The sequence below is a fragment of the Rhinoraja longicauda genome, chromosome 4 (genome assembly GCF_053455715.1).
Source record: "Rhinoraja longicauda isolate Sanriku21f chromosome 4, sRhiLon1.1, whole genome shotgun sequence".
NCBI lineage: Eukaryota > Metazoa > Chordata > Chondrichthyes > Rajiformes > Arhynchobatidae > Rhinoraja > Rhinoraja longicauda.
This window is the reverse complement of record NC_135956.1, coordinates 84,900,567-84,972,655: the sequence shown is the minus strand read 5'-3', so window position 1 is coordinate 84,972,655 and position 72,089 is coordinate 84,900,567. Positions and strand designations below refer to the sequence as shown.

General features: G+C 42.9%; 1 protein-coding gene across 4 annotated transcripts; it reads right to left on the bottom strand.

The window, feature by feature from the left end:
* Positions 1-41,255: 41,255 nt before the first annotated feature.
* gata6 (GATA binding protein 6) lies at positions 41,256-69,335 on the bottom strand. 4 transcript variants are annotated; one of them, XM_078398245.1, is made up of 7 exons: positions 69,014-69,335; positions 65,657-66,536; positions 54,607-54,773; positions 46,705-46,830; positions 45,605-45,692; positions 45,387-45,508; positions 41,256-42,308 (listed from the first exon to the last, which is right to left on the bottom strand). In XM_078398245.1, exons 1-7 carry the CDS (start codon positions 69,065-69,067, stop codon positions 42,246-42,248), a joined length of 1,500 nt encoding a protein of 499 aa, XP_078254371.1. In that variant the 5' UTR covers positions 69,068-69,335; the 3' UTR covers positions 41,256-42,245. The 4 variants fall into 4 exon arrangements, with proteins under 4 accessions (XP_078254371.1, XP_078254370.1, XP_078254372.1 ...); XM_078398244.1 differs by having other exon boundaries at positions 54,562-54,773; positions 69,014-69,334; XM_078398246.1 differs by lacking the exon at positions 69,014-69,335 and adding an exon at positions 68,446-68,714 and having other exon boundaries at positions 54,562-54,773.
* Between the last annotated feature and the right edge of the window lie 2,754 nt (positions 69,336-72,089).

Sequence of the window (72,089 nt, the reverse complement as noted above, 5' to 3'; positions counted from 1 at the left end):
AAGAATGACACTGTTTATATGTACTCAATGAATGCATTTAGAAAGAATGCTTTAGCAATTGTATGCGAATGGACAAAGTCAAACTAACATTGATGTAACTTGGTGTGGCTTTATAGAAAATAATCAACTCTGTTCTATTCAACAGCCTGGTACCGATAGACTGGGAAAGAGAAAGCAAACACCTGTTTCTCTCTCAGCCATGAGAAAATTCTGCTTACATTACGAAAGCCAGGGAGGCCACAGGTCTCCTTACTCTGACAAGTTTCGATGCTTAATGAATGTGAATGGTGTTTGCCTAATAGCATATGATTTTGTGATATATTAGAAGGTAGGACAGTGATTATATATAATATAAGGCTACTGTTCAAAAGCTGCGGGTGACTTATGAGTCTGGCTCTACTAATAAAGCCATTGCTGTGACACCGTTTTTTCTACACAATGTCCATAAGAAGTTGCAAATTACTTCCCATGCAAATTAACTTCAAAGGGTGTTCTATTGTACTTCTTTATAATGCAGTGAAGCCCTGATAATTCATCACAAAAGCTCTTCCAGTACAAGTATTGGCACAAATTCCATTCCAGTGAAATGCAACATGACCCTCACTTTTCATGAAAATAATTCCAAAATGTTTTAGTCATTTCATTGCATTGATTGCTGAGCTAAACACATAAGGGCTTGTACAAATCAATGAAGTAGTTTACATACTTCCCTTTACAGTCATAGAGTGATACAGTGTGGAAACAGGCCCTTTTGGCCCAACTCGCCCACACCGCCAAAAATGTCCCAGCTACACTAGTCCCATCTGCCTGCGTTTGGTCCATATCCCTCCAAACCTGTCCTATCCATGTACCTGTCTGACTGGATCTTAAATGTTGGGATAGTCCCTGCCTCAAGTACCTCCTCTGACCGCTTGCTCCATACACCCACCTCCCTTTGTGTGATAAAGCTACCCGTCAGATTCCTATTAAACCTTTTCCCCTTCACCTTAAACCTATGTCCTCTGGTCCTCGATTCACCTACTCTGGGTAAGAGACACCCGATCTAGCTGGAAAGGGTACAGAGAAGATTGACAAGGATGTGGCCAGGGCTCGAGGGTCTGAGCTATGGGGAGAGATTGAGTAGGTTGGGATTCTATTCCTTGGAGCGCAGGAGGATGGGTGATCTTACTGACGTGTATAAAATCATGAGACTAATAGATCAGATAAATGCACGGAGTCCTTACCCAGAGTAGGTGAATCGAGGAAAGGACTCGACCCAAAACGTCACCTATTCCTTTTCTCCAGAGATACTGTCTGACCCGCTGAGTTACTCCAGCTTTTTGTGTTTACAGAGGAAATTAAGATGGTTTGTGACCATCAAAGTGACTTGTTTGGTTGATATCAGGCTTATGCATGGATTCTACTCTAGGTTTCTGGGCAAATTATTATAGACAATAGACAATAGGTTCAGGAGGAGGTCATTCGGCCCTTCGAGCCAGCACCGCCATTCAATGTGATCATGGCGGATCATTCACAAGATATAGATGCTTCTGACATATTAAAAGATAAAGTGAACATTTTTTTTACTGTAAGAAATGTTAACCATCCTTTAACGAAATAGCTGGGGAAAAACTGAGATAATATAAATAATTTCTACGAGGGAACAAATAGATTAGATGAATGGTGATTCAAACTTTTTTTCAGATTCTGAATCTGATTTCAGATTCAACATTTTCAGAAAAACTGTTGCTGTCTTCTGTTTACATTGAGCCTCTTCAATACGTTGAGAGGACATTTCCATACCAAAGGTAAGTCCTGAATAACATTAGTATTTCAGAATAATGTAATGCAACGATGTGAGTCAGGGTCGTCCTGGTTTAGAATCTGATGGTCACCTGGAGAGATGAAAGAAGATATATTGATATTTTTCACCAAAATGGCCTGTCATTGTGACAGTTCACCTTTAAAATGCCCAGCTTTTCATTACAACCAATTTGATGTTCAGCATGAAATAAACAACTGAAAAGCCTTTCATTTTTAATATAGTCGTTGATCGGATCGTGGGGCTTGGGTCGGCCTGCTGCGGACCTTTCACCGTCCGGCGCGGCCTGGAACGTGGCAACTTCAACAGCCTGACCGCGGGAGAAGACGGCAGGGGAAGAGACAATACATTCTGGCCTTCCATCACAGTGAGGAGGGGACTGGAGGAGACTCACTGTGATGGATGTTTCTTTTTTTTTGTTTTGTGTTGGTTTGTGATTGTGTGTGTTATTGCTTATTTTTATTGCTCTTATTGTTGGACTGTGGGTAATGGAATTTTGTCCAAAAGACTTGTTTTTTTGGATGACAATAAAGGTTATTCTGATTCTGATTATTTCTTTATTCTATTTATTGGGGGGTAATTTGAAAGGCAATGTTGTAACTGTAATTCTTTTTGTGCACAACCCGCAGGCATTGCCACTTTCATTTCACTGCACATCGTGTATGTGTATGTGACAAATAAATTTGACTTGACTTGACTTGACTTTGCTCTAATGCTTAATTGTGACCCAGAAATGATCTCCTCATCGAGGAGAGGGTGCTGCACCAATGCACTTGGTCTAGTTATATTATATTATTTCAGTTGCACATCCAGATTACAACTTCTGAGAGCTGAAAAGTATTTCTAATTCCAAGTGGCCTAAATATCTATCAGGAACTATTTGGGAAGTGATAGAAATAAGGAATTGCAAATGCTGGTTCACGAAGAAAAAAAAGACACAAAGTGCTGGAGTAACTCAGAGGATCAGGCAGTATATTTGGAGAAGGTGATCTCCAGAGATGCTGCCTGACCGGTTCAATTACTCCAGCACTTTGTATCTTTATTTGGGAAGTGATGTTGTGTTAACAATAGCCTAATGCAAAAGAAACGATGATTATTCTTAAATCAATGCTTGCAATTTAATCTGTTCCTAGTAGTGAAGAAAGGCACGGTGGCGCAGCGGTAGAGTTGCTGCCTTACAGCGAATGCAGCGCCGGAGACTCAGGTTCGATCCTGACTACGGGCGCCGTCTGTATGGAGTTTGTACATTCTCCCCGTGACCTGCGTGGGTTTTCTCCGAGATCTTCGGTTTCCTCCCACACTCCAAAGACGTGCAGGTATGTAGGTTAATTGACTGGGTAAAATGTAAAAATTGTCCCTGGTGTGTGTAGGATAGTGTTAATGTGCGGGGATCGCTGGGCGGCGCGGACTTGGTGGGCCGAAAGGGCCTGTTTCCGCGCTGTAGAATCTAAAAAAATCTAAAAATAAACAATGCTTGTAAGCAATTTATCTAAAATGATTCTACTAAATGTCTCTCATTCAATTACCAAGAATATAGAGATAGTATGAAAACACAGCCTAGGACAACTGAAGCTCTTACAGTTTAGTTTAGTTTAGTGATATAGTGCAAAAACAGGCTCCTTGGCCCACCGTATCCATGCCAACCAGTGATCCCCGTAGATTAGCACTATCCTACACACCACGGACCATTTAGACAATAGACAATAGGTGCAGGAGTAGGACATTCGGCCCTTCGAGCCAGCACCACCATTCAATGTGATCATGGCTGATCATTCTCAATCAGTATCCCTTTTTTACAAATTTACGATTTTCACCGAATCCAATTAACCTTCAAACCCGTAGGTTTCATTTAGACACTGATTATGTTGCCAATCTCAGTTCTTAGGACAAATATGTCCTAATACGATAAATAAAGAAAATGATGTATCAGCTTTTGGTTCCGTAGGCAACGCACTAATGCTTGTACATCAACTGGATGCCTAGCAGAAATTGTTTTATTGAAATAACCACGGCGACATTTTGGCAAAAAGAAATGGAATTATGATTGACATTGTTGCAAAAGTTAATGTTTTTTTCCACAAAGCGCTTAGGAAAACTGAGTCATTGGTTCACCTCATTATTTAGTTTCATGTCATTCCCATTAATTGGAGACAGTCCTTCTATTTTAGAAAAGGGAGAAATATCACAATAGCGAGAGAGATATATGGATTGAGTTCAATTGCAGAAAGTTGTCAGCAACCATTATTTGAGATGTAATGTATGTTTATATAAGGTATTACTGGTGATGTGCAGTGTGATTTAATAAATACAGTAGAGACTCACTAACTTGGGTAAATTATTTGGGGGTGGTAATGAAAATAGTGGATTAAAGTAGTCTTATTGATAAAATATGTTCCAGAAATAGTTGTGGGAGACACAAAATGCTGGAGTAACTCAGCGGGTCAGGCAGCATCTCGGGAGAGAAGGAATGGGTGATGTTTTGGGTCGAGACCTTTTTTCAGACTGATGTCAGGGGAGGGGGCGGGACAAAGATAGGATGTAGTCGGAGAGAGGAAGACTAGTGGGAGAGAGGGGAAGCATGGACTACCTGAAGTTAGAGAAGTCAATGTTCGCTGGGGTGTAAACTGCCCAAGCGAAATATGAGGTGCTGTTTCTCCAATTTGCACTGGGCCTTACTCTGACAATGGAGGAGGCCCAGGACAGAAAGGTCAGATTGGGAATGTGAGGGGGAGTTGAAGTGCTGAGCCACCGGGAGATCAGGTTGGTTGAGTCGGACTGAGCGGAGGTGTTCAACGAAATGATCACTGAGCCTGCGCTTGGTCTCGCCGATGTAGAGAAGTTGGCATCTGGAACAGCGGATACAATAGATGAGGTTGGAGGAGGTGCAGGTGAACCTCTGCCTCACCTGGAAAGACTGTTTGGGTCCTTGGATGGAGTTGAGGGGGGAGGTAAAGGGACAGGTGTTGCATCTCCTGCGGTTGCAGGGGAAAGTACCCGGGGAAAGGGTGGTTTGGGTGGGAAATAGTTATTAGGAAAAAACTAAATGTAAAAGGTATAAGATAGTTATATTAATTAGTTCCAATTAACTTTATTACTTTGTTAGAGAAATTAATGTGATCAGGTTCCTGATAAAACACATTATGCCTGCAATGAAGCTAAAGCTTTATATTATTTTCATCAATGATCCTGAGGATAATTTACATAGAACACACTTGGCCTTCTTGGTAGAAGAATAAATGCAGGGAAGGTGCATTAGACAAATCAGTTAATACAGTGAATTGAATGCATCCTCAAAGTAGGAGGTATTAAATCTGTACCACACCATTATCCACTTGGCATGATTATTGAGTGATATGACTGTGCAGGTCAATTCATTTCAAAGCAACAGGATAGTAGTCACTTGTTTATTAATGGTGCAAAGCACTACAAGGCACTGCTTAGTAGATCAAGTAGTCTTTTGCCCAGGGTATTCGCATTAATACTATCTTCATTTTGTTTCCACACGTAGAGATGTATCCTGAACCATTTGCAGAGAATGAGTAAAATTGCACCAAATTGTGGAATTCCTGATTGTAAAAATAGCCTTCATGAGATAAATTATGCACTTTCAAGAAACAGGTCTGCTGGGAATATGATTCAAAGTTTTATAATTGACACGGTGATTGAACGCAGACCATTTAATTATGGTATTTAAAATGAATAATTATGGAACATTTCTATATAATCTACACAAAGGTTAAATACAGATGTATTTTGTCACCACCTTCTGCAATAAACTATTGAGACATTTGGTTGATGGAATACTTTCTTCACCAGGTAACTACTGCCCTCATCTATTTCTATGGTCACCTTGCATTCTCAAAGTTCAAAGTCAACTTCAGAAATTTAACTTGTAATCTGGACTGGCACTCCACTTAGTGACTGTGAAAATGCTGTTTTGCAAGAGTTGTAACAAATCAGAGGTAACATTGGCCCGGAAGCCTATCAGTCTGTATAGGTGGCTGTGAAATAACCCGTGTCACTCTTTCAAGAAGAACAGTTGTCTTAATCTCACCGTTTGCCCTGCACTGAACGATCTACATCGGTCATTTATCTCATTTGTTGCTTTAAAGACATATGAGCACAGAATTGGCTCACAAATCAAGATAATTACATTTCAGGGGTAATTCATGGGCTAAGAGAAATCCCAAGGCCATGCGTAGCATTATATCAATGCAGTCAGTCTCATTCCAATTCTTTTCTTTAAGGGAGTTTGATAGATTGTTGGTGATTGCGAAGAGTCGTTCTTAATCCTGCTCTCTCATAATTGTCTACCATGGGAGTATGAAGGTTGTCTTTTTTTTTTCTTCTGCCAGTAAATTATGTTGTTTCCAAGGATGAGTAAAGAGTGTACAAAGCATACAAGCGAATGGACTGAGTTAAGTGGGTCAATGGACTTTCCTTGCCCTTCATTCCATGTGTTTGCCCGCAGGTTCATTGTGGGGCATGTACAGAATTGATGGTATTTAACTAATTGACATATCAGCATTCTTTGCTTATTACACTTGTTGATAAAGTAAGGTCAAAGTAAGTTTATAATTGAGATTATCTAAAAAATATTGTCACCATAAACTGCTTAAATAAAGAATGGCAAATAGATAGATGTTAAAATATGTCATTGGTTCCATTATTTAATGTCAGAGATTGCAGAGGTGGAATCAATAAGGTTATGAGGATTGTTCAGCAAATGTCCATGAAAGATAACGGCAGCAGTAGTCGCCTTCTGAAGTCCAAGTACACATCAAAGGCTGTCTCAACTTTCCCACTTTTTGTCAGGGTTATTTTACATTAAAGGTACTTTGACATCTTATATCGGCACATACTTTATCAGGAGAAACATTGCTGCAGTGTAATGTTGTGTAAAGTAGCATCATTAATAGTGCAACTAAGTCCTCAAATAGCAATACCCAGCAATGCGTTTAATGCTTCCTTTGTTGAAATGCTCCAGTGAAACACATTTTATGGACCATTTATGGAATAAATTGGTGCCTTTTTATGCTTAAAATATACTAGATATACAAGCAAGAAAAGGAAACTTTCCCTCCCTGTAAATTTCCTAGGAGTGGGACAAATAAAGGAATATATTATTATTATTATTATTTTGAGGTGCTTCCTCATAAAGAATGATCAGCCATGATCACATTGAATGGCGGTGCTGGCTCGAAGGGCCGAATGCCCTACTCCTGCACCTACTGTCTATTGTCTATTGTCTCAAATATTATAATCCCTCTCATTTTGCACAGAATCGCATCCGCATTCAATCGCATCCATAATATATTTATTCACAAAATGCTGGAGTAACTCAGCGGGTCAGGCAGCATCTCGGGAGAGAAGGAATGGGTGACGTTTCGGGTCGAGACCCTTCTTCAGACTGTAGTTTGAAGAAACTATAGTTTGAAGACCATAATATAGTTTGGAAGGGTCAGACTCTGCAGCAGATTCAGTATCTGGTAAAACATACTCTCTAAAAACTGCAAGGATTGCTTGCACAAAACAGAACCAGTGAGGCACTTTAATGTTCTTCACAAGGAATACAATCAATCAACAACTGCTTATGGAGGGTGCAGCTATTTTAATGTAAGGAAATTTTAAAACACTCCTCTGCATCTCAGAAAAATGGAGGTCACGGAAATGCTCAGGAATGCCATACATAAAAGCTTCAGAGACAGCAAAGCTTTAGATTGATTAATCTATTAAGTGGTTCATCTTATCCTTATATGTGTTTCTAATATTTGGCTTGGGGATGGTCTCTAACTGAAAGATATATGATTCACAAATTTAGCAGTCTACAGACAGAAATAATATTTATTGATTGGCATCAGTAGTAATATAAAACATATGGTAGATCATAGATCTCTGAGGCCTTTAAAAAAACATTTTAGCAGTTTTTGCCTCTAATGATTACTTGCTCAATTTCACTTGATAGACAAAAGATGAAGAAGTCAGGGATGTTACAACACATTAGGAACTGACGTGAGTTTGCAAAGTAATTCTATTTATTTAATAGGCATTTTTGCACGTAAAGGCTTAGAAATAAATAGGAGTATTTCACAGTAAGATTTAGAAACATTCACGACTGAAGAAAAGGCACATGTACCTTTCAATCCTTGTTTTGTTGTTTTGACATGGCAAAGGAATTTTGGAGAAATTGAGACAAAGATACAAATACCAGACATCCTCCAGTGCGGATATACCACAGGCCGATGCAGATTGAAGTACTCTGTAACATTAAAGTAGATCTGACATGCATGAGTTTCCATTTTGTTTCTCGGGTTTACAATAGCCAGAACTGCATCAATAGGCCCCAATTTCAAAATCCTACTGGGAACTATCAAGCGAGTGCCATTTATTTCTAGTTACAACATATTGTTACTGAAAGGCTTAATTTTAATGTTATGCCTATGCATAGATCAGATTTAAAATATACAAGACTTCAATGAGAGCATTATAAAACAAGCACTTTGAATTTTGATGGTGCCACTATCATATCTGCCTCCACAATTTTGCCCACAGTGTCGATAAAGGCAAAGCAAAGAGGCATCCAACTATAGCTCTGCCTCTTCATTCTCTTGTGGACTCATTCAGAGAAGAAGGGTCTCGGCCCGAAACGTCACCCACTCCTTCTCTCCCTGGGATGGCGGGACTTTCATATGAAGAAAGACTGGATAGACTGGGCTTGTACTCGCTGGAATTTAGAAGACTGAGGGGGGATCTTATAGAAACATATAAAATTCTTAAGGGGTTGGAGAGGCTAGATGCGGGAAGATTGTTCCCGATGTTGGGGGAGTCCAGAACCAGGGGTCGCAGCTTAAGGATCAGGGGGAAGTCTTTTAGGGCCGAGATGAGAAAACATTTCTTCACACAGAGAGTGGTGAGTCTGTGGAATTCTCTGCCACAGAAAGTAGTTGAGGCCAGTTAATTGGCTATATTTAAGAGGGAGTTAGATGTGGCCCATTTTGCTAAAGGGATCAGGGGGTATGGAGAGAAGGCAGGTACAGGATACTGAGCTGGATGATCAGCCATGATCATATTGAATGGCGGTGCAGGCTCGAAGGGCCGAATGGCCTACTCCTGCACCTATTTTCTATGTTTCTAAATGCTGCCTGTCCAGTTGAGTTACTCCAGCATTTTGAGTCTAGCCTCATTTAGATTGACTGAAAGATTGAAAGATATAATGTGGAAATAGACTCTTTGGCCCATCGAGTCCACACCAGTGATCGATCACCTGCTCACACTAGTTCTGTGTTATTCCACTTATCCCACATTCTTTATACACACTAGGGGTTCAGTTTACAGAGGCCAATTAACCTACAAACCTGTATGTCTTTGGAATGGAAATCCATAAATTTAACAACATGCAGGCCAGACATTTCTTCACAGCAAAGGGCATGTAATATCCAATGACAAAACTGTTGACAACGATTTAAGCAGGTTGCACATTAGCTAGTGAAAAAAAGTTATTCAGAAACTCTGAATCGGGTAAATGCACAGAGATTTTTACCCAGAGTTGGGGAATCGAGGACCAGAGGATATAGGTTCAAGGTGAAGGGGAAAAGATTTAATAGGAATACGAGGGGTAATTTTGTTTACACAGAGGGTGGTGGGTGTATGGAACAAGCTGCCAGAGGAAGTAGTTGAGGCTGGGACAATCCCATCGTTTAAGAAACAGTTGGACAGGTATATGGATAGGACAAGCTTGGAGGGTTATGGACCAAGCGTGGGCAAGTGGGACAAGGGTAGCTGGGACCTTGTTGGCCGGTGTGGGCGAGTTGGGCCGAAGGGCCTGTTTCCACGCTGTATCACTCTATGGCTCTCTACGACTCTATGAAAGAATGTGTATCAACATCCACAGAGCATAAAATAAGATTAGCTAGGGATCCCTTAAAATTGCATTGCATGTGAAAGACTGATAGCAGATAGGTGGGAAGGTAAGGTTAATAAACCATGCTGCCATGTCAGTGACATCACGTGGCCTTGACTTCTGTGAGTTCATGAACACAGAGACGTCAAGGTTTTTAAGGGGGAGTTCTGCCTGTCAGGACCTGCCCTACACTGTTGCAAAAGTAGGCAAAGGCAGGAATATGCTATGTGGATGAGACATAGACACAAAACAATACCACGCAGGAAAAGGCCCCTCGGCCCACAATGTCTGTGCCGAACATGAGACCAGGTTAAATTAACATCCTCGGCCTGCATGTGATCCATAGTCCTACATTCCCTGCATATCCATGTGCCAGTCTAAATGCCTCTTACATCCCACTGTCGTAACTGTGTCCACCAGCACTTCTGCACAACATTCCAGGCACCCACCACTCTCTATGTAAAAAACGTTCACCACACATCTCTTTTAAATTTTTCCCCAATCACCTTTAGCCCTCTCATCTTTGACATTTCCACCCAGCGAAAAAGGTACCAGAACAAGGGGCCACAGTTTAAGAATAAGGGGTAGGCCATTTAGAACTAAGATGAGGAAGAACTTTTTCAGTCAGAGAGTGGTGAAGGTGTGGAATTCTCTGCCTCAGAAGGCAGTGGAGGCCAGTTCGTTGGATGCTTTCAAGAGAGAGCTGGATAGAGCTCTTAAGGATAGCGGAGTGAGGGGGTATGGGGAGAAGGCAGGAACGGGGTACTGATTGAGAGTGATCAGCCATGATCGCATTGAATGGCGGTGCTGGCTCGAAGGGCTGAATGGCCTACTCCTGCACCTATTGTCTATTGTCTATTGTCTATTGTCTCGATCTATGTCTCGTATAATAGACAATAGATAATAGGTGCAGGAGGAGGCCATTCGGCCCTTCGAGCCAGCACCACCATTCAATGTGATCATGGCTGATCATTCTCAATCAGTACCCCGTTCCTGCCTTCTCCCCATACCCCTTGACTCTGCTATCCTTAAGAGCTCTATCTAGCTCTCTCTTGAATGCATTCAGAGAATTGGCCTCCACTGCCTTCTGAGGCAGAGAATTCCACAGATTCACAACTCTCTGACTGAAAAAGTTTTTCCTCATCTCAGTTCTAAATGGCCTACCCTTTATATGGGGTATGGCGTACACCAAGTATAGGTTTCTATACTTCGCTCAGGCCTCCCCTCGGCCTCCAGAGAAAACAACATAAGTTTGTCCAACCTCTCCTTGATCCCCTAATCCAAGCAGCATTCTGCTAAACTTTCTCTGCACCCTTTCCAAAGCCTTCACGTCCTTCCTCTGATGGGGGCATCATAAAATGCACACAATACTCCAAATGCAGTTTAATGAAACTCACACAATGCTGCAGTATGACTTCCTGACTCTTATACTCAATGCCCTGACCAATGAAGGCAAGAGTATTATGTGCCTTTTATACCAATCTATGCCAATTCAGGGACCCATATGAACTTGGACCTCAGAATCCTTCTGTACATCAATGCTGTTAAGGGTCTTGCCATTAACAGGAATACTTTCCCCTCACATTCAACCTCCCAGAAATGCAACTCCTCACACTTGCTCAGATTAAACTTCACCTGCCATTTCTCCACCCATATCTGTAGTTGATTTATATCCTGACTGCTTTTCTCACTCTGCGACCCCACCAATTTTGTTGTCAGCAAACTTACTAATCAAACCATCTACATATCATCCGAGTCATAGATATAATGTATGTATATATATGTATATATACATATATGTACATGTATGTATATATATGTGTGTGTGTATATATATATATATATATATATATCAAATCAAAGGTATTTATTCACAAAATGCTGGAGTAACTCAGCGGGTCAGGCAGCATCTCAGGAGAGAAGGAATGGGTGACGTTTAGGGTCGAGACCCTTCTTCAGACTGATGTCAGGGGGGCGGGACAAAGGAAGGATATAGGTGGAGACAGGGAGAACTGGGAAGAGGGAGGGGAAGAGAGGGACAGAGGAACTATCTAAAGTTGGAGAAGTCAATGTTCATACCGCTGGGCTTCAAGCTGCCGAAGCGAAATATGAGGTGCTGTTCCTCCAATTTCCCCTGGGCCTCACTATGGCACTGGAGGAGGCCCATGACAGAAAGGTCGGACTGGGAGTGGGAGGGGGAGTTGAAGTGCTCAGCCACTGGGAGATCAGGTTGATTAAGGCGGACTGAGCGAAGGTGTTGAGCGAAACGATCGCCAAGCCTGTGTTTGTTTTCGCCGATGTAAAGAAGTTGACATCTAGAGCAGCGGATACAATAGATGAGGTTGGAGGAGGTGCAGGTGAACCTCTGTCTCATCTGGAAAGACTGTTTGGGTCCTTGGATGGAGTTGAGGGGGGAGGTAAAGGGACAGGTGTTGCATCTCCTGCGGTTGCAGGGGAAAGCTGCTTGGGCAGTTTGCCGCCCAGCGGTATGAGCATTGACTTCTCCAACTTTAGATAGTGTGTGTGCGTGCGTGCGTGCAAAATATCTTTAGCATCAAAAGAATTAATATTATTGATAGAGAGTGAATGGTTCAGTAACTCAGTGTCAAAGGAGAATATTTAATATTGGATAAAGCATCTCAAACTATATTGTCTAAATCGTCACTTGGACATTTTATATATTTTTATAATCTTTATGTTTTCGTCAGAAAACTTTACCGGAAGCTAGTTTCACTGATTTCCCAACCCAAGAACACAGTAGCTAAATGAGCTTTCATTTTACACTCCATTACGAGAAGCCATCTGTCCTTGATGTAAATACTTGCTAGATGAGGACTCGTGGTGCTGGAGACCTGAATATTCAAGAGCTGTGCTCACATTGTTCCAAGAAGTATACAAGGATGAAAAAAATAGTGCAAGGATTGTCAGAAGAACGCAGGAGTGTGCAGTATTCCAATGAAATTCTCCAGGAGATTTGATCATCTTAGAGAGATGAAACCTTAGTGAACTGATTATTAGGAAGGTGCATTTCACCGATGTACCATAAGGCATCCTACATCAAGTATTGCATGAAGATCTTTATCTTGCAAGGCAGATGGGTCTGTACCTTGTAAATGGACGAACAGGGGGAAAATCAAATCATCACAGAATACCCCGCCTCAATGTTCAAAGTTTCTTTACTATCACATATACCAAGGTACTTAAGCGATTGGACAGGCTTGATGCGGGAAAGATGTTCCCGACGTTCGGGCAGTCCAGAACCAGGGGGTCACAGTTTAAGAATAAGGGGTAGGACATTTGGGACTGAGATGAGGAAAATCTTTTTCACCTTAGAGAGTTGTGAATCTGTGGAATTCTCTGCCACTGGAGGCAGTGGAGGTCAATTCACTGAATGTATTCAAGACAGAGTTAGATATGCTGTAGCTCTTAGGGCTAACGGAATCAAGGGATATGGGGAGAAAGCAGGAACGGGGTACTGATCTTGGATGATCAGCCATGATCATTTTGAAAAGCGGTGCTGGCTCGAAGGGCCAAATGGCCGACTCCTGCACCTATGTTTTCTATGTACTGTGAAATTCGGTTTTTTTTGCATACAGCTCAGTAAATTATTACTACACATAAACAATAATCCCAGATTAAATACAAAGTGTATAGAAATAATCCATTGCGACCATATACAAGAGTTGCCAGATTTTGGCACCATTTTCGGAGACCAAGTTGCTTTAATTGAGGCTGGCCATAATGGATCTGACCTGCTCTTGCAATCATATTTATGTAGTTCAACCAGTTGAATTTCTGGTCAGTGGTGATCCCCAGGATGTTGACAGTAGGTGAATCAGTGATGAGGTAATGCTACAAAGGTCAAAGTTGTTTGAACCCTGTCTCATAGATAATAGTTGTCAATGTCTGGATCTGCCTGAGATTTGGAGGATGATTTCTGCCAGGTCTAGTCTTTACTCCCATTGGGTTTTGCTGCATGGACCACTGATCGGCCAATAATTCAATATGGTGAAATCAAAACCACTTCTGAACTTGTCATGCATAGGAGATTATTGAGAAAGAAGCTGAAAATGTTTAGGCTTTGGGCACTAGTCGTGTAGTGAAGCACTGACAAACATCCAGCAACTGGCACAAAAATGGCACAATTAGTAGAGCTAATAGGACCAGGGGCCACAGTTTAAGAATAAGGGGTAGGCCATTTAGAACGGAGATGAGGAAAAACGTTTTCAGTCAGAGAGTTGTGAATCTGTGGAATTCTCTGCCTCAGAAGGCAGTACAGGCCAATTCTTAGAATGCATTCAAGAGAGAGCTAGATAGAGCTCCTAAGGGCAGCGGAGTCAGGGGGTATGGGGAGAAGGCAGGAACGGGGTACTGATTGAGAATGATCAGCCATGATCACATTGAATGACGGTGCTGGCTCGAAGGGCCGAATGGCCCACTCCTGCACCTATTGTCTATTGTCTATTGTAATACGACACAGCTCCAGTGATCCAGGTTCAATCCTGGCCTCCAGTTCTTTCTGTAGGGAGTTTGCACGTTTCCTTGTGATTGCACGGGTTTACCCGGGGACTCTGGATCCTTTCCACATCCGGGTGGTTAGGTAACGTGCCAAGTGTAGGTGAGTGGTAGAATCTGGAGAACAGTTGTAGGCAACATTGGGAGAATAGTTGGTTGATGGTCGGTGTGAACTGAGAGGATCAAAGATCTTGTTTGTATGCTGTATAATTCTATGAATCATTACCATCTCTCCTTGAGGAAGGTATGACTCCAAGCATTGGAGTGTTTTCCCCTTCATGTCCATTGCCTTGGCATTTGCCTGGGTGCCTTTATGCCACAGTCTATCAGGAGCTGCCTTGACATTAATGGCAGTCACCCATCCCTCAAGTCTGGAATTTAGTATTTTGGTACACATTCGAAACGAGGTATGATGGCGTTTGGAGCCTAATGTTCCTGCAAAACACAAACCGGGCATCAGTGAGTGGGTTATAGTTAACCATTTGCCATTTGGTGAGACCATCAATGACACCCTCAATCACTGTGATGTGAGTGACAATAGACTAATTGGATGGCAATTAGCTGGATTTATCTTACCCGTCGTAAAGTCAAAATACCTGGGTAATTCTGTGTTGGGACTGTACTATAACACCTTGGCTGGAGATGTGGCTAATTCTGGTGCACATTGAATGGCGGTGCTGGCTCGAAGCTCCGAATGGCCTACTCCTGCACCTATTGTCTATTGTCTATTCGAGCATGGCTCATGGGAGAGTGGGATTTTAGAAAACAGTCTTTCTCGGTTTGTTCCTGTCATTTCCAACAAATTTCCTGTTTAGTGAGCTAATCTTTAGAACAAATGGGGAAACTGATCAACCTGTGGCATCTATATTCCAGGACCGCGGTCTGTACCCTTGTACCCTTCCTTATCTCAGCTATAGCTTTGTACCCTTCCATATCTAAAGCTAAGAAGTTTATGAATGCACTGTACACTGTACAAGTCAAATGTTACTTGTCACCCCGCTACACAAAGGACATGAGAAGCACTGGAGATGGTGCGGAGGAAGGAACCAGGATGCGGCCTGGGATTTAATATTTCAGTACAGAGGGGAGATGGGAGAGGCTGAGATCATATTCCTTGGAGTAGAGGAGATTGAGAGGAGAGCTGACAAAGTAGGCCATTCGGCCCTTCGAGCCAACACCACCATTCAATGTGATCATGGCTGATCATTCTCAATCAGTACCCCGTTCCTGCCTTCTCCCCATTCCCCCTGACTCCACTATCCTTAAGAGCTCTATCTAGCTCAAGGATTGTTTGTGGTTCTACCACCATAGAACATAGAACAGGACAGCACAGGAACAAGCCCTTTGGCCCATAATGTTCATTCCGAACATGATGTCAAGTTAAACGGACCTTCACTGCCTGCACCAAGAGCTCAACTTACACAATGGACTGTACAGCAGTGGTTAAAAGTTGCATTGCACGCATAACTCAGATGAACAAAGCTCACAATTTAATAAGTTCTTTACTTCCTGTAAGAACTGTCGCATTTTAGCAAAGTAATTTGCCAAGAGACCACTTGCCTTTATCATACGCAAATCTTCTACATACCGGTTTCTTCAGTGACACATGTGGCCACGTTGCTTAGCAATGCCTGTTTGTAACCTAAATACCTTTTAATTGATTTGTTGGTTCAGTTACTAAGTTCCGACCAATTTGCTCCTGAATTACTATTTCTATACATTCCGATCTGATACAATGTTTTCAAGGAAACGTGGGGGCGAGGACACATTACATTACCATTACTCATTTGTAAAGTCATTATTTATGTGCATTAACATGACTAATTCCGCCTCAAGAAGTTAGACTGACCTGAAGTGCAGCCACTGCCTCCATGTATCTAATGTTCTCTAAATGACTATGTACGACAATATCACAAACATTTTGCCGTCATACAAAATCAGACCCTGAAATCCAAGTGAATTAAAGAGGTTTGAAGCCGATGCACATTTAGATAGTATTAAAACTGGCCTTAATAAATGAGACAGCTTGTATTCTAAAGTTGAGAATAAAATTAGACTTGGCTCCTTGCTGCCTTACATGATTTACACCCCCCAGGGCAGTAAAAATGCTTTACTGCATGCTCTGCACAGACTGACTCCTCTCCTACACATTATTTGGAATCTGCAGAAAATCACTCTTGCTGTCGGTGAACTCTTTCATAAACTTTTTTTTTCCTTTTTGTAAAATAAGCACAGGAATTTTTTTTCACAAGGTTCCAGAGAAGATCCTTTTAATAACTGTGCTGAAATGTTGTTGCTGGTGTTCATTGAGCACTGCAAAGTTTAAACATGAAATGCCCATTTATTCTACTCTCTTCCACATGCCAACAAATGATTGGTTTTGAAACATCAACATCAACTGTCTATCCTGATATGAACTGTCCTTTATAGCTTTCTCCATTTGGAAAGTATGGCAGTTGTCCGAAGAAGAGAGCAAATTAAAACCTTTAGGATTGTGCGCATGTACTGAATTGAATTGAATTTCTTTATTTCTAGACAATGGACAATAGGTGCAGGAGTAGGCCATTCGGCCCTTCGAGCCAGCACCGCCATTCAATGTGTATAAGAAAATAACTGCAGATGCTGGTACAAATCAAAGGTACTTATTCACAAAATGCTGGAGTAACTCAGCAGGTCAGGCAGCATCTCGGGAGAGAAGGAATGGGTGACGTTTCGGGTCGAGACCCTTCTTCAGACTAAAGATGACCCTTCTTCATGACCGCCGTTCAACGTGATCATGGCTGATCTTCCGCAATCAGTACCCCGTTCCTGCCCTCTCCCCGTACCCCCTGACCCCGGTATCATTAAGACCTCTATCTAACACCCCACTGTCATTAAGAGCTCTATATTTGTCATATCATATCATATCATATATATACAGCCGGAAACAGGCCTTTTCGGCCCTCCAAGTCCGTGCCGCCCAGCGATCCCCATACATTAACACTATCCTACACCCACTAGGGACAATTTTTTTTAAACATTTACCCAGCCAATTAACCTACATACCTGTACGTCTTTGGAGTGTGGGAGGAAACCGAAGATCTCGGAGAAAACCCACGCAGGTCACGGGGAGAACGTACAAACTCCTTACAGTGCAGCACCCGTAGTCAGGATCGAACCTGAGTCTCCGGCGCTGCATTCGCTGTAAAGCAGCAACTCTACCGCTGCGCTACCGTGCAGTCACACACCAAAAAAGCAACAAAAACACACAACTACATAACTCAGCACAAACATCCATCACAGTGACTTTCCTCCAGGCACCTCCACACTGTGACGGAAGGTGAAAAAGAAAGTCTTATCTCCCTCTTGCTTCTTCACCCGCGGTCGGACAGTCAAAACTACAGCGTCGAGGCGATCGAGGCTCCCAACTCTGAAGCCCCCGCCGGGCGATGGAAGATCCCACGGCCGGTTACAGAATAATAATACAATTATTATTCTATAATTATACAAATAAACACTATTACATAACTGTCATTTTGAAAATGTTTACATTCAGATCAAATGTTGACATGGAACCCTGTGCATGCGACAGCTTGAGACTTCTATCTTCCCTGTTTCTGTTTCTGTTTCCTACTGCACAACCGCCAACAGCTGGGCTATCTCGTGCAGGTTTCTGACGTAACACTTAACAAGTAACGCAGGAAAATAACTGGAGACGCTGGTACAAATCGAAAGTATCACAAAATGGTGGAGTAACTCAGCGGGTCAGGCAGAACCTCAGGAGAGAAGGAATGGGTGACGTTTCGGGTCGAGACCCTTCTTCAGACCAGTAACGCTATCCGTCAATATTGCTGTCTGTTTAAGGCAAGTGGGAACGGACAGAACTTTAACAGTGACACAAATGCACTTAGATATCAAAGCTGACATCAAACGCACAATTACCTCTGTGCTAGTCTTTCTTACCACAAAGAAGGTGCCGAAAGCGATAACAATGGAGGCATATTGTCATGCAAACATTTAGTGTTAACCTATAATCCCTTGATCATTTTATTTTAGAAAGTGCTTTTTGTAGACTAATCTGTAAAACCATTGGGCAAAATAATTCCACGAAATAAATAATTGGGCAGAATGGGGAGGTGGAATGGTGCATGTGGACCTTCTTTGTCATAGTCTGTGTGGGTTGGTGTCATTTTAATATTAAAGCCGCCCCCTGGTAATGAACCAGTTAAATTTTTACCGATGCCCTTAAATTGATTTTGTCCATAAATCAGAACATGCACAAAAATTACTTGCTATGATAACCATACCTTCACAGTATAGTGATGAATGGAATCGAAAGCACAGCACTGATAAGAATGAACAATTGCTAAAGTGGAGACAGAGAGGAAACCAGACTTTGTACATACATCAGACTTTTGAATTTAATTATATTATGGGAGCTCGTTTTTATGCCGAGTGTCCTTAAGTCGAACATTCCTGGGTGTCGTGGTACACCAGGCATTGAAAGTAGGCAGCAGGCAGTGAAGAAAGCGAATGGTATGTTGGCATTCATAGCGAGGGGATTTGAGTATAGGAGCAGGGAGGTTCTGCTGCAGTTGTACAGGGCATTGGTGAGACCACACCTGGAGTATTGCGTACAGTTTTGGTCTCCTAATCTGAGGAAAGACATTCTTGCCATAGAGGGAGTACAGAGAAGGTTCACCAGATTGATTCCTGGGATGGCAGGACTTTCATATGAAGAAAGATTGGATAGACTCGGCTTGTACTCGCTGGAATTTAGAAGATTGAGGGGGGATCTTATAGAAACTTACAAAATTCTTAAGGGGTTGGACAGGCTAGATGCAGGAAGATTGTTCCCGATGTTGGGGAAGTCCAGAACAAGGGGCCACAGTTTAAGGATAAGGGGGAAGTCTTTTAGGACCGAGATGAGAAAGTTTTTTTTCACACAGAGAGTGGTGAATCTGTGGAATTCTCTGCCACAGAAGGTAGTTGAGGCCAGTTCATTGGCTATATTTAAGAGGGAGTTAGATGTGGCCCTTGTGGCTAAAGGGATCAGGGGGTATGGAGAGAAGGCAGGTACGGGATACTGAGTTGGATGATCAGCCATGATCATATTGAATGGCGGTGCTGGCTCGAAGGGCCGAATGGCCTACTCCTGCACCTATTTTCTATGTTTCTATGTTTCTATTCATAACCCTTTGCTGCACAAATTTCTGAGCTTTTCTAAGAATGGCCTGTATTAGGAATGCTCAGGGATCTGTGCTGTGAAGGCTACTTTCATTGATTCTCATGTTCTTGTCCGGTTTTTGGGCTACCAATGAACTGGGTGTTTGGAATTCAAACCCAGTACCAAGTTGACAGAGTAGGCATGAACTTTACTCTCTTCGACAATGTGCAGTAGAGCTCCCAAAGCATTGGGGCTTCCACAACCAACATTGACTCCACAAAATCCTCCAAATGCAATGACTGATTGGTGAACTAAAGTCGTCACCCAGGCCAATATTTCCAGCACCAAAACCCTGGTTGGGCTCAACCGACTTCAGTGGTGTCAATTATTTTCTGTTTCTTCATTGAAGATCAGGAAATGGGGGGTACATATTCTTCAGCAGCAGCAGCTTTGGTCTTGGTGTCAATGTGCAGGTTTGGACAGTGATGGCTGATGGGTCAGTACCATCAGCAACATCCCTGATAGCTGCTTTCATTCAGAGCAGTTCAGTAAAAAAAACCATAAAATGCTGGAGTTAATCAGCGGATGAGGCTGCACCTCTGGAGGACATGGAGAGGGGATGTTTCGGATCGGGACGCTTTTTCAGTTCTTAGACGATGTTTCTGCAATCACTGCTCCTGATTCAGCCTTCTGCAGATCGGCAAGACCAAGCATCGACGGGGCGACCGTTTGGCCAAACACATGCTCGGTCTACCTAAACCTGCTGGATCTCCAGATTGCTAGCCATTTTAATTTCCCTTCCCATTCCCACACTGATCTTTCTGCCCTGGGCCTTCTCCATTGCCACAGAATGAGGCCACATGTAAACAATAGGAGAAGCATCTCACGTTTCACTTGGGTAGGTTACAACCCAACATATGTATATTGAATTCTCTAATGAAGGTTGATCTTATTGAAACAAATTACACGGTAGATGGTGGAATTTAGTTTAAATTTTTTTTTGAGGTAAAGCACTGAAACAGAACCTTCGGCCCACCGAGTCCACGCTGACCCATTATCACACTAGTCCTGTTATGCCACTGCCTAAGCACGAGGGGCGATTTACATGGCCAATTAACCTACAAACCCACACGTCTATTTCGCGTGGGGAGAAACAGGAGCATCCAGAGGAAAGTTACTTGGTCACAGGGAGAAAGTGCAAACTCCACACAGACAGCATTCGAGCTAGGGTCAAACGCGGGTCTCTGGCGCTGTGAGAGAGCAGCTCGGTTAGCTGCGCCACTGTGCTGCCCAAAATGTTTCTACTCCTTGGAGAACCTCAAGCGAAGGAACATGGTTACAAGATAAGGGGGCTGCCTTATAAAACCAAGGTGCGTAGGAACTTCTTGCGGAGAATTCTGAAACTCTGGAAATTCTTTAGCCCGCAGAGTTGTGGAGGCTAAATTAATATAGAGGGGGGTGATATTTTAAAAAGGAAGCAGATAAAAGTATGAAAGATCAGGAACTTGAGAGCAGGGATGGCACGGTGGCGCAGCGGTAGAGTTGCTGCCTTACAGCGAATGCAGCGCCGGAGACTCAGGTTCGATCCTGACTACGGGTGCTGTACTGTACGGAGTTTGTACGTTCTCCCCGTGACCTGCGTGGGTTTTCTCCGAGATCTTCGGTTTCCTCCCACACTCCAAAGATGTACAGGTTTGTAGGTTAATTGGCTGGGCAAATGTAAAAATTGTCCCTAGTGGGGGTAGGATAGTGTTAGTGTGCGGGGATCGCTGGGTGGCGCGGACCCGGTGGGCCGAAGGGCCTGTTTCTGCGCTGTATCTCTAAATCTAAAAAAATCTAAATAAGGAACAGACACAGAAGAGTAGATGAGGCCTGGGGCAGATTGTCCATGGTCATGTTGAATGGCAGGGCAGGCTTGAGGGACTCAGTAACCAACTCCTGGTGCCAGGCCAGTCTCAGACATCACAATGGCTCCATGGATAAGGCTTGCCGGGCCCGCAGGATCGTCAGTTGGGGGAGGGTTGGCCGGCCCTGCAGGAGAGATTTGGACCCTAGGGGTCCACGCCCGTCCAGTGTACACTAAATGTGCACAACACACCAGCCACCTCTGAACGAAGTTGCAGGCATTTTGGCAAGACGTATGCCGTGATACATTCTTGCAGACAATGTTAACAAGAACTAATGCAGATGCAAGTTTTATTATGTTTCCAGGATCTATATTTCCAGAATATTAATAAACAAGCTTAAACGCATTTATGAAGTTGTTATGTATAATGTCAGGAAAATCCCTGTCTAGTCGTGAGGTTTCATAATTCAATGCTGTGAGCTCTGTAGAAAACATCTGTTCCAGACACAATTGAACCTAATTTTCTCTGCACGTGCCTTGCTCCTGATACTGCACAGCTACAAACAAGGGGTGTTTTGTCTTGATTCCCCAACTACTGTTAGGTGTGGACAATGCTTGATGGGCAATTTGTTTTGTTATCTCTTGGTTAATTTGGTTAAACAAAAAGGAGCTGTATTCTTGGTCGGTGAGTGTCAACATTATTTTGGCAAGTACCCTCTCCTGAAAATTGACAATGGATTTAATTGACTAAGAAATAATATATATTTTTTAACTTCCGTATCAATGCTACACACATAAGCTATTTTTCAGGTAGAACCATGTTGTAAAAACCCTGTACTAATAAGCTGATGAGCAGTTTAACTTATTTAATGGAAGTATTTAAATCTATTGTATACATTAGTTAAGAGTAGACTACACACCCAACCAGATTTCCTGACCTTGATTTTAAATCTTCTTGTTTATGGGGTGAGCAACAGTGAGAAATTGGTTTTGGGGTTGTAAGCCATTGTACATTTTTTTCTCAAAGTTATCACTATCAGATTTGTATCAAAAGACGGATGTGATGGCATGGTCCCTTCTCATACCTTATATCTTATGACACAGAAGGACATTCAGCTCATCACGTCTTGCAGGCTCTCAACGTAGTTCTATCCCTGCACGCATCTCTCTATAACCCATTATATCTCACATGTTCATCAACTCCACACTAATTCGTGCTATTGAGGGCGTGCAGCGTAGGTTCACTGGGTTAATTCCCGGAATGGCGGGACTGTCATATGTTGAAAGACTGGAGCGGCTAGGCTTGTATACACTGGAATTTAGAAGGATGAGAGGGGATCTTATCGAAACGTATAAGATTATTAAGGGGTTGGACACATTAGAGGCAGGAAACATGTTCCCAATGTTGGGGGAGTCCAGAACAAGGGGCCACAGTTTAAGAATAAGGGATAGGCCATTTAGAACGGAGATGAGGAAAACCTTTTTCAGTTTTTCAGAGAGTTGTGAATCTGTGGAATTCTCTGCCTCAGAAGGCAGTGGAGGCCAATTCTCTGAATGCATTCAAGAGAGAGCTAGATAGAGCTCTTAAGGATAGCGGAGTCAGGGGGTATGGGGAGAAGGCAGGAACGGGGTACTGATTGAGAATGATCAGCCATGATCACATTGAACGGCGGTGCTGACTCGAAGGGCCGAATGGCCTACTCCTGCACCTATTGTCTATTGTTTATTGTCTATTAAGCACCCACCTTCACAAGATGTAATTTACAGCCTTCAATTAACCTGCCAACCAGCAAAACTTTGAGGTGTGGAAGAGATCGACATAGTTTACACTGGAGGTAAACACAAAATGCTGGAGTAACTCAGCGAAAAGGCAGCATCTCGGGAGAGAAGGATTAGGTGACATTTCTGGTCAAGACCTTTCTTCAGACTGATGTCAGGGAAGGAGGCGGGACAAAGATAGGATGTAGTAGGAGGCAGGAAGACTAGTGGGAGAACTGGGAAGGGGAGGGGAAAGAGAGGGTCAGAAGAACTATCTGAAGTTAGAGAAGTCAATGTTCATACCGCTGGGGTGTAAACTGCCCGATGCGAAATATGAGATGCTGTTCCTCCAATTTGCGCTGGGCCTCACTATGACAATGGAGGAGGCCCATGACAGAAAGGTCAGATTGGGAATGGGAGGGGGAGTTGAAGTGCTGAGCCACCGGGAGATCAGGTTGGTTAAGGCGGACTGGGCGAAGGTGTTGAGCGAAACGATCGCCGAGCCTGCGTTTGGTCTCGCCGATGTAGAGAAGTTGACATCTGGAACAGCGGATACAATAGATGATGTTGGAGGAGGTGCACGTTCCCCTCCCCCTTCCCAGTTCTCCCACTAGTCTTCCTGTCTCCTACTACATCCTATCCCGCCCCCTCCACTGACATCAGTCTGAAGAAGGGTCTCGACCCGAAACGTCACCCATTCCTTCTCTGCCGAGATGCTGCCTGACCCGCTGAGTTACTCCAGCATTTTGTGTCTAAATACCTTCGATTTAAACCAGCATCTGCAGTTTTTTTCCCTACATGGCTTAAACTGGGTAGTATAAAAAAAATAACTGCAGATGCTGGTACAAATCGAAGGTATTTATTCACAAAATGCTGGAGTAACTCAGCAGGTCAGGCAGCATCTCAGGAGAGAAGGAATGGGTGACGTTTCAGGTCGAGACCCTTCTTCAGTCTGAATAAATGGCTTAAACTGGGGATCAGGGTCAACTGTCTTCTGCCCTGACTTGAACAGAATGGGGACTGAAATATAGGATTTTATCTGCAGTCCTGTTACTAGGCACTAATCACTCTTTTGTACAAAATCGCAAATTTATCTTCATTACACTTAGGCTGGAGCGATTGGGCTTGTATACACTGGAATTTAGAAGGATGAGGGGGATGAGGGGGGATCTTATTGAAACATATAAGATAATTAGGGGATTGGACACATTAGACGCAGGAAACATGTTCCCAATGTTGGGGGAGTCCAGAACAAGGGGCCACAGTTTAAGAATAAGGGGTAGGCCATTTAGAACGGAGATGAGGAAGAACTTTTTCAGTCAGAGAGTGGTGAAGGTGTGGAATTCTCTGCCTCAGAAGGCAGTGGAGGCCAGTTCGTTGGATGCTTTTGGATAGAGCTCTTAAGGATAGCGGAGTGAGGGGGTATGGGGAGAAGGCAGGAACGGGGTACTGATTGAGAGTGATCAGCCATGATCGCATTGAATGGCGGTGCTGGCTCGAAGGGCTGAATGGCCTACTCCTTCACCTATTGTCTATTGTCTATATCAAGTAGAAAAACAACAGCGTTAACTCCTGATTTGAAATAATGCTATCTGCAAAAATCTAGTGAGCTCTGCAGTATGGATTTCTTCTTCTCCTACGTCAGTTGCTGTCAGTTCAAGATTTCTCATACCGACAAAGGTGTCATCTAGCTGAGAATTCGCCACGTTGAGAAATTCTCTTAAAGAGTAAATAAGAAAATATAAACAACATATTTTAACAAACCTTTTAAACATTTCAAAGACTGTGAAATAGAAGTCAGGATGTATGCATGAGATTATAGGAGAATTATAAATAATAATAATTATGATTAATTTACAAGTCACAGAATTTTAAAGTAGTTAGCTCAGCACATTACACTCTCAACATATAAAATCAGCATCAGAAAGGTTAGTAAGTCTTGGTATGTAATAAAATCTCACACATCTTGCAACAAAGTACAAAACTTATGAGAACACTAGACCAAGTGGACCCGTTGGGCCCAAACCTCTCCTGCATTGGTGCAGCACCCCCTACCTCCCCCTTCCCTCCCCCCTTCCCTCTCCTTCCCCTCCCCCTCCCCTTCCCCATTCCCCTCCCCCCTTCCCTCTCCCTCCCCATTCCCCTCCCCCCATTCCCCTCCCCATTCCCCTCCCCCCCACTCCATCCCCCTCCCTTCTCCCCCCCCTTCCCTCCACCCCCTCCCTCCCTCCCCCCTCCCAAGGAGATAGATTTAAACTTTAAAATGTGAATATCTTTAAAAATATAACACCGTTTTCAATGAAACATCTTCCATCAGCACCAAAGGTGAGTAAGGTGGGCCTAAAATTGTCGCGCTATCGTGTACCGTTTTGGCTGTAGTTCAGGAACAAACAAACAAACAAACGAGAGTTTTAGTTTATAGATTTTACAGTGAGAAAGGAATTATACAGGAGAAGGATCTGAAATAGTGCAACTTGTGAATGAACAGGAATTCCTGACAACTTCTATATCCTCATGTTTCCCTGTGCACTGGTCGTTCTCAGTTTCCCGGCAATCAATACTGAAACTTTTTCCACCACCACAGTTGCAAAAAAAAAAAGCTTTGTTCAGTGATCGTTCTGTGCAGAAAACAAGAATCTTTAACTGAATGAAGACAACATTGACCAACAGGAGTAGGAGGTTTTAAATCACCTTATTGCATCGTAATTTATGGCAGTGTAATGATATGACAAGGGAAGTTTCTGCTTATGTTTTTTTAAGGATAGACTTTTGTAAATAATCGTTTCATGCAGTTAAAAGATATTAATTCAACTCAAATAAACAGCAAAAGGAATGTGTTTAAAATTGAACTGACATGAAATAAAATGTCTGAACTCTGCATATTTTCAGTGGGCAGTTTTTTTTCCACTACAAGGATTAATCTGGAATGACTGTGAGATGGGCCTGAGTCCATGGGGAATGCCAATACATAAATCTAAAAGATTTTCCTTCGCTCCCCATCTTCCCTTTGCCTTTGAGTTTCATATCAGTGCTATGTCAAGATGAAATATTTGTACCATTCTACACCACCACAGTGGAATAGCCAGCTCTCTCCGATACTTCAGCCATTAACAATTAATTTCCCAGAGACTTGTGCTGACAACTGGAAGTTGAGTACTGTGGATGGATAGAAATTGATTTGAATTATTGATAGGAAAACTGAATGGTCCATGCCCTTTCTGTCCCATGCAATACAATTGCATCAACCGGCCATGCATGCCTTTATTTGCTCAACTCCTCTCTGGTTCACCTATGCCATCCCTGCACAGAGATTTTGCACTCTTGTTCCCTCATTCGCTCAGACACTCAACTCAGCACTCTTCTGCCGAACTAACTTAGAATTCCCTATCTCCAACCAATTGTCCCATTCACCCTGGTAGGCGCAATCCTTCTAGGAGATTTTCTTCCCATTCTTCCCATTGCCAATCATTTATGGGTAGTGAGTATTTCCTTCCATGGGACTTTCCCTCGGCAGCCATAATCCCTCACCTTGTGGAGCCTTTGGACCGGTAGTTTCAGTTTTACTTTAGAGATACAGCGCAGAAACAGGCCCTTCGGTCCGCCGAGTCCACACCGACCAGCAATCCCCACACACTAGCACCATCCTGCGCACGAGGGGCAATTTACAATTTTGCCGAAGCCAATTAAACTACAGCGTGCAGCGTAGGTTTACTAGGTTAATTCCCGGAATGGCGGGACTGTCATATGTTGAAAGACTGGAGCGACTAGGCTTGTATACACTGGAATTTAGAAGGATGAGAGGGGATCTTATCGAAACGTATAAGATTATTAAGGGGTTGGACACGTTAGAGGCAGGAAACATGTTCCCAATGTTGGGGAAGTCCACAACAAGGGGCCACAGTTTAAGAATAAGGGGTAGGCCATTTAGAACGGAGATGAGGGGAAAAAAATTCAGTCAGAGAGTTGTGAATCTGTGGAATTCTCTGCCTCAGAAGGCAGTGGAGGCCAATTCTCTGAATGCATTCAAGAGAGAGCTGGATAGAGCTCTTAAGGATAGCGGAGTCAGGGGGTATGGGGAGAGGGCAGGAACGGGGTACTGATTGAGAATGATCAGCCATGATCACATTGAATGGCGGTGCTGGCTCGAAGGGCCGAATGGCCTCCTCCTGCACCTATTGTCTATTGTCTATTGTCTACAAACCTGTACGTCTTTGGAATGTGGGAGGAAACTGCAGCACCAGGAGAAAACCCACGTGGTCACGGGGAGAACATACAAATTCGATATCATATCATATCATATATATACAGCCGGAAACAGGCCTTTTCGGCCCACCAAGTCCGTGCCGCCCAGCGATCCCCGTACATTAACACTATCCTACACCCACTAGGGACAATTTTTACATTTTACCCAGCCAATTAACCTACATACCTGTACGTCTTTGGAGTGTGGGAGGAAACCGAAGATATCGGAGAAAACCCACGCAGGTCACGGGGAGAACGTACAAACTCCTTACAGTGCAGCACCCGTAGTCAGGATCGAACCTGAGTCTCCGGCGCTGCATTCGCTGTAAAGCAGCAACTCTACCGCTGCGCTACCATGCCGCCGGTACAGACAGCACCCGTAGTCATGATCAAACCCAGGTCCCTGCTATTAGGCAGCATCTCTACTGCTGCACCACCATGCTGGATGGATCATCTTAAACAACTCTTTTGTCAGTCAATTGTCCAGAAATTTTGTTACGTCACACTGCTGTTTCAAGATTTATGGAGATGAATTTTTTTTCCCCCTGAAGTGAAACACAACATCAATCATTGGATTTGGTACCTTGGGGAGAACTGGATGGTGTCATTCACCATACGTTGTTCATTTTGAATCTTTTTGGAATAACTCTGATCTTTCTACTCCAGAAGTAACAATCACTGAGCCTCCTGGCCCATTTCTGTCTCATCAGTGTAGCTCTGGCACACATCATTTAGTTTTGCATTCACCTTTAATTATTCTGGCCATTCTGTGATGACATTCCCAGTCTACCAAGGACTACACTGTATCTCAATAACCAACCATCCCCTCCTCCCCTGAGCTCACCTCCAAACTTCTGTTCACTCAGGGCACTGGTCCTGATCTCCTAACTTTCTAAAACCCAAACCTACAAGGCCGCTTAATGAGGCTATGACCTTCAACAACCCCCTCACTCACTCCACGAGCCTATTGCTTACCTCATCTCTCCCAGAGAATCTTGGAAGGTCATCGGTTTGAATCTGTCCGAATCTTGGCCACAATCCCTCCCTTGTCAACTCAAGTCAAAGACAAACCACATTTCACCCCACCCCTAAGCTAGGCACTGACCCAACCCCTCCATCCCCCAGCACCACCTACCAAACCAGCCAGGACTCAGGCCCAATCCCTTCTCTCCAACCACCTTCAACCCAAGCATGTGCAGTGCATGTTCGGCTGAAATGACAGACATACACCATGACACAAAGAGGTCCTTCTGTCGTTGTACATGGCCCTAGTGAGACCGCACCTGGAGTACTGTGTGCAGTTTTGGTCTCCAAGTTTGAGGAAGGACATTCTTGCTAATGAGGGCGTGCAGCGTAGGTTCACTACATTAATTCCTGGAATGGCGGGACTGTCGTATGTTGAAAGACTGGAGCGACTGGGCTTGTATACCTACGCTGTTATACAATTTAGAAGGAGGAGAGGGAATCTTTTTGAAGCATATAAGATTATTAAGGGATTGGACACGTTAGAGCAGGAAACATGTTCCCAATGTTGGGGGGAGTCCAGAACCAGGGGCCACAGTTTAAGAGTAAGGGGTAGGCCATTTAGAACAGAGATGAGGAAAAACTATTTCACTCAAAGAGTTGTAAATATGTGGAATTCTCTGGCTCAGAAGGCAGTGGAGGACAATTCTCTGGATGCTTTCAAGAGAGAGCTAAATAGAGCTATTAATGATAGCGGACTCAGGGGGTATGGGGAGAGGGCAGGGACGGGGTACTGATTGTGAATGATCAGCCATGATCACGGTGAATGGTGGTGCTGGCTCGTAGGGCCAAATGGCCTACCCCTGCACCTATTGTCTATTGTCTATTATGGGCACACAAAGTTTACAGGAGGGCCAGATACACCATGGCCACACAATATGTACAAGTGGGCGGTGACTACTAAAGTAGATATCAGCACCAATCTTGGTGACCTAGAATCTCTAACCCTAAATATTTAACTGTCTATATTCCTTTCTGACTTCATTTTGAGATTGATGATTCAATTCTCCCTTCCATTGAATATATTGAATTGAATTGAAGATTGAATATGTTTTATTGGCCAAGTATGTACACATACAAGGAATTTGCCTTGGTGCTCTGCTCACAAGTAACAACACGACATACAGTAAACAATTCAGAATAAAACATAAAACATTAAAACATTAAGAGTAAAACATTATAGATTTTAGATTTAGATTTAGAGATACAGCGCGGAAACAGGCCCTTCGGCCCACCGGGTCCGCGCCGCCCAGCGATCCCCGCACGCTAACACTATCCTACACCCACTAAGGACAATTTTTACATTTGCCCAGCCAATTAACCTACATACCTGTACGTCTTTGGAGTGTGGGAGGAAACCGAAGATCTCGGAGAAAACCCACGCAGGTCACGGGGAGAACGTACAATCTCCGTACAGACGGCGCCCGTAGTCAGGATCGAACCTGAGTCTCCGGCGCTGCATTCGCTGTAAGGCAGCAACTCTACCGCTGCGCCACCGTGCCGTTATAGTTTGAACATGTGCATGAAATAAAAAACCAGAGCAAAAGGAGGCTGAAACTTGAATTGTGTTGAGTCAAGTCAAGTCAAGTCAAGTCAAGTCAAATTTATTTGTCACATACACATACTCGATGTGCAGTGAAATGAAAGTGGCAATGCCTGCGGGTTGTGCACAAAAATAATTACAGTTACAATAAATAAAGTTAATAAGTTACTAAACATAGCACCAAAAGTGTCGACAAAAATTTAGTCTCTGGGGTTATCAAAGTTGACAGTCCTGATGGCCTGTGGGAAGAAGCTCCGTCTCATCCTCTCCGTTTTCACAGCGTGACAGCGGAGGCGTTTGCCTGACCGTAGCATCTGGAACAGTCCGTTACTGGGGTGGCAGGGGTCCCTCATGATCTTGCTTGCTCTGGATCTGCACCTCCTGATGTATAGGTCCTGCAGGGGGACGAGTGTAGTTCCCATGGTGCGTTCTGCCGAACGCACTACTCTCTGCAGGGCCATCCTGTCCTGGGCAGAGCTGTTCCCAAACCAGACTGTAATGTTGCCGGACAGGATGCTCTCTACAGCCCCAGAGTAGAAGCAATGAAGGATCCTCAGCGACACTCTGAATTTCCTCAGTTGTCTAAGGTGGTAAAGGCGCTGCTTAGCCTTACCCACCAGTGCGGCAATGTGCGTTGCCCACGTCAGATCCTCTGCGATGCGGACTCCCAAGTATTTGAAACTGCTCACCCTATCCACAATAGACCCATTTATCTCCAGTGGCGTGTACGTCCTTGGATGTTTAGCCCTTCTGAAGTCCACAATCAGCTCCTTTGTTTTAGTGACATTCAAGAGGAGGCTATTGTCCTGACACCAGAGTGCCAGATCAGCCACCTCCTCCCGGTAGGCCTTCTCCTCGTTGTTGGAGATCCGGCCCACCACCACAGTGTCATCAGCAAACTTGATGATGGAGTTTGAGCTGAACCTGGCCCTACAGTCATGTGTGTACAGGGAGTACAGTAGGGGGCTAAGGACGCAGCCCTGGGGGGATCCTATGTTCAGGGTGAGGGAGCTAGATGTGTGTTCCCCCATCCTGACCACTTGGGGCCTGGCAGTGAGAAAGTCCAGGACCCAGGCACACAGAGGGGTGCTAAGCCCCAGTTCCAGCAGCTTCTCAACCAGTCTGCTGGGGACTATTGTGTTGAATGCTGAACTAAAGTCAATGAACAGCATCCTCACATAGCCCCCCTGGCTGTCCAGATGAGAGAGAGCGGTGTGTAGAACCTGGGAGACCGCATCATCCGTGGACCTGTTCGGACGGTATGCGAACTGTAGTGGGTCCATGTTGCGAGGAAGGAGGGCGCAGATGTGCTTCTTGACTAGCCTCTCCAAGCATTTCATGACAACCGAGGTGAGGGCCACCGGTCGGTAGTCATTTAAACACGCTGGAGAGGCATTCTTTGGCACCGGTACAATGATGGATCTTTTGAAGCATGCAGGGACCACGGACTTTGCCAAGGAGAGGTTGAATATTGTGGTGAGCACTGGAGCAAGCTGAGTAGCACAAGACTTTAGTACTCGCCCAGATATACCATCTGGGCCTCCAGCTTTCCTCGTGTTCACACGCGTCAGAGCCCACCTCACCTCATGCTCGGACACCGAGAATGTGTGCACATCCCCGGCGGTGGATCCCCCTCCAGCCTCGCTAGCCAGCGCCCCTCATAGACTTGGTACCCTGTGCTTTGTGTGCAAACTCCAGGCAGGTCCGACATCCTGAGGAACATGGGCAACACGTGAGGTGGGAGAGATGAGGTAAGCAATAGGCTCGTGGAGTGAGTGAGGGGGTTGTTGAAAGTCATAGCCTCATTTGGCGGCCTTGTAGGATTGGGTTTTAGAAAGTTAGGAGATCAGGACCAGTGCCCTGAGTGAACAGAAGTTTGGAGGTGAGCTCAGGGGAGGAGGGGGTGGTTGGTTATTGAGATACAGTGTAGTCCTTGGTGGATTGGGAGTGTCATCACAGAATGGCCAGAATAATTAAAGGCAAATGCAAGACTAAACTGATAAGGATCCTGTGTCAGAGCTCCACTGATGAGACAGACATGGGCCCAGGAGGCTCAGTGATTGTTGCTTCTGGAGCAGAAAGAAGAGAGTTATTCCAAAAAGATTCAACTTCTACAATGGAGTTAAGCATTGCCCCACCTGCATGTCTCCAGGTGCATTAAAGTTGCATCACCAGGAGACTGATGTTATTCATTCTTTGTCTATTTTTGGACTGATTTGTGAAATGTGAGAAATGTTAAAAGTCTAAAATGTCTCGCATGTCCAGCACTGTGCAATGACCAGAAACAGAAACTAGTCCATTGGGAGTGTAATGCGGTGCTCGTGGTAATGTGAAAAGAAGGTGCTAGGATCCTCAGGCAAATTCTTTTTGTTTACTGAGCAAGAACTGTAATAAAGTGGTTTTAAAAAAATGATTTTGTTTCCCCAGGTTTATCCACAGCTCATGTTAGAACTGTGTACAGGCCAAAGTTCATTTTTATCATGACTCCGGAGCGGTAAACACATCTACCCTTGTGCACTTTGCTCCTTGACAAATCACACAGTTGCACAATTTATGATCTCTTTGTTTCAGACGAAAGAAACACGCATTAGACTTGCCGAAGAGAGTTGCTTTGTTCCCTTTTCTGTAAAGAAAAAAGGTGTATCTGTGGATATTTGCTCAAAGGACATGTTAATGTTCTCAAAGTGAAGGGACTCACAGGAAATGAAAAATATTATACATTATTTCGACATTTTAATCCTGAATAACACTGGAATCACCGAAGACAAAATCATTGATTATGTTGAATGAAGAATAAGAGAAGAAACTAGAGTGCTTGTCTATTATGTATATTCCTTTAAAAACTCTGGTTTATTTTAATATTCAAAATATTACCCAGAGACTGTGTTGTGACAGTTTTACAACGTGAATGGTTTAAGTTCAGTGTTAACAAACAACTGAAAAAAATGTGTAAAATAATGGCAGTGAAGAAGTGCCAGTGGTTCAACACCCTTATGTTTGATGACAAAAACAGGTTCCTGTAGGCCCTGTGTCTCTTAGCTACTGGGAAAACTGTTGCATCATGATTGGAGGCTTGCTATTCCTTTAAGAGACTTTGTCATGCAGTCATGAGTCATTGAAACTGTTGTTCCAAGACTTGTCGCTGCAGTTCAAGTCTGATTGTCACAAGGTTAGGATCGAACTCCAGTCTGTGGAGGTGTAAGGCAGGTGCTCTACCAACTGCACCCTTTCCAAAGCCTCCACAACTTTCCTAGATGGGGCGTCCAGACCTGCACACAACACTCCCAATGTGGTCTAAACAAAGTCCCATAAAGCTGCATCATGACTTCCTGACTCTTATACACAATGCAAATCCTATGAAAGCAAGCAATAGACAATAGACAATAGGTGCAGGGGTAGGCCATTCGGCCCTTCGAGCCAGCACCACCATTCAATGTGATCATGGCTGATCATTCTCAATCAGTACACCGTTCCTGCCTTCTCCCCATACCCCCTGACTCCGCTATCCTTGAGAGCTCTATCTAGCTCTCTCTTGAATGCATTCAGAGAATTGGCCTCCACTGCCTTCTGAGCCAGAGAATTCCACAGATTTACAACTCTCTGACTGAAAAAGTTCTTCCTCATCTCCGTTCTAAATGGCCTACCCCTTATTCTTAAACTGTGGCCCCTGGTTCTGGACTCCCCCAACATTGGGAACATGTTTCCTGCCTCTAACGTGTCCAACCCCTTAATAATCTTATACGTTTCGATAAGATCTCCTCTCATCCTTCTAAATTCCAGTGTATACAAGCCTAGTCGCTCCAGTCTTTCAACATACCATATGCCTTCTTTACTACTCTATCTACGATACGATACGATATGATAACATTTTATTCATCAACGGAAGGAAATTAGTTTGCCGACAGTCACAACACACACGGTACACAAAAACTTGAAATGAAAAGTGCAACAAAAAAGAAAAAGACAAGCGACTGTTGTCTGGCTGCCGTGTGCACAGCGCCTTCACTGGGACAAATGAACAAACAAACAAACAAACAAACACAGACTTAACCTCTGGGCAAAGGATTCTAAACTAGAGTGCCCCCCCCCCCCCCCTTCCACGGCCACACTGGGTCCTCCTTTGTTCTCCCACTGTCCCTCACGGCGATCCCCCCATGCCGGGTCCCCATTGTGTTCCCTGCACCCCCCCCCCACATTCCACCACCGAGGTTCTCGCTGACACCGATGCTCCCATTGCCGCTGAGGCACCATCACCGCCGAGGCTCCCGCTGCCGCCCGCCGAGTCTCCCATCGCCACCGCCGCTGAGACTCCTTCGACCCAGGTAGGCCTCGCCGCCCAGCTTTTCCGCAGTCCCCTGGGAGGCCTGTGGGGTGACGCGCGACTACCGGGGCACGTTCAGCGGGTGGATCGGGCCACTTGTGTTGCCACTTTCAGGGAGTTATGGACTTGGACACCAAGGTTCCTCTGTACATCTGAATGGTGTCAAGTTAGGAAAAGGGGACATACAACGACAAGATCTGGGTGTCCTAGTGCATCAGTCACTGAAAGGAAGCATGCAGGTACAGCAGGCAGTGAAGAAAGCAAATGGAATGTTGGCCTTCATAACAAGAGGAGTTGAGTATAGGAGCAAAGAGGTCCTTCTGCAGTTGTACAGGGCCCTAGTGAGAACGCACCTGGAGTACTGTGTGCAGTTTTGGTCTCCAAATTTGAGGAAGGATATTCTTGCTATTGAGGGCGTGCAGCGTAGGTTCACTAGGTTAATTCCCGGAATGGCAGGACTGTCCTATGTTGAAAGATTGGAGCGACTAGGCTTGTATACACTGGAATTTAGAAGGATGAGAGGGGATCTTATCGAAACGTATAAGATTATTAAGGGATTGGACATGTTAGAGGCAAGAAACATGTTCCCAATGTTGGGGGAGTCCAGAACAAGGAGCCACAGCTTAAGAATAAGGGGTAGGCCATTTAGAACGGAGATGAGGAAAAACTTTTTCAGTTAGAGAGTTGTGAATCTGTGGAATTCTCTGCCTCAGAAGGCAGTGGAGCTAGATAGAGCTCTTAAAGGACAGCGGAGTCAGGGGGTTTGGGGAGAAGGCAGGAATGGGGCACTGATTGAGAATGATCAGCCATGATCACATTGAATGGTGGTGCTGGCTCGAAGGGCCGAATGGCCTCCTCCTGCACCTATTGTCTATTGTCTATTGACCCAAAACCCATTCCTTCTCTCCAGAGATGCTGCCTGTCCCGCTGAGTTACTCCAGCATTTTGTGTCCACTGATCAGAGACCAACAGACTAAATATTGCCCTTCCATTACAACCCTCTCTCTTCTGTCAGTCAGCCAGTTCTGAATCCATACGACCAAGTTAATCTAGGCTTCATATTCTACTGGAAAAGCCTACCATGGGGAACCATCAAATGCCTTACTTAAATCCATGTTGACAACATCCACCACCCTCTTCGATCACCTTCATCACCTCATTAAAAAACCTACGGAAGACAATGTTCAGCCACATCAAACTACTTACCCCTGACATTCAATGGCATTACGATCGAGGTTCTCACAATCAACATCCTTGGGATGACAGTGGACCACAAACTGTAAGACCAGCCATAAAAATGCCAGAGGCCACAAGAGCAGGTCAGCAGCTGAGTATCCTGCAGTAAATGACTCCGCTCCTGACACTCTAAACCGATAAGAAAGTGCTGAAGTAACTCAGCAGGTCCGGCAGCATCTATGGAGAACAACGATAGGTGACGTTTTGGGTCCCGACCGGAAACATCACCTATCCATGCTCTCCAGAGAGACTGCCTGACCCGCTGAGTTACTCTAACATTATGTGTCCTTCAGTGTAAACCAACACCTTGTTTCCACTCTAAACCGATTGTACCTTGTTCATGGTATGCTAGGAGTGTGAAGAAATACTCTCTGATTGTCTGGATAAGCAGCTCCACCCATTATCAAGAAGCATGATATCATCCTGCAATAGACCATCCCATTGATTCATCCCCACCACCCTCCGCACACAGCAACTATGGTATATGTACTATTTAGAAATTACACTACGCTTACTCACCCAGTCCACTTCAAAAGCACTCTTAAACCTATAACTACTATCAAAAAGGCTCCAGGCACATAGTTGCCCAATCTCTCAGATGATGTAAGCCAATTAACTGCCTCTATTGACCTGAGAAGCTCACTACAAGCATACGTGATAAATTGCCCCAACCCCCAATATATACACTGGAATTTAGAAGGATGAGAGGGGATCTTATCGAAACATATAAGATTATTAAGGGGTTGGACACGTTAGAGGCAGGAAACAAGTTCCCAATGTTGGGGGAGTCCAGAAACAGGGGCCACAGTTTAAGAATAAGGGGTAGGCCATTTGGAACGGAGATGAGGAAAAACTTTTTCAGTCAGAGAGTTGTGAATCTGTGGAATTCTCTGCCTCAGTAGGCTGTGCCCAATTCTCTGAATGCAGTCAAGAGAGAGCTAGATAGAGCTCTTAAGGATAGCGGAGTCAGAGGGTATGGGGAAAAGGCAGGAACGGGGTACTGGTTGAGAATGATCAGCCATGATCACATTGAATGGCGGTGCTGGCTCGAAGGGCCGAATGGCCTACTCCTGCACCTATTGTCTATTGTCTATTGTCTATATTGTTGGACAACCAGCTTTCCATAATCAGGAGTCAAAATTCTTGTGTTCTTAAGAGAGTTAGTTTAATTTAATTTAGTTTAGAGATACAGTGCAGAAACAGGCCCTTTGGCCCATCAAGTCTGCACCGACCAGCGATCCCAATGCACTAACACTATCCTACTACACACACTAGAGACAATTTACAACTTAAAATTTTACCAAGCCAATTAGCCTACAAACATGTACGTCTTTGGAGTGTGGGAGGAAACCAGAGCACCTGGAGAAAACACATGCACTTCATGGGGAGAACGTACAAACTCTGTACAGACAGCACCTGTAGACAGGATTGAACCCGGGTCTCTGGTGCTGTCATGCGGCAACTCCACCGCTGAGCAACCACCATAATATTTGGCAAATGGTGTTAACAAAGCCCTAGAGTTATCCACTTTTCACTCCCTGTGCTTTAATGAGAGACCATGGAAAGAATAGCTTGCTTCTCGTCGAACAACATCTCCATTTAGTCTCCCTCTGTAAAATAAAATCTTTGCAGGGTCTGAATTGTATTTGATCACGAAAAGGAAAAAAATCACGACGGTGTTTTAGCAATGTTGGTATAATTCCCCCTTTGTCTTTTCTTTCACTGTTTCCGACTGTTTCTGACCTTGCCACCTTGTGATTCCAATAACTTGAGAGTCTGTACATCTAGAAAGTGATTGTAACTAAGATTTGACAAACTGTACTCAAAATGTTTTCTTTCTGTAAGCAGGGCTTTTTAACAGCTCTTCAGTTTATTAACAAATGAAAGTGACAATGACATAAATCATGTCAGAACATATTAACCACACCACTTGCGTACAACTTCATTGTGATAAAAAAGTAACATAATGGGGTCAAAAGCGCATCTCGTAACACAATGGCCCAGCAAAAATTTAAATGAACACATTTAAAGCTGTTGCTCCATTCATGAACATGGACAATAAATTATTTGTAACTGTGTCTTTCGGCTTGCATCATCAGTCTCATTGGCTACTAAAGATCAATCTCCCTTTTCAACAGGCTGATGATTGCTATTAACAAGAAATTAACTGGCAAAGCCTTAAAAAAACTATGCCTATAAGAACGCAACAGAGGCCGGATATTTTACAGAAATTTCCCAAGACCTCAAAGCTTTACCCAAGAGCAGTGAAGCCTGATCAGGATTTAATGGAACTTCAAATATAGAAAATACGGCACAGGATTGATTTCACCCACAATGGCTGCCGAACATGATCCAAAGTTAAACTGATCTCATCTGCCTGCACATGATCCATACCCCTCCATTCCCAGCGAAACCAATGTACCCATCTAAAGGCCTCTTAAACACCACTATTATCTCTGCCTCCACCACCAACCCCGGCACTGTGTCCCAGGTACCCACCACCCTCTGTGTGAATAGACAATAAACAATAGACAATGGGTGCAGGATGAGGCTATTCGGCCCTTCGAGCCAGCACCGCCATTCAATGTGATCATGGCTGATCATTCTCAATCAGTACCCCGTTCCTGCCTTCTCCCCATACCCCCTGACTCCGCTATCCTTAAGAGCTCTATCTAGCTCTCGCTTGAATGCATTCAGAGAATTGGCCTCCACTGCCTTCTGAGGCAGAGAATTACACAGATTCACAACTCTCTGACTGAAAAAGTTTTTCCTCATCTCAGTTCTAAATGGCCTACCCCTTATTCTTAAACTGTGGCCCCTTGTCCTGGACTCCCCCAACATTGGGAACATGTTTCCTGCCTCTAACGTGTCCAACCCCTTAATAATCTTATACGTTTCGATAAGATCTCCTCTCATCCTTCTAAATTCCAGTGTATACAAGCCTAGTCGCTCCAGTCTTTCAACATATGATAGTCCTGCAAATCTTGCCCCGCATCTCCTTTAAACTTTGCCCCTTACATCTGATGGAATAACCTATCTATGTCTCTCATAATCTTTATATACTTCTAATAGGTCTCCTCTCAGCCTCCGAAGCTCCAGGGGAAACAATCCAGGTCTCTCCATATTACTAATACCCTCTAATCTGGGCACACACTGATAAACCTCATCTGCACCCCCTCCATAGCCTGTGCAAAAACAAAGAATTTCATTGCACCTAGGTAAAGTGACAATAAAGTATTGTTTGGCGTTGGCCAAACTGGTCTCCCGGTGGCTGAGCACTTTAACTCCCCTTCCCATTCCCAGTCTGACCTTTCTGTCATGGGCCTCCTCCAGTGCCATAGTGAGGCCCACCGGAAATTGGAGGAACAGCTCCTCATATTTTGCCTGGGAAGCTTGCAGCCCAGCGGTATGAACATCGACTTCTCCAACTTTAGATAGTTCCTCTGTCCCTCTCTTCCCCTCCCCCTTCCCAGATCTCCCTCTATCTTCCTGTCTCCACCTATATCCTTCCTTTGTCCCGCCCCCCCTGACATCAGTCTGAAGAAGGGTCTCGACCCGAAACGTCACCCATTCCTTCTCTCCTGAGATGCTGCCTGACCTGCTGAGTTACTACAGCATTTTGTGAATAGATACCTTCGATTTGTACCAGCATCTGCAGTTATTTTCTTATAAAGTATTGTTGAATCATTGAATCCACATCCTTCTGTTAACGGGGCAACCAGAACTGTACACAATACTCCAAATGCAGCCTAACCAAAGTCCTATCAAGCTGCATCATGACTTCTCCTGACTCTAATACTCAATTAGAGTATTAATTGAGTATTAATTACTCAATTAGAATATAAGCACCGACCCATGATGGCAGGTTTACTATGCGCCTTCTGTAACATTGTTTTATTAATATTCTTTTACTGTCTGGATGAGCACAGCTCCAACACTGTGGAACTCAACACCATCCAGGGCAAAGCAGCCCACCAACCTCAACAGCAACTCTTTGACCCCCCCCCCCCCCCCCCCTTTGGTGCCTCTATCCAAGACCACAAGAAATTGCAGAGAATTGTGGACCTAGCCCAGATCATCACGCGAACCAACCTCCCTTCCATTGACTCCATCTACACCTCATGCTGCCTCAACAAGGCCACCAGCATAATCAGGACACTCCAGGTCACTCCCTCTTCTCCCCTTTTCCAGTCAGGCAAGAGGTACAGAAGTGTCTATTGTCTATTGTCTATTGTCTATAGTGTGAAAACATACACCTCCAGATTCAGGGGCAGCTTCTTCTCAGCTGTTACCAGGCAACTGAACCATCCTATCCTCAACTAGAGAGCAAGTCCTCAGCTGAGCTACCATCTACCTCATTGGAGACCCTTGGTCTATCTTTCTGTCTGACCTTTCTGTCATGGGCCTCCTCCAGTGCCATAGTGAGGCCCACCAGAAAATGGAGGAACAGCTTGCAGCCCAGCGGTATGAACATGGACTTCTCCAACTTTAGATAGTTCCTCTGTCCCTCTCTTCCCCTCCTCCTTCCCAGATCTCCCTCTATTTTCCTGTCTCCACCAATATCCTTCCTTTGTCCCGCCCCCCTGACATCAGTCTGAAGAAGGGTCTCGACCCGAAACGTCACCCATTCCTTCTCTCCTGAGATGCTGCCTGACCTGCTGAGTTACTCCAGCATTTTGTGAATAAATACCTTCGATTTGTACCAGCATCTGCAGTTAATTTCTTGTACTACTTGGTCTATCTTTAATGAGACTCTACTGGATTTAATCTTGCAGTAATCGTTTTTTCCCTTTATCCTGTGTCTGGCTTGACTGTAATCATGCAGTCTTTCCACTGACTGGACAGCACTGCACCCCCTGCCCGTGACAATAAACTAAGCTAACTAACGGCAGGGCTGCAGGTGCATGGAAAACACAAAATGCAAATTCTCTTTTTTCAGATTCCATCCCATTTCAGAAATATCAGACAGCCTGATGCAAAGTTCTTTCAAAGTGCATTATTGACCCCTATTAACAAACAAAGGTGAATGATCTGAATCAGTTCTATTTATCTTGGAAATCAGGCAGTGTATCAGTGCACTGGTGGTAATACAATACATAATCTTCAAACAGACAACTCTTGGATACTAATTCCTTTGCACTGGTCTTACATTGAAAGCTGGAAGTAGATCTGAATCTGGCAGAAGTGTGGAAAAGCATTTATTCTCAAGTTAAAATAATACTAATTAGAGTTGCTTTGCATCGTAGTTGTGAAGAAAATGCGCGTTTTTTCATACATTCAATTTATCTGTTATTTCTATCGTTTTTTTAAAGATATCTGTTTGAATATATTCAATCCACTCAAAGATAATCACCATTATACTAAAGTAATTTCAAATTTAACGTGCAAATGTTAAAAACATTATACTAGCTATACCAGTGACAATAATATCCACTAGGTAAAATGAAACCACAGTACATAACTATCTATTATTATAAGAAAATAACTGCAGATACTGGTACAAATCGATGGTATTTATTCACAAAATGCTGGAGTAACTCAGCAGGTCAGGCAGCATCTCAGGAGAGAAGGAATGGGTGACGTTTCGGGTCGAGACCCTTCTTCAGACTGATCAATCTGCAGAAGGGTCTCGACCCGAAACGTCACCCATTCCTTCTCTCCTGAGATGCTGCCTGACTATCTATTATTAAATTGATAAATGCAATGCCTACAAATTTGAATGGGTAACCAATATAAATCAAAAGAAAGGTTATACAAATGTAAAACATTCTTCTCGTTACATTGTGATTATTAATTCAGTCAAATGGTATTATTTTTTTGTTCCTAAATGCTTTATTCAGAAATATGAAAGGAGCATTTCATGTTTTGCTGAAAACTGGAATCATTAGATGTAGAACAAACAAGTCTTAGATAACAAACCAATATTATTTTCAAAAAAGTCACCTTTTAATCTGTTTTCAAAGAACAAATAACAATACAAGCAATGACAATAAAAATGCATCGACCGGCCTAAACGCCTGTTTGTATTTTTATACACTTTGCATTATCAAAGCCAACATTCCTCAAGACATTTGTTTCAGTAAAGTATTTACACTTCATCACATAGGTAGTAGAGTTTGCATGTTGTTTCGTCTTGCATATATTTAACCTATAGACAGGCGATATCGACGTGTTTATTTTTTTTTTACAAAACTTACAAAAGGTAATGCAACATCGAATTTACCTGAGAGGAAATTTGTTCTTAGCATAATGTTTCTTTTCCCAAACTACCAAAAGGACTACACGGGTGATTCTTAAAAGACAGAAAATGAAGTATCCTGTTGCAGATACTGACGTAGTTATTGTCTTTAAATGACATAAGTACCATTAACTTAGAAGGTTTACATTCATTACAAGAAGGCTGTTTAATTTTGAACCATTTTGATTTAACACTGATTGCTACAATGCTAATTGCATTTTGTTTTGTACAATGACGTTTTCAATATGTGGAAGAATGCGTCCACTCATTACCCTGTTTCGTTCACATTGACCACCATGAAGTCAATCACTACAATGGGAACTCACATTACATTAACTAACCTTTATTGTCACTAAGTCACTTCAAACATAATTTGCTTCCATACAGAATCATTGTAGGGACCAACTGAAACAGTGATGTGGGAGGCTTGTTTCCATCACACACACCAGTGAGAGTGAGGCAATGTTAGATTAGCCTTGACTACAGTACAGAACACACCTCAGCCGTTTCTTCACATCAGTTTTAGCATCTGTTCCATCTATATTCCGAAAGTACTCATTACAGCTTTTTGTTAAATAAAACTAATGGATCCAAAATAAACAGGCAGCTTTACTGGCTGCTGGAGGACGTGCCTTTCCTCGGAGATAGGGCGGAAATTATGTTCAGGGATGTGCTGTTATCTGACTCCATGGAGCTGTTCGTCATCTGTCCACATTGTCTGCTGGAAGGGTTGAAAGTCCTGCAAAGTTGAGGTCAGTGGAGAGAAAAGAGTTAGAGAAAGTCTGGCCAGTGTTCCCTTCAGTCAAATCTTCCGAAAATTAGGTGCCATTTACATAGAAAATAGGTGCAGGAGGTGGCCATTCGGCCCTTTGAGCCAGCACCGCCATTCATTGTGATCATGGCTGATCATCCACAATCAGTAACCCGTGCCTGCCTTCTCCCCATATCCCTTGATTCCACTAGCCCCTAGAGCTCTATCTAACTCCCTTTTAAATCCATCCAGTGATTTGGCCTCCACTGCCCTCTGGGGCAGAGAATTCCACAAATTCACAACTCTCTGGGTGAAAAAGTTCCTTCTCACCTCAGTTTTAAATGGCCTCCCCTTTATTCTAAGACTGTGGCCCCTGGTTCTGGACTCCCCCAACATTGGGAACATTTTTCCTGCCTCTACCTTTGGCATGCCTGTGATTTTTTTTTCATGTTTATATTGCCAGATATCTGAAAATGTTAAAAAACAATGCTGAGCCCAGGATGATTTAAAAATATTTGCCAGAGGAAGGGGTGGCGTTAATTAGAATTATAGTGCCCCACCTAAACTATCTGAACGGAACACAAATTTCAGATGCAGTGTTTTGATCCTGCCTGCCTGATTCTTGCTCTGCAAACTTAAGTGCACTACTTCCTGCGCTGCCTGTTTCTGCTTGGACTGATGTTGCCGAGACTGGGCGGTCAACAAAGATGAAAGAATGCATTAGATTGCATCTGAACTGAGTGACACGCTGTATAATGTCACAGAACAATACAAATGCAACTGATTGGAAACAAAAATACAAAAATCAATTAGCAAGGTGAAATAAAGCTTCATTTTATTCACCAATGCAAGTGCACTTAAAATTAAACAGCATTGTCATTTTCCTAGCTCTCAAAGGAGAACTTAACACAACCAAAAGTCCTCAATTTACCTGACGTGAAAATTCATCAGCAAACATTGAACAGTCATTCATTTAGTTCTCTCTTTAAAGAAATAACACCATTCAAAACAAATAATCTTTTCTCAGATGAGAGGGGATCTTATCGAAACATATAAGATTAGTCTGAAGAAGGGTCTCGACCCAAAACATCACCCATTCCTTCTCTCCCGAGATGCTGCCTGACCTGCTGAGTTACTCCAGCATTTTGTGAATAAATACCTTCGATTTGTACCAGCATCTGCAGTTATCTTCTTATACTACAGATTATTAAGGGGTTGGACATGTTAGAGGCAGGAAACATGTTCCCAATGTTGGGGGAGTCCAGAACAAGGGGCCACAGTTTACGAATAAGGGGTAGGCCATTTAGAACTGAGATGAGGAAGAACTTTTTCAGTCAGAGAGTTGTGAATCTGTGGAATTCTCTGCCTCAGAAGGCAGTGGAGGCCAATTCTCTGAATGCATTCAAGAGAGAGCTAGATAGAGCTCTTAAGGATAGCGGAGTCAGGGGGTATGGGGAGAGGGCAGGAACGGGATACTGATTGAGAATGATCAGCCATGATCACATTGAATGGCGGTGCTGGCTCGAAGGGCCGAATGGCCTCCTCCTGCACCTATTGTCTATTGTCTATTGTCTATATCAATGAAAAGTAAAACCCGCCGAGAACTGGCAGGGACCTGGCGTGGGAGGTTGGGGAAGAGAAGGAAAAGGGACATCAGGACTATATTGAATACTTTTGTAAGTTTGTCACTGCCCTATACTTGCCGACTCATTGCTTACTTGTGTATTGTACGCAAAACAAAGAATTTCATTGTAACAAGTGAAGTATCAATCGATCAATCAATAATAAGCTAGACAAAAACAATTTGAAGCATGTCCTTTGTGAAGCTTGTAATTATCTGCTTTGACCATGTATAGAATTTGGTTGATGGAATCGTACAACTGATTTGAAAAATCAAACCAATCCTAAATCTGGGATAAACTATTGAATCATGTCATATAGACACTTGGCCCCACTAAAAATTGATTTCTTAGCCTTTCCGGTTTATGGAAATCAAAAGAACATTTCAACGTGGAAAACCATCAACTAAAGCATGTGGATAAAGTCATCAGCTGCTAAATGTCTCTTAGGTAATATTTTGTCTGTGCTCCCTTTACATTCTGGTAACCAAATGAAACAGAACAAGACAAAATTTTGGGATGTGAATAGACTATATTCTCAGCATGGGATAATTCAATGTATATGTACTCAGCAATATAGTGGATTCCCCCCTATAGCTTTCCTGTTTGCAGCTTGGCATTGAGTAGATATGCAATGGAATGAGATATTTGAATAGATGAAATAAAGAAAGAAGGGAGAGGCTTATATATAGAATAAACAGCATGGACTTATTTGGTCAAATGACCTGCTGATGTAGTGTAAATTACATAAAGCTTATTCTGCCATCAGCACTCTTTAAATTGACCTCCCATGCTTTGATAGTATTTATTGTTCCTCTATTGTATAACATACTAAAATCACATTTATTTTTTTACTTTCTGCTTGCTCACAAATTAACCTCATTTTGCCTTGTTAATTTTGATATTTCAATTTTAGACCGCTGAACGCATCAAATTGGCATAGATTTTAAATTTGTACACGCAGACTATCCACCATAACAAGTATTGACAGTAATATCAAGGATATTTCTCATGTTGTTCTTCACCTTAAAGCTCTCCATTCCACAGAAAATACTTTCAAAATATATACTTGTTTTTGGATTACTTCATTCTGACAAATCTACGTGTTTGTGTAGGAAGGAACTGCAGATGCTGGTTTAAATCGAAGATAGACACAAAATGCTGGAGTAACTCAGCGGGGCAGGCAGCATCTCTGGAGAGAAGAAATGTACAACGTTTCGGGTCGAGACCCTTCTTCTGCCTGAAGAAGGGTCTCGACCCGAAACGTCGCACATTTCTTCTCTCCAGAGATGCTGCCTGCCCCGCTGAGTTACTCCAGCATTTTGTGTCTATCTTAAATTTATTTGATTGCATTTATGACTGAGAATTTCAGACGATGCTTAACCTCTTCAAATAGTGTTCACTTTTACTCATGCAAGTAAGAGATTGGAAAAGCATGGAAGCTTACCCCAGAAGCTGTAACCGTGTTCTGGCCAGAGGGTGAGCAGCTTTTCACTCTCGGTATCTCGTCCTGATTCGATGCAGAGGATGATGAGGAAGATGGAGTCATTGTGACTGTATTGCTTGTACCTGCAAAAATATCATTTGAACTAATGAAGCATCTTGCTGAAGGTGAATATAACTCTTTCTCTTTAAGACTTTTTCAACTAATAATCCCAGACTCACTTGAAGTGCTCTTGGACTTGCTTAAATTTTTAGGTTTTCTTTTTCGAGTCTGGATTCCTTCTTTCTTCATTGCCAGAGGCCTTGGGACCTATGCATGTGAAGGAAAGTATGTGTTTTTGAAAATGTTGTGAAATGTTAACTAAGAAATAACAAATGTAAGCACTTCAGACCAAAATATTTTCTTTTTGATGCATTGGAAAATATATAATTCCTCAATTATTATCTACCATATATTAATAAAATTACTACATCCCACTGTGCATTGTAATAGAATATTTGCAACTAGTTTGGTATTACAGTTTCAAATTAATATTCTCTGGAAGCATAGCTTGTAACAGGAGCCAAAGAGTCAAGATTAAGATTGTTTTTTTCCTTCGATGCTGTTCGTAAATTAACATACTCAAAGTCACTTTATTTGTCTTTTCTCAGCAGATGAAATGCAGACATAGAAAGTTGTCTGTTAATTCTATCTGCACGTCTATATACTAAAACTCTCGTTTGTTTGTTTGTTTGTTCCTGTGCTACAGCCAAAACGGTACACGGTAGCGCAACAATTTTAGGCCCACCTTACTCACCGTCATCCCTTTGGTGCTAATGGAAGAAGTTTCATAACAGTGTTATGTTTTTAAAGTTACCCACATTTTTTAAAGTTCAAATCTATCTCCTAGGGAGGGAGGGAGGGAGGGAGGGAGGCAGGGAGGTGGAGGGAGGGAGGGGGAGGAGGATAAGGGGGATTGGAAGGGGGGAGGAGAAGGGGGAGTGGGGAAGGGGGGAGGAGAGGAGGGGAGGGGGAGGAGGATAAGGGGGATTGGAAGGGGAGGGGAAGAGGGAGTGGGGAAGGGGGAGGAGAGGAGGGGAGGGAGAGAGGGGGAGGGGAGGGGTGGAGGGAGGGGAGGGGAGGGGGGAGGGGAGGGGACGGGGGTGAGAGAGGGGGGGAGAGAGGGGGAGAGGGGAGGGGGAGGTGGGAGGAGAGGGTATTGCACCAAAGCAGGAGAGGCTTGGGCCCAACGGGTCCATTGGGTCTAGTAGCTCTTTGAAATTCCTCCGACGTGGAAAAATCTTGATATCCAAATGGTCAATAATGGAAGAAAGTAACCTACCCCATGAAGTTTCATGTAAAGCCCACAAGCATTGCAGACTGGCTCTCCCTCTGCATTCCTGCGCCATAAGGTGGTGGTGGATGTATGGCAATTGGCACAAGCCAGGCCAATCCGTCTGGTGGACGACTGCAAGATAACAACAAAACTATTGTACGCACGATGTACAAAATATGGGTAGCTACAATTATAATTATTGCAATCGTTTTTCTTACTGCTAATATCATAACTTATTGCATCTCACATTTTCAAAAATTGGCTCAAAATGTGAAGCAAGCCCAAACCCATTGTGTAATTAATGGGTGGCCTGTTACCCCACTCCAAATATCTGTCTTTATCCTTTATTCCTTAATATATTGTGCTCACGATAATTTCTCAATCTCAAATTTAAAATTAACTATCAACTCATGGGTAAACGTCACAGAGTCATAGAATCGTGTAGTTGTGCAGCAGAAAATTGTGATCTGCAGCCCACCATATCCATAAAATATTTACCCATCTACAAAAATGCCATTTACCTATATTAGGACTGTGTCGTTCTATGCCTTGCCTACTTAGTTATCCTGTCTAAATGTCTCATACATAGTAATTGTATTTGATTCCACCACCTCTTCTGGCAATACATTCCAGATAAAAAACATTTTCAATATAAAACACTTACTCTTCAGATCCCCTTTAAAACTCCTATGTCTCACCATGAAACCTCTTGTTTTTGAGCCTCCTACCATGGGAAAAAAGATATTGACCATCTACCATATCTCTGCCTTTCATAATTTTATATGTTTCTATCCAGTTATCTGCTCAGCCTCCTTTGCTCCAGGGAAAACATACCCAGCCTATTCGATCTCTCCCAATAACTAATGTCTTCCAATCCAGACTACCAGGGATGCACAGAGCTCACCGGAGCACCGCTCCGGCACCTTTGTAAACAAAGAAGCCAAAATAAACAGCGGGGAATTTTAACATCAGCCGCTCCGGCACCAGTGACAGCTCGGGCACCTAAAAGATTAGCACTGCAACACTGGAGACTACAGACGAGTGAAACTCCCCTGCATTCTCTCCAGCACAATCACATTATCGTGGCAACCAGAACTGTACACGATACCCCAAGTGGACCTGACTGGTGTTTTGTTAAGTTGCAACATAGCATCCCAACGCTTATGTTCAATGCCCCAATTTATGAAGGCAACATGTCATAGGCCCTCTTCACCTCCCTATCTATCCATGCTGCCATTTTCAGGAAACTGTAGACTTGGTTCTAAGTCGCTCTGTTTATCAACGTTCCTTTCATTTCCATACCGTACCCCAATATGGCTTCCCAAAATGCATCACCTCATACTTGTCAGTGCTGGCTCGAAGGGCCGAATGGCCCACTCCTGCACCTATTGTCTATTGTCTATTAAATTCCATCTGCCGATGCTCAGTCCAATTTTCCAATTAATCCTGCTGTACGTAGCCTTAGATAACCCACCTCGCTATTCACAACATCACCAATGTTCATGTTCATACCTCCCACATTCACATCCATTGCTAATATATTTCAAAGGTCCCAGCATTGGTACGCCACTGGTCACAGAGATCCAACCTGAGAAACATAGTTCCACAACTACCCTCTGCCTCTTCAGGCAAAGCATTCCAACCTCCCAAAATTCAAACTCTTTGTACAGGAATATTTCCATGCATTGTTCCCAATACAACTGGCTTTCATTTTTAGACTATGACTCCCAGGTGCACAGTTCCCAGCCAATACAAGCAGTTTCCCTCGCTATCTAATATTAATATCCTGAGTTGAGTATACTCAAATTGCTGATTAGATTACAAGGACTAGATGCTTAGTTTGTGAAATCTCTCAGCATAATATTATCAAAGAACAGGGATCTTTTGGGTAAACCTACACCACAACTTGCTCCAACAGTGCTTGGAACTGATCATTGCACTGCAAATAAGGCCCTGCTTCCTGGATTTTACAGATCTTTAGCATAACTCCTACCTTCTTGAATTCTTATCTTATAGCAATAAAGGTTAGTATACCATTGCATGATTATTTGGTACCTGTTCATGACATTTTAAAAATGTAATTACATTACTTAATATTTACACATTTTATGCAACTCCAGAATAAGTGACAAATAATAACTTAGGCTGATGCAAACATTTTAAGTATTAATCATAAACAGAGCAAGATTGACTCAATACACAATGCCCGTAGGTATATTTATAAGCCTTTTACCGACTATTGTATGTGGCAATATACCACAAGTAGAGTTTGTTTGCTTTCAATCCATTGGAAATAAAATGTGACAAAAACTTCACCAGTTTCACTATGACACTAATCATTTATATTTTTTCGGTCTCATTTTAGTATGTGGCAGTTTTTCAGTAAATTACACTTCACTAATGCAAGTAAACTATTAATCTCAACTATTTTTAAAAAAGGCACCAAATTTGTAAGTGGGTGGGGTCCCACTCCAAGATGCGGAAGGGCCTACATCAGTCAAACGCAAAGAGAATGCAAAGGCAATTCAGCTTGGTTCTTTGAAAATTTGTCAAAGTTTACTTTTAAACAATTACAACAAATGATTTTTTTCCGTGGGGCTGTTTCATTGCTTTGGCATTGCAGCCACGTAAAACATACATTATGACTGAACTGGTTCAATTTCAGCCTTTGACCCAAGATGTAAAGTCACACCCTATGCAAAGCTACTGCATTGGCTCCAGTTAAACTCAACCAGTTGGAGTGCAGATAAACTCCACGGTAAAAAATTAATGCTGTTCAACATTTTTATTTGGTCCAAAAACTGCTGAAAATGTCAATGGCTCTTTGATATCATACGTTACATTTAGTGCTTAAAATTTCTTGCATTCTGTGGTTAGCTCAGCAATAAATTTTGATTTCTACTTCCTCACAAATAGCTGGACAAGGTGCAGAATTCTATGTAATTCTTCTGAACAATAAAAAATAAATTTGTCACCCTACTGTTCACCTCCTGCTTGTGGGCTAGATTTGTGACTTAAGGTGCAAAGAGTTTTGAGCGCTAAAAAATTGTGATTTTAGGATACCGTTCCAATGACATGATTTCTGGATCTAACACGCTGCTCAAATTGAGGGCAAAGGAATAACAACAAAACAAATTAAAATAATTATTATTAATAATTAAATAAGGAATAATATTACTCCCATTGACTTTTAAAATATTCAGTTTTAAATGTTTGCCCTTTGTGAATCATCTGTGCCTTTCTTTTCCAAAGCTAATAATTATTTTCCTCTCTTTATTTCTCTTCTTGTAACAAATTTTGATTGTAATCCATATGGGTGTTAGGGGTTATGGGGAGAAGGCAGGAGAATGGGGTTAGGAGGAAGCGATAGATAAAATAGATAGATTCAGATAGATTGAATGGCGGAGTAGACTTGATGGGCCGAATAGCCTAATTCTGCTCCTCAATCACTTATGACCTTAGGACCTTATGATTCAATTTGTTTCTCTCATTTGTGTTTTTCTCTATCCTTAAATTGTCATCGTCAATAATGAACTCTACAGCTTGATGATCCCAAACTCCGAGATGCCTTTTTTTGTAATTGAATAGTTTATTAATTGGTATTTTTGCACAATTTGTAGTGCAAAAATAACACAACCTCAAGAGTCGGCTAAAATATCCAACTCTGTTAAGTTCTCGGCCAATATTGATAAACCTATCTAAGCACTCTGGAGAACTCTTTCATTGTGTTGAAGAAGGAGAATAGGGTTTAGGTGGGACAATAGATCAACCATGATCGAATGGTGTAGCAGACTCAATGGGCCAAAAAGCCTAATTCTGCGCATATGTCTTAGGAATCAATACACGTTAAATTCTAGAGTTCTCCCTGATATTTGCATGGATTGAACAGCAAAAATGACATCAAATATTTTTAATCTGTTTCTCCGGGTTGGTTAAAAAGGCATAAAACTACCTCTGTCTGACAACATCAATGCAATCCGGCACAAAGCGGTTGGAAAAAATGCTCGTGCATTGCAACTGGTCATTTTTTCCTGGCTAGATGTCCTTCCGAAAAAGGAACATTGCTTGTAAAACCTGCCGTTTTATTTTTTTTCTCCCGATTTAATTCATGGTGCCAATTGAATGTGATAGGTTGACCTCCAGTCTCTGCTGAAACTGCTGTGAGACATGTCTTCCAGGACACTCTATAACAATAGCCCGGTGTATTGCTCCTGGGCACAGTTCTCAGAGGTTGTTTCTTGGATTGTAAGCAACACCAAAGCAATTTTAAGTTAAAAAATAAGCCCATAATATGTGCTACAAAAGTGGTTAAACTTTGGGGGGGTGGGGGGGGATTCTGTAGAATTTAGGCATGATGTCACCTTTGGATTTCACTAACTGCCCTTGGAAAGGTGAAGTTGAGCAATCTTCTTGAAATAGGGTGACACAAAAAAATATATAACATCAAAAGAGCCTGCACAGAGTAAATATGACAAAGGCATCAAAGTGTGGTTTCACTGTACTGAACAATATTTGCAGGGGATAGAAAGAATAATAGAAAGGTACATTTCCAAAGATTAAGCGACGTTAAGTAGATGGTATAAACAACTTATTACTTTCAGTCGAGCGTTATGCTAAACCTTTTCTTGGATGTAATTCAGTTAATTTGGAAAATATTAGGAAATTATTTTTTACATCACTCTACAGAATTATGTCTGCAGACGTGTTTTTATTAAGCCACTTGTATGACATGCCAAGGTGATGTACTGCCAATTAAGCACTTTTGATATGTAATGTTAACCTATTTGCCTATGGTGTCAAGTTAGGAAATGGGGAAGTACAAAGAGATCTGGGTGTCCTTGTTCATCAGTCACTTAAAGTTAGCATGCAGGTAAAGCAGGCAGTGAAGAAAGCTAATGGCATGTTGGCCTTTATGACAGAAGGAGTTGAGTACAGGAGCAAAGAGGTCCTTCTGCAGTTGTACAGGGCCCTAGTGAGACCGCACCTGGAGTACTGTGTGCAGTTTTGGTCTCCAAATTTGAGGAAGGACATTCTTGCTATTGAGGGAGTGCAGCGTAGGTTCACTAGGTTAATTCCCAGAATGGCTGGATTGTTGTAAGTTGAAAGATTGGAGCGACTAGGCTTGTATACACTGGAATTTAGGAGAGGGGATCTTATTGAAACATAATATTATTAAGGGATTGGACACGTTAGAGGCAGGAAACATGTTCCCTATGTTGGGGGAGTCCAGAACCAGTTTAAGAATAAGGGGTAGGCCATTTAAAACGGAGATGAGGAAAACCTTTTTCAGTCAAAGAGTTGTAAATCTGTGGAATTCTCTGCCTCAGAAGGCAGTGGAGGCCAATTTTCTGGATGCTATCAAGAGAGAGCTAGATAGAGCTCTTAAAGATAGTGGAGTCAGGGGGTATGGGGAGAAGGCATGAACGGGGTACTGATTGTGAATGATCAGCCATGCTCACATTGAATGGCAGTGCTGGCTCGAAGGGCCGAATGGCCTCCTCCTGCACCTATTGTCTATTGTCTATTTGAACACAGCAGTAAATATGTTTTAGTGATGTTGGTTGAGGTGAAGATATTAGCCAAAACATCAAGAAATATCTCCTCAAGAAATCCCACTTACTCTTCCTCAATATAGTGCCATGAAATATATATCTTTCAACCAACCTGGCGGAATAAATGGGACCTAGGTTTAATGCATGTGTTAAAGGCAGCATCTCTCCCAGGTGGTGTCCGATAAGGTTTATTTCTCTTCTCTTTTGTCTTCTAAACCAGCATTGCAGTTCCTTGTTTCTAGCAGGGTTTTTTTTTTTCTCTCTGCATGAGAAATGGAATCTGTTCATTTGTGACCCAGATCCCAAAGTACTGCCAATGAAACCCAGTGAACACGTACGAAGACTGGCTTACAAATGGTTCCTTGAACTCATCTTTCAACTACTATGATTGCCGATTAACTTGTACACGTGCAGCTTGCAAATGGAGTCCATGTTGGGGTTTGTTTACTTGCTGACTGAAGATTATGGTAAATTATTCAATACATTCAATGAGTTCAAGCCACCGCTTTCGTGTCTCTCCACCCACATTCTGATTACACCATTGCATGTGCATTTTTTCCTGGAAAATCCGTATTAACAGAGTCTGAGGTGGAGGTTCAAAGTTTAATGCTAAAAACTGGGGTGGGTAGACGTTTATTTATTGGTAGCGTTTCAACATTCTAAATTGCTGTTGCCTTATTTTTTAATTATTGACTTTTGATTTGAGATCGTGAGTAATCTAACAATAAATCTAAAAATTCCCTGGTGGTTTTGTAGTATCTGAGAGCAAATGTGATCCTGGATTCTTAAACCTAAATCCCCAATCGTGGATAAAATGCGCCTGGATTCGCTGCCATGATACTCATTGCCTTCACTCCTTGTTTTCGTGGGGACTGTTATCCCTTCATAATGCAAGCAGAAGACTGTTCCCTGTCACCTGATCTCACCCCACCGTGACCATTTGCCTCGTTAAATTAAGTGACTAGGAGCGTTCAATGTTTCCCCACAATAGACTTTTTAAAAAGTCACTTTTTTAACACAGCAGTCGATGTGATACCCTTGTTTAAAAGGGCACCTTCAGTGGGAAGGGCTCGGTAATTAGAGAACCCAATCAACGCTTTTTAACGAGTTTAACACTGGTAATCAACCCGGAGAATAGAAGCAATAAATGCAATGATCAGATTTTCTGGGGGGAGGGAGATTGGTGGGAGTGGGATGTCTCCTTTGAGTTTTGTTTTGCTTTATTTTTTGTCCGTTTAACACCTATTCGGTATTCGGTAGATTGCACGTGACTGTTAACAAATTTTCGTCACGTAGTAACAGATTTATTTAATTCCACGGGGAGGGGAAACAAAGAACATAACCCCTTGCGTGATCTTGCTGTGGAAATTATATCTCCGTACCTTTCGTTTATCTGTTTCAAGATGAAAAAATAAATGGACTAATTTTCAAGTTATTGGCTTTGCATTACGAAAACTGGTTTGCCTAGTCGATGAAAGAATTGAAATATACAACTTTACTGCATTCACTTCGTCTAAAATTAGAATTGGGAAGCTGCAGGAGTAGGCTACAAGTCTCTTGCCTAATAGGGAAGATTCACCCATAACAGTTGTGTACTTCCAGTAAGAATTTGTTTTAATTTTCGATTTACAATGGTGTTAAGTTTCTTCACGTGGCATGTTATCCCTAACATTATATTCCTTTAACACGTCTGCTTAGGTAAACAAACTCGAATGGTAGCAATTATCAACGAAAACTGGGCTGGCAGGTCACAGAAAACGTGAATGGATCTGAAACATATGCATAGAATGGAACTGCAGATGCTGGTTTATACCGAAGACAGACACAAAATGCTGGAGTAACTCAGCGGGACAGGCAGCATATGTGGAGAGAAGGAACGAGTGATGTTTTGGATCGAGACCCCTCTCTTCAGACTGATTTACATATTTCTGAAATGCACTTTAATGCCAAATTAATCCTGAGATGTAACTTTATGTTCATGGAAATTTGCTCGCTATTGGCAAACAGTTGTGTGATGACAGGAATAAATAAATGGAAAATCCTGTATTGGGATAAATCCTAATTGAGAAATAGATGTTTAGAGTGGCTGAGTAATATTATAATAGTGGATGCTTTACAGTCAAAGTATAATCTATTAAAATACAGATTAAATAGTTGAGTGCAAAAATAAAATGTTAGTGATGCACTGGATTACAAACAAGATAAAGAACAATGTTTTTTCTAATTAACAGAAGCTTAACCTTTGCATGCTATGCTTGGAAGTATTGCTGCCTTGCAGACTGAAGTTATCATTCATATTTAAAGGTAGTACCTGCTGTGTCTGGATTGGACTGGCGGGGTTACATAAGCCGCTTACCATTCTCTTCTGCGGTTTGATAAGAGGTCGGCTGAGTCCGTTCATCTTATGGTACAAACCGCAGGCGTTGCACAGGTAATGGCCGGTGCCATCGCGCCGCCAGAGGGGAGTGGACATTGAGCCACAATTCACACACTCGCGGGCCTCCGACAGCTCGTCCAGTAGCTCTGCCGTCCACGAACAAAAAAATAAAATAACACCAGTTGTTGAAATAACGTACACAACATATTTCGCCAAATAAATGTGCAAAATAGTTCCAATGAATCGCAACGTCTATGCACGACTACATCGCGATTGACTAAACTCCAAAAGAAAACCCCACACAGATTGTCTGTAAAGCGTTTCCATAGATTCTGAAAAAAGTTTGAAGAGCAAACCTTTCCTCCCCACCACATCATTGAACCAGGAGAAGAGTTTTTAAATGATCTGGTGAAATAATATTTTGCTATGAATTGAATTCAGATTTCCTGCGGTATTTTCTATTGTGTATATATATATATACATGTACATATATACGTGTATATCATGATTTAAACTTAAACATTAAAAAAAATGTCCACCATGTGATATATATATATATAATTATATATATATATATCACATGGTGGACACATTTTTTTAAACTTATCATGATTTAAACTTTTAAACATATCATGATTTAAACTTAAACATTTAAATCATGATATGTTTAAAAGTTTAAATCATGATAAGTTTTAAAAAATGTGTCCACCATGTGATATATATATATATATATATATATATATATCACATGGTGGACACTTTTTTTAATGTTTAAGTTTAAATCATGATATACATGATTTCCATGTATATATATATACACAATAGAAAATACCGCTGGAAATCTGAATTCAATTCATAGCGAAATATTATTATATATATATGAAGAAGGGTCTCGACCCGAAACGTCACCCATTCCTTCTCTCCCGAGATGCTGCCTGACCTGCTGAGTTACTCCAGCATTTTGTGAATAAATCGATTTGTACCAGCATCTGCAGTTATTTTCTTATATAAATATATATATATATATATATATCACATGGTGGACACTTTTTTAAATGTTTAAGTTTAAATCATGATATACATGATATATATATACATGATATATATATATATATATATATATATATATATATTACATGGTGGTCACTTTTTTTGATGTTTAAGTTCGATGATTACCAATGTTTGAAGAAAATCTGAATTTCTATTTTAATGCCTTAACGAGTTTCAATTTTTTTAACTTTGTTTCATTACTTTTTGTCCAAATAACCTCAATATTCCCGCAGCTTTCACATGCATATTTTAAGGAAGTGGTCGGGCCATTAAAACGGGGCATTGATTTGCCACGACAGAACATTAAAGACAAAGGCCTGGTTTAGGGTAAAAGGTAAGCTCATTGACAAACATTTTATGTAGGGAGGAACTGCAGATGCTGCTTCACACCGAAGGCAGACACAAAAAGCTGGAGTAACTCAGCGGGACAGGCAGCATCTGTGGAGAGGAGGAATAAGGGTGGTCTCTGAAGAAGGGTCTCGACCCGAAACGTCACCTATTATTTTTCTCCAGAGATGCTGCCTGACCCCGCTGACTTACTCCGCTTTTTTGTGTCTACATTTATAAAGTCTGGATTTTACTCGCTCCGGTTTTTCAACGGAGGTGAGGATCTCTGAAATTAAATTGATGATTTTGTCCAATCGAATTTTAGAGGAAAGCATTGATTACCTTAAATAACGGGTGGCGTTTTACTGCAGGGGATTTATCTCTACGATTTCCCTAATGAGTGCTCGTGCTTATTGGAGAAGGATTTTTTTTCCCACAAAGCACGACCTCCCGACTAACTATTTATTATACCACATCTAATTCCAAGTCAAAACAGCACCAGCGGTGAACCCTGTGAATATCTGACTCCAATGCTCCGCTAAAGGACACAACGTCAACAAGTCAGGTACGGTCTCTGGAGAACATGGATAGGTGGCGTTTCTATATGGATAGGTTTCTACATGGATAGTTGATAAACGTCACCTAAACATATTGTCCAGAGATGCTGCCTGACCTGTGCTGGGTTACTCCAGCACTTTGTGCCTTTTTGAATATTAACCAGCATCTGCAGTTATTTGTTTCTCCAATTCTCCGCTGCGTGTGTCCTTTAGTGAACCAGAGCACCCAAGAAAACGCTTGGTAGCGAGCTAACAAAACCGAACACAAATCTACCGAGCAGCTACACGATGCAGAGGTTTAAAATAAATAATGCTCCATAGATAAATGGCACGCCAGTTCTCAATCTGACTGGCAACATTTCTCCCTTCGATTTAACCAAATAATTTTAAACAGAGAGTGTACTCGTTGTTACTCTAACGGGTGTTCATATCCACCTATTCTTCCGGGATTACTCTATCGATTGCAGTGAAAACCAGCGGTTCTAAATTGAGCAGAAACTTCTGTTCCGTTAATCAATGCACTCCCTGGGAGAAGGGGGCTGGGCCAGTGAACATAATATGGTACAAAATGGTAAGGCACAGAGTTACGTGAATTTCGTTAAATGCAATGCTTTCTATTTGGATAAACAATAGACAATAGGTGCAGGAGGAGGCCATTCGGCCCTTCGAGCCAGCACCGCCATTCAATGTGATCATGGCTGATCATTCTCAATCAGTACCTCCGTTCCTGCCTTCTCCCCATACCCCCTGACTCCGCTATCCTTAAGAGCTCTATCGAGCTCTCTCTTGGAATGCATTCAGAGAATTGGCCTCCACTGCCTTCTGAGGCAGAGAACGTTCAGTATGGATGTGCTTGGAGGTACATCCTCCAGAAAATATAACCCTACAATTTAGGTCAAATGTGAAATGTAACGATTAGAATTTTAGCTATTGATGAAGTCCCAAAGTGGATGCCGATGCGCACTGTAATTAAAACTGAAAAGGCTGGAAATACTCGACAGGTCGGGCCGGCATCTGCGTGTCAACGAGCTTCCACTTGAAATCTTACCTCTTTCTCTTTCCACAGATGCAGTGATTCAGTTTTTATTAGATTTCCTGCACCTTCAGTCTCTTTTTTTCCATCTTCATGCCCATATATAGTGCGTTGAATATATACTGCGTTGAATATATACTGCGTTGAATATATACTGCGTTGAATATATACTGCGTTGAATATATATACTGCGTTGAATATATATACTGCGTTGAAGGATGAGAGGAGATCTTATCGAAACATATAAGATTATTAAGGGGTTGGACACGTTAGAGGCAGGAAACATGTTCCCAATGTTGGGGGAATCCAGAACAAGGGGCCACAGTTTAAGAATAAGGGGTAGGCCATTTAGAACTGAGATGAGGAAAAACTTTTTCAGTCAAAGAGTTGTGAATCTGTGGAATTCTCTGCCTCAGAAGGCAGAGGAGGCCAATTCTCTGAATGCATTCAAGAGAGAGCTCGATAGAGCTCTTAAGGATAGCGGAGTCAGAGGGTATGGGGAGAAGGCAGGAACGGGGTACTGATTGAGAATGATCAGCCATGATCACATTGAATGGCGGTGCTGGCTCGAAGGGCCGAATGGCCTCCTCCTGCACCTATTGTCTATTGTCTATTGACCCGAAACGTCACCCATTCCTTCTCTCCTGAGATGCTGCCTGACCTGCTGAGTTACTCCGGCATTTTGTGACATAAATATGAATGTTGTCAGATAAACATCTGGACAATCAAACTTCAAAGGTTTCAAAGGTCTTCTATTGTCACGTGTACCAGTTAAGGTACAGTGATATACACGAAACTTCCTCTTTTCGATTCCAAATGTTGTCCGTTCCCCCCGTGAGCTTCTAATACTTGCTACATTTTTGTAGTAAATGTTACTGAATCGCAATGCTTCCAATTACCAACGTCTTGTACGGCGAAATAAATTAACCCCCACATCCCCGCTCCCAACATTCGGCATCCTCATCTTCCTTCCCAAGATTGCTGTGGTTGTCGAGGCCAGGGCCACAGTTATCTGGCAGTTTTCAAGTGAAAGAACGAACGAACACGCGCTCTCTGCACTTTTCTCCGACCTTATAAAATCGCTCGACCCCCAGCCTCGGGCAATAAATCAATTGCGCTATAATGCCATCAAATAAGACGGCTGGACCTTCCTATAATTGTCCTAGTTCATAATGATGATAAATGAACAGGGGTGGGTCCCCGTGGGATCCACGGACGAAATAATTTTACGTGTGCAAATTATCTTACAAATTATGGTGCGCCATTGAAATTAAGCGCGTGTTTAATTTTAAAACTGTGACACGTTGAAAAATGCACCTTCGAAATCTCGAAGATGGCCAGAGAGGTGTAAGGTCCAGCTTAAAGGGCTGCAAAATGCTCGGAGGATTTATATGTAGTAAACTGCAAGCCTACACTACAAAGAATTACGCGAGACAATGTCTCTCTGAGATTGATCGCTTGCAACAACAAACATCAAAGCTGCGAAAGGAGAGAATTAATCCTTCATATATATATATATATTCGCAGCAGTTGCTGTACAAACGCTGTCTTCAAACAGTTGAGGTGTTTCCACAGTCTAACAGTTTACTTTGCGGGTAGTTTTAAAAGTTAATTGGTTTAACGCCAATTGTCTCTACATTTACAATTCGCTTTAATATCTAACTGAAGAGAATGTAACAAATCGGCTCCAAAGGGGACAAGTAAATTGAAACGTCGTTTGTCCAATGCCAAAAGGTGCGGGGGTTTACGTTGAAAGGCGACTGACAATCCATGGTGGAGATGGATATAATATAAAAGCGACGGTGTGCTGAATGCAGAATGCAGAACGCAAAACACCAAGTTCTAGAAGTGTGAGACGCCAGAAAGAAATACATGACAGGAGGAGCCAGCCGGGCCTCTACGGTCTGTTTCAATGTACAAAACCGTCTCCGTCCACTCAAACAAGACATCGTTGATTCAACAACTCATCGTCGTGTCAGCATTCAACAACGCGTAAAGAAAATACAGACCTTCGTCAGTTCCGATTTTTTAGAGTGTGTGTGTGTGTTTAGATATTTTGGACCATTTTCCGTCTGGGTAGAATTCATATTCCAAAGGCGAAATACCGCTCATGACCATGGGGTAGATGATTACATTTTCTCTGTGAACTGTCTTGGGCAACCCCCAACTCTAAACAAAACTGAGAAAGCAGCTTCCTTTTCCATTGGAACAGGAGATTAAACTTATTTAACCCATCTCCCATGTAGCCGTACAGTGGCTGTCCGAACAGGGTACGAAATACTTTACATTTCAAAAGGTTCCGACTGAAATTATTTATAATTAATTCACTGAGAAGTGAAAATAATTCAATCCCATCTCCTTGTCGTTTCCTATCTTTCACCAGAGATCCAAAAATCTAGCTGCAATATTTCGTCCAACTCAGTGGTTTATAATTCACTGCACAATAACTTGTTCTTCTATCTGCAATGATCTTATAAAAACTTAACACTGAAATATTCCGTTCACTATAAATTGTGAATCTATCTAATGTGAAATTTGTAAAAACAACCAATGATCAATCATAAAATGTCTTACCTTTATAGATTTAAACTTAGGTTGTGAATTGTTCTTTTTAATTTACCTGACCTTATCTTATTTACCTGGTTGGCAAAAACATGTTCGTTTAATTTACGAATTAATTTAAGAAGTAATTGGTGTAAGTAACTCTAACAAGGTTGATACGGTGGCGCAGCGGTAGAGCTACTGCCTTACAGCACCAGAGACCCGGGTTCTATCCTGACCGAGGGGGCTCTCTGTACGGAGTTTGTACATTCTACCCGTGACCTGCGTGGGTTTTCTCCAGAAGCCCAGGCTTCCTCCCACACTCCAAAGTACGTTAATTTGCTTGGTAAAATAGTAAGTTGTCCATAGTCTGTGTAGGATAGTTTTAGTGTGCGAACTCGGTGGGCCGAAGGGCCTGTTTCAACGCTGTATCTCTAAACTAAACTAAATTGATGCAAAATATAAAATTGCTGTTTCTGTCAAACGATTTATGTTGTGAATTATTTGAATGAATATAAAGTCGCATTTAATTTGCTGGTTTCTGCTTAATCCGAGACTTCGGTTAACAAGCCAAACTAATTCGCGATCTGTGGCTCACGAGGTTTACCCCTTCGATTTTCTCCAAGCAATATTGGCCATAACCCAAGATTCGTCCAACTGAACCATTCTCAGTGGTTTATAATTCACTGCAAAATAACCAGTACAATAACTTGTTCTTCTATCTGCGACGATCTTATAAAAACAGAGACAGAAGGAAACTATGATTTTTAGAATGAACATGGCATTACCCCCCAGTACCTATATACTAACAATTCCAATGTTAGGCCAGCTTGGGGATTTGGAGGTGCGCTGCGGCATATTACTGTGAAATATCCGAAGGAAATATCTATTTGGCCCATGAAGGTGATTTACCTATTAGAATTATATTACTAAAGGCTGGAGTAACTCAGCTGGTCAGGCAGCATCTAGGAGAAGGAAAAGGTGACGTTTAGGGTCGAGACCCTTCTTCAGTCTCGACCCGAAACGTCACCCATTCCTTCTCTCCTACACGCTGCCTGACCCGCTGAGTTACTCCAGCATTTTGTGATACCTTCGATTTGTACCAGCATCTGCAGTTATTTTCCTACGGAATTCTATTACCGCTCAGTTTATACATACTGTGTTAAAGATTGTCCTTTGCTGTAAGCTGCAATGACACTGTGATCTTGAAATCGTTGTATCTATTAAAATCTGTTCAGACAAGATAAGAATGACTAATGTCACTAAAAGGAGCATGTGGAAGAAATTAAACTTGATTTTCGGAATTTTGCGGTTTAACCTAGGCAGCAGGGCTGTTTTAGAATCGGTACTGGTCCGAACCAGATTATGTTTCCGTCAGCGACGTAAAACAGTTACACGCATACTGCTACGATAGCTCGCAACCTTTTTGCATCGCTACCTAGGGTTCCTACGGCCGAGGAGGTGTCAGCCAAAGCCAAACGTATGCCATTGACAACTCGCCAGCATTATGACAACTTCTTTCTACACGTTCATCTAAAACAACATTTATATTTTGCGTCTGTAGTTTGCTGCTCTGGAGTTTATTGGTCGTACGGGGGTGAAGGTTGTCGCCCATTTGTTTTTTTACTTTGCTTGGAAAAGGGTTTACATTTTAAAATCTGCATGGATAAAAACATCATGTGTTCAACTAACATGATATTTAAAATTGGAAACTATAAAATGTTTATTTTACTACGAAAGCTCGCTTATTTTCAAGTTTCAAGTTTGAAGTTTGAAGTTTGAAGTTTAACCTTCAAATGCCGATATTTTTTATTTCTGAACCTAGATTTTCAGCTCCCCAAATTGATTCGGATTTGGCTATTTTTTTGTTTTTTCCGCAGCTTGCCTTGGGGAAGATCGTTTAACTGTAACTATTCATATTAAAGAAATCGCAGGTGAACAAAATGCGTCCGCAGAGACAGTTTAATCCGAGGCCAATAAAAGTCACATGCACTCTCGGAGTTGAGGCTCAGACGTGCCCGGTGCAGGATTCAGAGAAAGCAAATCGCTACTATTAGTAAACGAAGATGGATGGACACAAAATGCTGGAGTAAATCAGCGAGCCAGGCAGCATCCCCAGAGAAAAAAAAGAATAGATGGCGTTTCTTCAGACCCGAAACGTCACCTATACTCGCTGGAATTTAGAAGACTGAGGGTGGATCTTATAGAAACATATAAAATTCTTAAGGGGCTGGAGAGGCTAGATGCGGGAAGATTGTTCCCGATGTTGGGGAAGTCCAGAACCAGGGGTCACAGCTTAAGGATAAGGGGGAAGTCTTTTAGGACCGAGATGAGAAAACATTTCTTCACACAGAGAGTGGTGAATCTGTGGAATTCTCTGCCACAGAAGGTAGTTGAGGCCAGTTCATTGGCTATATTTAAGAGGGAGTTAGATGTGGCCCTTGTGGCTAAAGGGATCAGGGGGTATGGAGAGAAGGCAGGTACGGGATACTGAGTTGGATGATCAGCCATGATCATATTGAATGGCGGTGCAGGCTCGAAGGGCCGAATGGCCTACTCCTGCACCTATTTTCTATGTTTCTATGTTTCTATGTTTCTATTCTTTTTTTTCTGCCGAGATGCTGCCTGGGGCCCGCTGACCCGCTGAGTTACTCCAGCATTTCGTGTCCATCTTCGGTTTAAAACCAGCATCTGCAGTTCCTTCGTACACCATTAGTAAACAGTGGCTGGCGAGTGGGTGGAGATTCCTTAATAAATATGACAAAAATTACCTATTCAAAATGACCAAATCAAATAAGTTATAACCTTCCGTTGGCATGAATGCAGATGGAGTAAGAAAATAACTGCAGACGCTGGTACAAATCGAAGGTATTTATTCACAAAATGCTGGAGTAACTCAGCAGGTCAGGCAGCATCTCAGGAGAGAAGGAATGGGTGACGTTTCGGGTCGAAACCCTTCTTCAGACTGATCACATGATTAGGATCTAGATCAATAGGATTCAGACTGAAGAAGGGTCTCGACCCGAAACGTCGCCCATTCCTTCTCTCCTGAGATGCTGCCTGACCTGCGGAGTTACTCCAGCATTTTGTGAATAAATGAATGCAGATGGAAGTTCCACACTGTCCTCTTTATTTTAATCTGGTTAACTTGAAATACTTTATTGTATTGCCTGTTCGCATGGGCAACGGGGATGAACGCTTATTCCTTTTATTGTAATATCTGTTATCTTGTTCTGTTGGCGGTGAACTGGCATGCACTCGCTGTTACCACTGACATAATAACTCCCTCTAGGAGCTCATTTCACTACAATATTTCCCATTGTAGTTCAATTTTGCCAGGCATGTCTGAAAAGGTGGGCATTTTTAAAAAAAGTCTGTTTGCAAGGCCGGATGGGTTTTATGCGATTTAGACTCACCTTGTCCTGATTTGAGAATCATGTTGGGGTAAAAACAAATGCCTTTAAAAGTCGGAATATGATACCAGTACTACAGTAACATTTCAGATCCGTTTGCTGCAACTCGATGGACTAGAAAATAGATTTTGTACGTGTTTGTACGGACTCCCATAACAGCAACCCGTGTCCTTAACTTCTGAAAGCCTTCATTGGACTTCTGCAAGGCGAACGTGCTCACACTCCTAAAATATTATCATTTAATACAATAAATTAGTCTAAATTGGCGTCGGTTCCAGTATACGACGCACCTATGATTAGGATCCAGATTAATAGGATTCCCATGAGTATTAGAGTAATGTTACATGGAAATAAGTAGGAGAATGACACTGACTGCGATGTACGTGAGAGTCGACATCAACTCGATGGGCCGATCGGCCTTTTTGGAGCAGTAGGAATTAATCAGAAACGCAATTCCTGAGATTATATAGAGGGAATTCAAAGTTCACCAAATACACGGATATTGGGTGAAAATGATGAAATTCCTCTGATTAAAATTATTAACCTCGTTTACCAGAATAGGCGGGGTTTTTTCAATGGCTATCAATCGATGTGTAAGCGGGGTCTTAAAATTCCGCGTGTCTACTAAAATAAAGTCACTTAACAACCGATATCTCCCAACACAAATATATTTCAATGCGAGTTTGTGACATTTGTGAATTCATCAAAAATGAAACAAGCGTACAAGTTCATACAGTTAATTGTCCATGTTGTCGTTTGCGTTTATTTGGCAACATTAATTGACACTACCGAGTTATTTGACGTGTGAATTCGCCAGCTAAATCAACTGCTAATTTGATTTATTTTTTTTGCCGTCTTTGTAGGATTCTCCATTGTGTATTTCAAAATTATTGCTTGTGTCTAGGAAATGTAACCCGGTGGTCTTTCTTGTCGCGTCTGGCCATTTAGGTGGTGTCGCGGACTTTTAAAAATGCATTTTGCTATGCTCTTTTTCCCCCTTGAATGTGCTCCAATATTATCAAAGTTTATCAGCTGCAGTAACATAAATCTGCAGCCTTTGGCGGTATGTCTATCTTATTGAGATGGACATTCTCAGTGAATTAAATGTACGTAAATGAACTGGTCTTCAAAATACTAAACTTGGATTTTGTGCGGATTATGTCAGTTAATGTATTTATTCACAAAATGCTGGAGTAACTCAGCAGGTCAGGCCGAGACCCGAAACGTCGCCCATTCCTTCTCGTCTGAGATGCTGCCTGACCCGCTGAGTTACTCCAGCATTTTGTGAATAAATACCTTCGATTTGTACCAGCATCTGCAATTAGTTTCTTACACCACATGTCAATTAATGTGATTTTTTGTTGATTTGGGCCACGCTGTGTACACGATGCCAACTTCTGTTGTACGATGCACACGGATTTCTCTGCAGTCACATACTGTAGATTGTCAGCCTACATACTGTTGAGCCTCTGTGGTCCGACAGCATCAAGGCTTAAAGTAGTAGTATCGAAGCTAAAAGGCCAGTACAGAATTTCGTTCGCTGCTTGTTAAAAATAAAGATAAAAATTCCTACACGATAACCACTCCTGACAAACGCAACAACGTGACGAGTGGCTGGAAAACCGCATCCAAAGGCCACTCGGTTTCACAAAGCCGGAGCGACGCACAAAACTACCACTGTGAAAGTTAAAAAGGAACGCTCTCGATTTCAGGATGTCAATGTTGATCAGACATGACCATGTAAGAGAGAACAGGTCTACACGAGATAGACACATGAAAAGCTGGAGTAACTCAGCGGGACAGGCAGCATCTCTGGAGAGAAGGAATGGGCGACGTTTCGGGTCGAGACCCTTCTTCAGACTGATGTCTTTCCCTTCTATCCAGAGACGCTGCCTGTCCCGCGGAGTTACTCCAGCATTTTGTGTCTATCTTCGGTTTAAACCAGCATCTGCAGCAGGATTCAGGATATCTTTATTTGTCATCCAAAAAACAAGTTTTTTGGACGAGATTTAGTCACCCACAGGGGGGGGGGGGGAATATATATATACACGGATGTTGGCCATAATACAACACGAGTGTAGTTGTCTAGCACACAGAGGGCGACTTACCTCCATTGGGTCCCCGAACAGGTATATTTGTGGGTCTGCTTTGCAAACTCTGCAGCATAGGGTTCTCGAAGGAACCTGTGGCAGTCCAAGCCGAAGCCAGCTGGGGCCCAACGTAAGAAGCGTATGGGCTGGGATAAGATCCATTAAGTGGTCTGGTGTACTGATCTCTGCCGTTCAGACTGTTACTGTAGCCAGAATCTCGAGCGGCTCCGTTGGAGATGGGGGGGCTGGGGGAAAAGGAGAACCGGCTGGAAACCATGTCGTGTGGTCTGCTGGAACTGTAGGTCGAGCTCTCCGTCACAGGCTGAGTCCAGACCGAGTGGTTGGCAACGGGGTGACTCTGCTGGCTGGAACCGCCGCCTTGGAGATAGGGGATAGTCTGGATCATGGAGCCGACCCTGGTGGTGGGGACGTAGACGGGAGAACTTGTACTGGAGTGCATGAAGTTGCTCGGGACGTCGTGTGGGTAGGCGCCCGGGCCCTGCACCGACGCCACGGGCAAACCCTGGTACATTTCAATCGATGGATGTGTCACAAATTCCCTTTTTATTCCTCGGGGCAGAAAGAGTTTGCCCGTTTGATCCAGGTCGGCGATGAAGGTGGCGAGTTCGTGTGAAGAATGTCCAAAGGCGTCTCCTGCCCTCCGCTGCAGGAGCTGATTCCTATCACTTTCCAGAGTTGGAGGCGCTAATCTCAGGCCTTCCTCTGAACCCGAGCTTCCTTCCCCTCCGCTGCTGTGGTGGCGGCAAGTAAACTTTAGGTAAGGCTGGTCGGGAGGTGAGCTTAGGCCGTTTGGTCCGAGGTGCTTTGCCACGTTTGACCAGTCGGGTTCATTCGGGTCCATCCAGATACCGAGAAGTCCAAACGCCAAAGTGCAGTCCTAGAGAATGACCCAAAAACAAATAGACTGTGAGCGTAAAGGATCAATGGCAGAGAGGGAGAGAGGGGGAGAGAGAGAAAGAGAGAGAGAGAGGGAGAGAGGGGGGAGGGCAGGAGAGAGAGAGGGGGGGAGAGGGAGAGGGAGAGAGAGAGAGGGAGAGGGAGAGAGAGAGAGAGAGAGAGAGAGAGAGAGAGAGAGAGAGAGAGAGAGAGAGAGAGAGAGAGAGAGGGAGAGAGGGGGAGTGAGTGAGAGGGGGCAGGAGAGGGAGGGAGAGAGAGAGAGAGAGAGAGAGAGAGAGAGAGAGAGAGAGAGAGAGAGAGAGAGAGAGAGAGAGAGAGAGAGGGGAGAGGGGGGAGAGGGAGAGAGAGAGAGAGAGACGGGGGGCAGGAGAGAGAGAGAGAGAGAGAGAGAGAGAGAGAGAGAGAGAGAGAGAGAGAGAGGGGGGAGAGAGAGAGAGAGAGAGAGGGGGGGGGGGGAGAAGAATACACACAGCAAGATAGCCATTCTCGGGTTCCCTGTTAATTAAATTAACTCGAATCTCTTTTTATCGTTCTGACGCCCAGGAGACAAACGAGGCATCAGACACTTAAATACCTCTTGCAAAACAAACTCCCCGAACAATTCTGAGTGTTTTCTTTCAGTACAATGCAATTTGATAAAATAGGTAAAGAGTTGAAGGACCATTGACGCAAGAGGCAGAGGTCACCTAGGGTCGGTCTATCCCTTTCGTGTAGACTGCCCTGTGTGATTCAATCGAAAGATTCCCGAGAGTACACCACTGTAAAGTTCACGGACCATTCAAAGTAATCCGATTTCTCTAAAGAATCAGTCTGAAGAAGCGTCTCGACCCGAAACGTCACCCATTCCTTCTCTCCCGAGATGCTGCCTGACCCGCTGAGTTACTCCAGCATTTTGTGAATTAAAAACCTCCGATTTCTCTAAACTTTGTCTCCTGATGTTGACCATGAAATAGTTACTGGCGGCCTATTCCGCTGGCCCGAGAGAATATTCACTGCCGCTCAAAACAGGAACAGAAACTGCCGGGCAGTGGTGAAACCAGCCGCGCCAGGAGATTGCTTATAAAATGTCACAGCCCCTCACCTACTTACACGGAAGATAGGCGAGTTGAAAAACAACAGTGAAAAGCTAAACGGATCGTAAAGTTAACGGAGAGGATGAATGTGTGTGTGTGTGTGTGTGTGTGTGTGTGTGTGAGAGAGAGAGAGAGAGAGAGAGAGAGAGAGAGAGAGAGAGAGAGAGAGAGAGAGAGCGAGAGAGAGAGAGAGAGAGACTATGTAGCTGTAGAATCTCCCACACATCGCCGTTTACCCACCTGGTTTACGAGCAGAGGTCTTTAGACGGTAGCCACCCCAACCCCTGCCTTTAAATGTTAAGTTTAAGAGATTTCTAGCATTCCTTTCGAGCCGAGTTCGCAATCCAAGCGTGTGACAGAACATACTGCAGCCTCGGTCCCCAGTGAAAAGCCGTTCCCCCACCCCCCTAGCGCTGTGCTATATGAAGACATCGACTTATAAAACGAGATAAACCCACTGACTATATCAAGCACGAGTCGGAATCCCAAGTGTCCCCGCTCAACCGAAAGACAAACCCAAGACTTGCGAATTAGAAAGCAATTGAGATTCCCAAAACGTCGAAGGTTTCAAAAAGATAAACTGGTCAGAAATCACAACAGAAACCATACATCGATACAGATAGAGCTCAAAGCGAACAGTAAGTAATATGTCTTAGTTACGCCAGACTAGAGAAAGATAATCCCGAGATAAGAAATATAATAGATAAGAGCCAAAGGCACGATAAATAACCACAAAATCATCCAGTGGCCGTCATGTTACACTTGAAGCAGTCCATCGAGCATCAGAAAGAAGTTAGGAAAAAGTAAGGTGCCGACCTAACGGTGGTTTGCCATCATCAGTCAGGTGTTTGCAGAAGTCCAGTGTGTCTTAAGACCAGTATGTCTGGGTGCCGAGCGGGATAGTGCGCGCCTTTGCTCTCCGTTGAGCTATTTGAGAGGAGGCAGCGCCTTTAACACAATTCACTGGAAAACTGGAGATCCTGATTGGATTCACACGGTGCTGACTTAGACACGGACTCCGCAGCGCCTCCACCCTGGTGCCAGCCCCAACAAACAGCATGACCCTAGCGAAACTGGCCCCGCAGATGGGACTGGACTGGACTGGACTGGACCGCACGTCTCTCGTTTATATCTCCAGTCTCGCAGATAGGTAGAGACGGCAAGACTGAAGCAATCAGAGACAGGGTGCCAGACACACACACACACACACACACAAAAAAAAAAGATAGCTGGGGATAGAATGTGAAAATGATTGAGTGGAGAGGGAACAGCAGAGCCTTTGAACTCCGGCATTAACGCGCCAACTAAAAGCACGGCGGACTACATTCAAAGACAGGAATGTGACACCAACATAGACATTTTTTTAAATTAAAGACGTACATACATTATAACGCGTTGGTGCAGGAAAATCAATGAGACGATGCTGATAAACACTCATTCCACCTGTCGTGTGTGATGAATTCAGTCACTTTTGGGCGTGAACCCAAACGGATTGCAACGGATACCCTTGAGGGCACAATGTGCAACGTTAGGTGGGCACAGCTTAAACACTACCTTGCCTGCATTGTCTTACAAAAGGACGGGTGCCTTCCCCGCACAGACACGTTGCCCGCTTGAAAATGGTTGCTCTGAGTTTCAGGTGCGCAGTTCAAGATTTCTTTCATCAATCTTAGCCAGCGTTCGAGCGATATTCGCCGCACACAGATCTATAAATGCAAGGATTAAAATGAAAAGGGAACTTTTAAAGAGGTACAGTTTCACTAAAGGAGGTCGTTACAAGATCACTTGTTTTCCTTTTAACTGGATATCCATTTATTTCACCCCGGTGAACAGTTGTTAGAATCAGAGGGAAGAAGGGGGTGGTTAAAGACAACTGTGGAAACCCCTTTGGAAAGCAAATTAGCCCGTCACCCTCTTTCCACGCGTGAAAACTCAGACCCGGGCTGACTACAAACCGCGACAATGACACTTTCTCAATGCAAACCCAGATTCAGAGTCACACATCCCCTCAAAGTGTTGAGTCTTATTCCAATCGCACACAATATTGTCTAGTCTGCTCTGCAAGAACTGCCCGGTCTCGCTACTCCCTTCTTGCGGCTAGCCTGGCGTATTAAAAGCAACAATTCAGTTATCTCTCCATTTCTCGCTGGCATATCCCACACACACAACCCGATCGATACTGCCGTTACTCTTTGAGAAATATCGATATTCGAGCGCCATCGTATCTCTGGCAATGCGGGTGTTTAATTGTGAGTCTTAAGTGGTTAGCAATGTGGTTGCCATTATCCAACAACAGAGACATGCGTTTGATTTCGTTATCAGTTCTGTAAAATCCGTACGTACGAGGGAGTTAAAATCTTTTTTTTTGTATCGCTGCTGGCTGCACGAGAAGAGCTAATTAATTAATAGTCTGCCCTGTTAATTTGTCTGCGACTGGATTAGAATCATTTGCAAAAGGTCTATCGATTTAGCTAAACCATCTCGGCGTCAGGGGGCCTGACACCTTCCATTGACTTGCCAGGGGATCCTTCTTTGAACCTTAAAAGTAAGTGATAATTTACTCCCCCGTGTTCATTGCCCAAACTGCACAACCGGCAGAATGCAAATTGAAATAAACAAATAGTCAAATAATCACCATGGCGATTAAACACACGTTTTAAGTTGTGGGTGACAATATTTTCGAAGCCGATGTTTTGCGTGTCTCCTTTAGTAAGAATGAAAATAGAACAGACTTTGTCTATGGTTTGAAGCATAATATTTTTTTACAAGGGAAATTTATGTCACCGTTTTTGCAGTATCGAAAACTGAGCTCAATGATAATCGTGTTCAGGAAATAGTCCAGGATTACGTGTTAAAATTGATGGAATACGTGTGTTTTGCAACTAATATAAATAACTGCATAGATCTGGTATATTGTACATATGTGTGTGTGTGTGTGTGTGTGTGTGTGTGTGTGTGTGTGTGTGTGTGTGTGTGTGTGCGTGTGTGTGTGTGAGTTCACATAACACGAACATGCTCACATAACAGGGCAGCTTGTTCTACAATCAAAAATAGTTCACCCTAAATGCCTCAATTGTGCACTTGACTTACATACAGGTTTATTTTATGAGTTCATTCCGTGTGGTTAGTCGGCTTGTCATAGAGATAACTCATCTAAAGCATAAGAAAATAACTGCAGATGCTGTACAAATCGAAGGTGTTTATTCACAAAATGCTGGAGTAACTCAGCGGGTCAGGCAGCATCTCAGGAGAGAAGGAATGGGTGACGTTTCGGGTCGAGACCCTTCTTCATCTAAAGCATAGTTGTGTTTTTGAAAAGCTGTATAGAATATCCTTGCGTCATGTACCGCTGACACGTTTAAAGTATTCATTTCTCGTGATTTTTTTTTTACTGAATAGCTTGTTTCTCAGATAAGTCCGAGAGTTTTACACTTTGTTCTCTAAATGGCAAATGTGGTTGGATTCTTTCAGTACTTGTTTGACTGTGTAAAGGTTAGTGTAGAACGGCAGGAAAAGATTGCACGATCTCCAAAGCTTGAATGCGAATTGTTCGCCGAATGATTATTTGGTCGGTTTTCATTCCGATTGTTTCGCGTTGTGAACGATTTGGGGGTGGGGGTGGGAATGCTTTCCCGTGTTTGGGAGGTGGTCGGTTATTTTTTTTTCGCAGAAGACGAAGGCTGGGGATTTTGCACCGGTTTTGAGTGAGTGTCAGACACTTTCTTACAGTGCGCCGCTTTCCAAGACGAGTGTTAAAGATTGTGGTGCTGTGCCCGCGGTCAGTAGAAGAGTGATGAGGTGACTGAGCTAAACAGAACAAGCTGTGTGTGTGTTCTCCTCTGATAAAGCATGGCACACAGGAATTAATGTTGGACGCCGCACTGTCTCCCCATCCCAGAGCTCTCTCGCGTTTTAACAGGCTACAGAGAAGAAAGGAAAATAACATCAACAAATCCACACTCTCGCCATAATTTACAGTACGCCTGAGCACAATCCAATCCATCATTTATTATTTTATTCTGTCATTGACGCGCGAATCATGCGATAACAAAATTAGATTTTTGAGATGTTTTCCGAGAAACGTTCGCATTTCTTCATCCCGAACGATGACGATAATTGTGCGTTTCATGCAGTATTTATTCGATAGGAGGCAGACGAACGTTGCATTAAAATGTACATTTTAACCTGATTTTTAATGTGAAGAAAACGCTTTTGCAAAGCAGACCTCCCGATTCAACAGGACAACAGTTATTACATCGACATTCATGTTACAAAGCTGTCCAGTGACAAATCAGTTTCAAACCCAATCGTTGTACAATTCAATAGACAATAGACAATAGGTGCAGGAGGAGGCCATTCGGCCCTTCGAGCCAGCACCGCCATTCAATGTGATCATGGCTGATCATTCTCAATCAATACCCCGTTCCTGCCTTCTCCCCATACCCCCTGACTCCGCTATC

Bases quoted from the DNA above. Each gene is read 5' to 3' on its own strand.
- gata6 (XM_078398244.1), bottom strand. From the start codon at position 69,067: ATGAGTGTTTATCAGCATCGTCTCATTGATTTTCCTGCACCAACGCGT. The intron at 66,537-69,013 runs GTATGTACGTCT...GTCATTCTCTAG, and splicing joins CTGCACCAACGCGTTATAAT to GACTGCACTTTGGCGTTTGG. The intron at 45,693-46,704 runs GTAGGTTACTTT...TCACATGCATAG, and splicing joins TTTACATGAAACTTCATGGG to GTCCCAAGGCCTCTGGCAAT.